The sequence below is a fragment of the Pieris napi genome, chromosome 8, assembly GCF_905475465.1.
Source record: "Pieris napi chromosome 8, ilPieNapi1.2, whole genome shotgun sequence".
Taxonomy (NCBI): Eukaryota; Metazoa; Arthropoda; class Insecta; order Lepidoptera; family Pieridae; genus Pieris; species Pieris napi.
The window spans coordinates 5427295-5499383 of record NC_062241.1 but is presented as its reverse complement, the minus strand read 5'-3'; the positions used below and the strand labels follow the sequence as shown (position 1 = coordinate 5499383).

Below are 72089 nucleotides of genomic sequence, written 5' to 3'. Positions count from 1 at the left end.
TAAAAGTATTTCTTTGTTTCAACCAATCCTTCATCCACCTTCTCTTAGGTTTTTTTTGTCTTTTTAATAAAATACACACAACTGCTACCAGTAAAGTATTGTTATCCATAGTATTATTTATTTCCTTTCCGTACGATTGCAAAGTTCGAAGTGACGCCATGCATCCAAATGGAAGTATCGTGAATGGTACCGTATCTCGATAAATTTCCATTTGGAGTGCATCCAAAAGGAAGTCTACTAAATGGACGTATCGTCAGTGGCCGACTTTAGGGATAAGAGAACGTTTGCTGCCTTAAAGGCCAGCAGCATACCTGTAAGGCGTTGTATATATCGGCTGCGCGCAGCGAGTTGAGACCGCGTCTCCTCGCGCGCTGCAGCCCTCATCAAGGACTATATGTCCACCCCCGTACCGCCCTGTATCAGCAGGGTGCACAATAACCACTCGAAGGGGGCATATGCCCCGAACGGGCCAAAGCGCACCCCTCGAGGGAGTGTGTAACAGTAACCACGACGGTGTAAGGCGTTGCAGGTGTTTATGACTGTAAGCACTTCTACGAGACGCGCCTGCTCGTTTAACCCATAAAAAAGAAGCATCAAAGAAGTTACAAATATTGTAAACCAAAGAGACATGTACTAGATTACGCTATGACTATACAAAACCTATTTAAGTACTGAGACGGTCGCTGTAAATACATCGTAATATATAATGAGATCCAATGGTATTATACCATTGTTCTGTAAAATGATATTAGGAACACTTAACACATTGACCACACACGAAATTGCTAGCTAACCCTGTAAATGCATTCGACGGGTCTTAATGACTTTGGGTGCGAGTTTAATTTAATATTGCAACAAGACGCTAGCCTAAGACGCAGTTAATATCTGAAGGGACTGTATAAACGAGCGGCTGTATAGAAAGCAAGAACAATGAACTTGATAATGAAATTTGTTGTTTATTTTTAAATCAACATATTTCTTGCCAATCTTTTGCGTTAAGAGCTTTAAAATGCAAGTTTAACACAATCGAAATTTTATATTGTCTAATTATTTAAAAGGTAATAGAGAAACTTGACGAGTTACAAGTAGTTTTGTGCAACTAGTTTGTAGAATTGTTATTTTATTCAAAATTAGGCTGTAATGGAAATAAACGCCAGTCTATCTAAACTAGTTACAAAGTAAATCCCATGAATGTTTGGTCGGCAGCTTGTATTGTGCCGTCAGCACCAGACGTGCTAATACTCTATAAGATTACTGATACATAATATGCGATATTAATAATTTAAACTGTATGACATTGCTTGATTAAAAATAAAAACTGGGCTCTATAGGTATCTATAAATATATATAAGAAAAATGGTCTTCGTTTGAGGCTCCTTCACGCCTAAACCACTGATATATCGACATGAAACTAGATGATTTTCCTAGATGGTTTATGGCTATTTATTTTTTAAATTCTAACGTTCCTTCATTTTTTTATTGCTGTTTTACTTTTATGAAAATTTATACATACGGACTTCACCGCGGAAACATCGGGGAGGCTCAAAGGCCTAGAACCTCAAAAATCTGTTAAAAAATCGATTATCGAAAATTTTCAATTTTCTTAGCGGGAAGTTAAAAAGAAGAATAATAAAAATATAAAAAATAATAATAATCACACATAAAATTTTATTTATTTCCTATTTTAATTCGCCCAGCTAAGCGGGCGGGAAACGGCTAGTATTTATATATATATATATATAAATATATTGACACGAACACCACTGTTTTAGAATACTCAAATATGAGTCGTCGAAAGTACATATAACACACCACATTAAATATAAATACAACATTATGCTGAGTCAACAATACCCTACCCTTCTAAAATGCGATTCATTTCCGTAAAATAAACATACACACGGAATTGCAAATCGACCTGTTAATCTAATAAGAGGAGCCGGCAACGACACGGTTCATTTGTGAAAAAAAAAATGTCGCAAATTTCTTTTTTCTATATTATTCTGTCGAGTCAAGCATTGGGGATGTGACATTGACAAATATAAAAGCATTTCCGCTGTCTATGGCCTGTTTCTGTATTTGAACAGATAATGTAGATTGGACGTTTGAAAAATTCAAACGGCGAACGAGGGTTATGGTTTGATATTTTGTTTCTGTGTCATATTTATATTCGGCATGGATTATAGATTATCATAAGTTAACGTAAATAAAGAATTATTAGTAAAATAAGTTACATGAAAAACACTTACAGTATGTAATTTATATTACGATAATATTTTTATTATTATTATTATTGCTTTTTTATTATTATTCTATTTTTATTTATTTAAAAACCAAATTAAATCTTAGTGACACAATGATTCCCGTCAAATACGAGTACAAACGGCATAGTTATGCAATCACAACTTGAATAATTGCAAAATCGTGATAACTAAACGCGCCTAACCGGGACTCTTAAAATAAAACAGTGGCGTGTGAACAGTCTTCTGTGCCTGACACACGCCGATGACTTTTTGAGTTTAAGGCATGTCTTAATGAAGTTTTTCTTCACCATACTAGCGAGTATTGACACACTTTTTATTAAATATTAAGCCTACGCCCACAGAGTCTGTAAATAAAGTTAATAATTATTTTACAAATCTTGGCCCGCTACTGGCTCAGGAAATTCAACAAAGCCCGTCACGCTCCTCCACACCAGCACTAGGCCCTATATCCAGCTTGCACTCCTTTGTTCTATTTTGTACTGACCCTTTAGAGGTTGATCACATAATCAAAAACCTAAAATCAGATAGTGCACCGGGGTGGGATAATATTCCCGCACGATTTTTAAAACTCGCTAGAGGTCTTTTAGTACCTTATCTATGTCATCTGGCCAACCTATGTTTCCAAAAAGGGATTTTCCCGACAAAACTTAAGCAAGCTATTATTGTACCAGTACTTAAATCCGGCGATAAAGACAAAGTCAATAACTACAGGCCAATTTCAATTCTTCCAGCCATCTCTAAGGTCTTAGAAAAACTACTGAATATTAGATTACTAAATTACCTTAATAAATTTAATATTCTATCAAACTCACAATATGGATTCAGGCAAGGAAAATCCACGGAGGATGCCATATCTCACTTAACGTCTTTAATAGTAACAAACCTAGATAAGGGAAAGAAATGCCTTGGTGCATTCCTAGATCTAAGAAAGGCCTTCGATACTGTATGTATCTCTTCACTTTTACACAAAATGGAGCGAATAGGTATTAGAGATACACCCTTAAAGCTTTTTCGTGATTACCTTTCAAGGCGAACACAGAGAGTGAAAGTAGGAGATTATATAAGTGATGAACTGGAAATAACCTATGGGGTTCCGCAAGGAAGCATATTAGGTCCAACATTATTTTTAATATATATTAATGCATTAAGCAACCTTAAACTTGATAACGGGCAAATATTTTCCTACGCAGATGATACAGCTGTACTCTTCACATGGCTTAACTGGGCAGAAGTAAAAAAATCAACGGAAACTGGACTGACAACTATTGCTAAATGGCTTGATTTTAACCTGTTGTCCCTCAATAAAGAAAAAACCAACTATGTATGTTTCAGAATTTCTAATCGAACTCAACCACCTAAAGATTTTAAAATTAAATTACATAGCTGCGATATGCAAAGTGCCAACTGCTCGTGTCTTCCAATTACAAAAGTTAGCTCCAATAAATATTTAGGCATTCATATAGACGAGCGACTATCATGGTATCCCCATATTGAGTCCATGACTGGGAGATTAAGGAAATTCACTTTTATTTTTAAAACTTTGCGTCACATTACATCGTATGAAGTTCTTACAAGAATTTACACAGCACTCGCTCAGTCCGTATTGACATATTGCATAAGCATATGGGGAGCGGCCAACAAAACAAAATTTCTTGAATTAGAGCGGGGACATAGGGCTCTTTTAAAGGTGATGTTATTCCGGCCATACAGATTCCCATCGGAAGAGCTGTATCATCTCAGCCAACTACTTTCCGTTAGGAAGCTGTATGTCCTGAGTCTAATTTTAAAAACACACAGAGCGCTCCCGTTTGATAATAGGCTGTACCTAAAAAGAAATAGGGATGTGGTCGTAGGTCAAATCGTAAGGACTGACTTCGCCAGACGCAATTTGCAAGCAGACTTTATATATAATAAATTAAACAGGCTGCTTAACATCTACCCGCTCACCGTCTACAATGCTAAGATACGACTAAAGGATTGGCTTCTGAGCATACCTTGCGCATTGTTAGAGATGCTTCTGAAACCTAGTATGTAGTTACACACCTTTTCATTCACTCACTGACTCACTCACTCGCTTACACATTTGCACCTACACACTCACTTATGCACTCAGGTGTGTTGATAATAGTTGTAAAGTAAGTTAAACAAAACATGTAATTAGATTTTATATAAATATATCTTAAGGAATTATATTTAAGTTTGTTAAGGAAGAGCTGGGAACCCTGACACAGGTATTTCTTACTTAAAAGGGTTCCCAAATCTTCACACATTGTAGTGCATATCTACTTGAAATGAATAAATACATTTTTATTTATTTTTTTTTAACATAGACAGAAAGTCCATTGTAGCACAGGCGGGGTTCGAAGCTACCACTTCAGCGATAAGAATAGTACGCTCAAGCCATTAGGCCAACACTGCTGAAATGAATTTTGGAGCTTGAAATTAAATTGTTTAAAAAACTTGGAGAACAAGAGCGTCCCTTTTAATTATAATCGGTTCAAGAAGGGTTAAATGACTCACCATTGAATGCAATTGTTAATGAAATTAGTGATAATTCAGTTATTTCTTTAATTGTACTGTTAGACGAGATAACCCTTTAATGCATTTGAGACCCTCGTCGTAATGTAATTTGCGGTCCAATTTTTATGGATAACAGTTATATTAAACATTATTGTATACATGGACTTCTTTAAAAAAAAAAAAGCACGCGAAACGTCGGATAAATTTAAAATTATGTCAAATAATTGTAAATTTATAATACATAACTTTAATCCGGTAATAAAAGTTTTTTCTTTCAATGTGTAAAGGTTATGTGTATTATGGACTTCTTTACTATCCAAAAAAGAGACATTGATTAATAATATTATTCTCATTCTTCATTTTAATGTACAGTAGCGACAATACAATAAGCCAGTGATGAAGTTTAAGTCTTTAGATTATTAAGATGTAGGTAGTGGCGGCACATGGTAATAACATTGTTTTTTTTCAAATTATAGAGCGAAGTATTTAATCATATTTATTATAAGTTTGAGTCGCAAATTTCCACCACCCCACCCTTTATCGCCACTTCTCTCTGCGACAACAGTCTCTTTTTTTACTTCTTCTTTTATTTTTTATGGGTGTCATCATATCCAACGTCGTTCTGTTTCGCGGTCATTTTGAACGAAAAGCTAAGAAGCGTTGAGAGCTTAGCAAGGCGACATGGTACTTCACTCCAAAGTAACTGTAATTACCTCTGGGCGGAAGCTTCCCAGTACCCATATTTAACGAAAGGCACGACTTTCTGTGCGACTTGATTCCTTGGTTTTGCGTAGAGATTTGGGGTCTCTCTGCATTTTCTACCGCATTTACCACATAGTTTAGATTTTTCAGCAGTTGCGTTTCATTCTTGGACGTCAAGGTAGAATACGAAATTCCACCTGTCTCACCTTGAATTTTTGTTGCGCACTACCACTATGTGGATCAAACTTCCCACCGAAGTATTTCCGATCAATAGCACATAGGGTCCTTCAAGAGAAGAGAATACTGATTAATCTTCCGGTAACGCACTTGTGAACTCTCGGTCAGTGTGAGTGCCCATGGGCACAGTTACCTAACATCAGGTGATAACAAATTTGGTGAGTCTATATTATTAGTTTTTATATTATTTTTTATAATAACATACGCCTTATTAAATCTTTTATATAGTTTGACGACTAAAATATTTTATAATGTATATATTTTATTACAAACTTAAATCAAAATGCATATTAGTTTTTACAAAAACCCTTTGTGTGTCAATTAACCAATTTCAAAACGGCTTAGTACCGCCACCCTTGTTTAACTATTGAATACACAATTAAATTAACAAAATAATCCCGGTTCGGTTCCCGGTGGTGGTAAGCGTGCGTTTTATGTGACGTTTCGCAATATCTGTCAGAACCTAATACGATGAAATGTGGAGTGATGTCGCGATATCGTTTGACGATTTTAAGCGTGACTTAAGGACTGTTGTTCAGCGAAAGACAAAACATAAAGTGTGATATAGGCTTAGAAAAATATTATTCTGTGTAAATGCTACAATACAAATTACGAAGAGATGCGAAAATATTTCACCCTCATTAATCACACTTAAGAATTAACATGTTTCATTGGTAGTTGTTTTATCATAATTAAATCCATTCAGAAATTCAAAAAAATGGGGTGGGAAGTTGGGGATGGTGTTGGTGGGAATCGCTGATGGAGTGAGGTCAGCATTGCCTAGAAAAAGCCAAATAAAACCACCTGCTGTGTTTTGTAGTGGAACACTAGTTTAAGCAGAACCCCGGCCAGTCCGAGTCATCCACGTCCTAGTCGTCCACCCTGGGACCTACTGCAGCCACGCTTTCGCGTGCCCACTACCTAGAGCTGCAGTTGAGCTGAGGATGCAGGGCAAAAGGCGAATATTCTGCGCCTTAAAACAGAATCTACTCACTAGGGAGGTAACCCGCATAAAACCGAGCTTGTCTGGAAGCTCTAAAGTGGCAGCCCCACTATCAGACTAGGGCACAGTGGGCTAATCTCCTGCTTGCCTGAAAAACCATCAATGATTCAAGAAACCGAAACAGTGAGAAACCGGACCGATCTTTTACCGACGACCTTTGGCATTAAATCACGGACACGAATTGCTTTTTGGAATGTAAAAACGCTTAGCAACGACACTCGACTAGCACAAGCAGAAGCAGAAATGCTTAGATACAATCTGCAAATACTGGGCTTAAGCGAAGTGCGTAGAAATGGTTTTGGCGAACTGAGAACGTCCAAAGGCCTAACTCTTCTATACTCCGGGAAGGAAAATGAGGATGACGACCTTGAATATGGTGTCGCTTTCCTCCTCTCTAACTCCGCAAAGAAAAGCCTTTTGGACTGGAAACCGATCTCAGACCGAATCATTTGGGCCCGTTTCAACTCAAGAGCCCGGAAGATCTCCATTGTGCAGTGTTACGCTCCCACCAACACGTCTGCGGAAGACACCAAGGATGACTTTTACAACACTCTAAATGCCACACTTAAAGGTATTAAGAAACAAGACATTGTGATCGTCATGGGGGATCTTAACGCAAAGGTTGGAAGCGAAAACAGCAACTGTGAGCGTAACATGGGAAAACACGGACTTGGTGCGCGAAACGAGAATGGTGAACGGTTTATAGAGTTTTGCCAACACCATGACCTGACCATCGGTGGGACACTTTTCATTCATAGAGATGTACATAAGTACACATGGAACTCCCCTGATGGCATAACGAAAAACCAAATTGACCACCTTGCTATCAGTTCGAACTGGCGCTCGTCGCTCCTTGATGTCCGAAACCGAAGAGGCGCTGATATTGACAGCGACCACCATCTGGTTGTTGCCGAAATGCGACTTAAGGTTGCGGTTGCGCGACCAGCCGGTGTTCCTGGTAGGGCTGGAAGAAGGTTTGACGTCACTAAACTGCGAGACCCTGAAACTATGAATAAGTTCAGGCTTGAACTTCGTAACCGCTTCACAGGACTGCATGCTGACGATGACTCAATAGACGAAGAGTGGAAACGCATCAAAGTGGCCTACACAGAGACCAGCTCATTCGTCTTAGGTCACACTAAGCACCCGCGCGAGGATTGGATGTCACAAACCACTTGGCAGTTGATAAACGACCGTAGGGAACTCCACCTAAAACTGCTGGGAACCAACGACGAGCTACTACAAGCCGACCTCAGGCAGCAGTATCGACAGATTCGTAAGAAAATCTATCGCAGCTCGCGTAATGACAGAAGGTTGTGGGTTGACGGTATTGCTGACCACGCTCAAACTGCCGCTAACACCGGCAACATGAGAGAACTTTATAAAGCTACTAATATCTTGGCAGGGAAGAGAAGTCAGCGTAAGAAGCCTCTAAAATCAAAAGATGGTCAGCTTATCGTAACTTCAGAAGGGCAACTACGACGCTGGCGTGAGCACTTTGAGGAAACCTTTCGGCCCACAGCTTTGTCTACGTCAGATGCCCCGCAATATACTTCTCCACCACCCAGGCTACTTGACATCGACGTCGAACCACCCACACGTGATGAGGTAGCGAGAGCGGTCATGGGTCTTAAGACTGGTAAAGCACCAGGTCTCGACTTAATAGCTGCAGAAATGTTAAAAGCGGACTTGGCTACCACAGTCGACACGCTAACACCTTTGATTGGCAAAATCTGGACCAGCGAGAAGCTTCCGGAGGACTGGAACAGGGGCCTTCTTATAACTGTGCCCAAAAAAGGTGATCTAAGCCAATGCAGCAATTGGAGAGGTATCACCTTGCTCTCTGCCCCTTCCAAGGTTTTCTGCAGAATTATCTTGGACAGGTTGTCTGGAGCCGTCGAGCCTCTCCTTCGCATAGAACAAGCTGGCTTCCGGCCTAATCGCTCGTGTACTGACCAAATTAATACTCTTCGTATCATTCTCGAACAGGCATCAGAATGGCAGAGGGAGATTTATCTTACCTTTGTTGATTTCGAAAAAGCTTTCGATACGCTGAGATGGAGCAGCATATGGTCGCGACTCTCTAACATTGGTGTCCCGCCAAAGATAATTAACCTAATAAAGGCCAGCTATCGGAACTATTCTTGTAGAGTGACTCACGACGGCCTCGTTTCAGACGATATTCAAGTGCATGCGGGCGTCCGTCAAGGCTGCTTACTCTCGCCACTACTTTTCCTGGTTGTTCTCGACGGGATTATGCATCGCACACACCAGAACAAGCGCCGCGGAATAGAGTGGGGATTATCCAACATCTTGGAAGATTTGGATTATGCCGATGACCTATGTCTGTTAAGTCACACGCACCGCGACATGCAATCTAAGTTGGACGACCTGGAACGCGAGGCGGGAATTGCGGGGCTCAAAATCAACACCCGGAAAACGAAAGAAATGCGTGTTGGAGTTGAGAACCGCACCCCATTGCGGATGGGTGTAGAGGACGTAGAAAGCGTTCAAAAGTTTGTTTACCTCGGAAGCGTCGTGTCTGAAACTGGAGGTACAGAAGAGGACATCACTTCACGCATTGCCAAGGCCCGAGCAACCTTTGCACAACTTCGGCCTGTATGGCAGTCACGGATGTTGACGCGTCGAATCAAGTTTAAAATATTCGGATCCAACGTCAAGTCTGTGCTGCTCTATGGGTGTGAAACGTGGAAGGTCACCAAAGACATCTCGCACCGACTCCAAGTCTTCGTCAACCGCTGTCTTCGCCGTATTCTGGGCATCTACTGGCCTGAAAAAATCTCTAACGAGCAACTTTGGGAGCGCTGCCGAGAAACCCCGATCAGCCAGCAGATCAAACGACGCAAGTGGAATTGGATAGGCCATACACTCCGAAGGGATCCCAATCATATTCCCAAGCAGGCGCTTGATTGGAACCCGCAAGGAAAGCGGAAACGTGGCCGTCCCAAGCAAACCTGGCGCCGTACAGTCGCAGACGAGGCAAAGAGAGCCGGAAAGACTTGGAGTGAGGTAAAATACGAGGCTCAAGACAGAACGCGATGGAGACTCACTGTGGACGCCCTCTGCCCCAACTAGGGGTTATAGGACATTAAGTCAAGTAAGTCATGACCTTGACAATTAAGTTTTAACAGCAACTTGCAACGGCAACTTAAAGCTGAGTTGGGCCTATTTTTGGTTAAACTGATTGTTTCTGAAATATTTTTTGATAAAGCAACATATGCTTAGTTTTTATGAAATTAATATTTTTTATTTCTTTGCCAATCATACATAATGTAACGGAAACATAAATATTTTATTTTTGTCCCAGAAAGTATTATTAGACGTTTATTAGCTTGGCTTTAGCTGTGCTCTAAGTATTAGAGATCTAAAAGAACCCATCTGTTTTGAAGGGTTAAAGTGTTATGTGGCTATTGCGAATAATGAGAAGCATTTAAAGAAATTTAGAGGCCCTGGGGTGTTTTCGTCAAGTCCATTTGGTTAAAAATAGCTCTTGTGGTAGAAGAATTATGGAAGAATTAACTTTTATGTTTCATCTTTTCTGTACCGAGTTGTTTTTTATTAAATACTAGCTGGCCTGGCGAACATCGTACCGCCTAACAGTCGATTCTTTATTTTTTTTAAATACTTATTCTGCTATTCGGGACACCGGTCTAACTAGTAAGATAAAAAAAAGAAAGTTGATAAGACAACAAATACATTATGTCAAAAAATAAAAATTTACCTTCCCGGAATTTACCTTCCACTAACATTTGAACTTTATGTTATAGTATTAAAGTTCAAATTGACTTTTAAGTATTGTTACGAATATTTTGTATGGGAATATAGAAAAGTGTTGTTTTTAGACTTTTTCACTCAATTTTTTAAATTTTTCTCTCCGTAAGAACCATCCTCGTACTTCAAGGAATATTATTTAAAAAAATCAGACAAATCGGTCAAGCCGTTTTCATGTTATGTCGTGACAACGGAAAACGGGTTTTATTTTTATATATATAGATTGACAAATTAACTATTGACAAAACCACTCTAAATAACTTTAGTGGTTTTGTTTATGTAATACAATTTTAGTATAGGAAACTTTTATTATAAATTTTCAATATAAACGTATTTTAATACGAACAATACAGTATCTTGCTTAAGCTTATACGGCTTCCAAATTTTGTTGTACTCATTATACATTAGTATAAAGTATTCCCAAAAATGTCTTAATTCTCTATACCTATTTATAAGATAAAATTGTATTGAGTTCAATCTTTAAATAGGAAATTACAAATACACAAAACGGTGAGCATCAATAGAAGTAGAAATACATTTATTACATTACAAAGCTTTCTGGTTTGAAAATGTTTGTATTTTAACAAGGGATATTTGTGTATCATTTTCGATAAAATATCATTGTAGTTTAAGAGTTACATATCGTCAAAGTCATTGATTGATTAGACATATTTAATTTTCTGACAGAAAAGTGCAAAATAAAATTTTGTATTTCTATCTCTAATAAATTTAGAAAATTCATTGATAGTCATGTGTTATTGATTTTTCAATGTTTTAAGTACTTTTAATTTATTTTAAATAAGCAAAAAAAAATAGCAAACACAAACTAATATTTAATCTAAATAAAAACTTTTAAATAGTTTACACAAATAGGATGATAGAGTCTTTAATTATGAAACTTTATTTTATTTTTTCACTCAGAAACATTATTTAATCACAGTTATACAACACAAAAAAGAAAATAAGATAAAAGAGAAATAACAACAATATATGATATATAGCAATATTATAATTAACAAATTAGATTTTAAACTATATTATACTATCTGGTTCTTAAATAGAAAGATTATTTTAAGATAGAGCTTAAAAATACACTTTTATTAGCATCTCTTGGCCTAAAAGCGTTGCTTTCATAAGATTATTTCCACAAAATATCAAGCAAATAAGGTAACTTATGTAAATAGTCGTACGAATAGAAGGGATACAATTGAAAGCGATCCTCTAACAAATTGGATGGTTTCTTTTGTGAATCTTCAATAAATGTTTATTTCTATCAATATACATAATATTTTAGATAGCATTTTTATACTTTTGCTTACTTTGCAAATATTTCCTATGTTGTGTGCAACGTAGGTATCGCGTTATTCGTTGGTCGATGAACCTTCATGTGATTTTACAAAATAATTGCCATCGATTCCATACGGACTTTATTAATATGGTATTTATTAATAGTGTTATTTTATGTGTTTGAAGTCTCGTAACCTTATATTTATATATACGTATGTCCACAGCTCTCAATTATGTAAGAACGAATGACAGTAACAGTATCAGTATGGAGGCATTACAAGAACTGCGCAGTAATTACATGGACACATAGGAATACCTTGGAGAGTCTTGTGCAAGTTAAAGCAGTATTTTGGTGTACAATTTTCATGACATTCACGGGACAAATATAATTTTCTATTCAAGGTATAAAAGATGTTAATTTCGTAGAAGTTATCCAGGAATATCATGATTATCAAGGAAATCTAACTCCTATATAGGGATACAAATTATCCTTTATAAAGTGATAGTATATATCTATTTGCATAGCTGATAAACTCCGGTTGTCCGCTGTCAATAGTTGGCATCATAATATATTGCGGCCTGTGATTTAGTATCACTTCATTAGTTACCCACAGACAATGCATACAGTTGAAACAAACATAAATCATTTAATTACTTAGCGGTAGGCTTGAATTACACATATTATTATCTGATACTCCATTACATTGTGAGCACTATTATACAACTATATAAATGAATTTCTGTTATTGAAATAAAAGTATAGTAAACCGACCGAATATGCAAAAACCAGGAACTTGGTGTGTTGTCTAATATTAAATTTCAAATATAAATTATACAGATTTAAATCTGTTTATTTAAATAAACATAACTGTTATAAAATAAATTATATCCCAGATTTTGAACTCATAACATTTTTTGCTGCTCAAAGTACTAATGCATTTACGCATTCACTCAGATCTTGCTTCTTAAGTCGGAAACACACTTACGTGTCGTGGCGTGTCGTGACGCGCCAGAAGCATATTTTAGTATGAGTAGACAGAACGTGTTGCGACACGACACAACATGCAAATATGTTTCTAATCATATTAAATGTATGAAACCAATCTGCTTCTGGCGCGTCACGACACGCAACGACACGTAAGTGTGTTTCCGACTTTAGTCAGCTGTGTGAGCTATACTTATTAAAACCACTATGGATAGTTCTAACACGAATATAACAGAGATGTATCGGATTGGAATTTATTTATTTAATAAATAGAAAAATAACAAAAATGAAACCCTCATCTCTTTCTCTCTAATAAATTAAATAGGCTGCTTAATATCACTGCTCACCGTCTACAGTCTAAAAATACGATTAAAGAACTGGCTTATGAACACACCTTACGCAGTGTTGGAGATGTTTCTGAGACCTGATATGTAGTTACACATTTCATTCATTCACTCACTCACTCTCTAACTCACTCACTCACTTGTACCCACACACTTACTCGTTCACTAACATGCACCCACGCACTGACTCATGCACTCAGGCGTGTTGAAAACAGTTGAAAAATCAAAAACAAATATAAATACAACAAAAGATGTAATTAAACTATATACATAATATATGTATTTTAAGTAATTTATGATTAAGTTTGTTCTGGAAGAGCTGGGAACCCTGTAACAGGTATTTTTTACTTAAAAGGGTTCCCAAATCTTACACATTATAATGAATTGTTGTCAAATTAATAAACACATTTTTTATATCTCATTGTCGAATAGTTTTTAAACTGTGCTGAAAAAAGTAAAAATATTGTAATTATATTGACTGACTAATATTTACATTGTGAATTTTAATATAAAAGCATAGCAAAAAATATCAGAAGAGCAATCAGAAAAATATTTTCATATTAGTCAACCTGCACTGAAAATAGCAATGCATTGTCCGAATAAATTAGTAAGAGCATTTGTTTGTGTTGTTGTCGATATATCACTGTCAGTTTTAAGCTCTTTATTCATTTCCATATAGAGCTTAAACTTTTAGACACTTTGGGCTACTTAAACTTGGTTGATTACCGTTAGTTATTTAAAAATGTATTTTTAAGCATTATTCTATCGTATAAGAAAGAAGTGTGCCTAGTTTTGTTACTCAGATTAAGTAAAACAAATAGCTATAAATTTTTAAGTCTAAGAGATGATGGTTTCGACACGATGTATGCTTTCATGATCCGAGTATGAATTAATTGTGCACTTAGAAAATTCCGTAGCCGGGGTTCGATCGTACGACCCGAGGCTTAAGAACCGCACGCATTTTCATTAGGATCTAGGCTAAGACTACGATTTTTAATGCTACTAATATCAAATAGATAATAAAAGATACTTCTGTCAATTCTATATATTCGTTAGTCTGTATCAATGCGGAACGTCTAGTGGTATTACCGGCAACTCAATAATAATTTATGACCACATGTAGACTGAGTTTTGACTAATTTCGTAATAATTAGAGACCGTCGCGTGCTTTAAGTGTTATTAGTATAACAATTTATTCAGTTTAAAAATAATTGGCAGATTAAGTGTTTTTATAATTCATTAAATAACGCCTATTGAGAAAACCAATTTATATAGCCTATTTATTAAATAAATTAATATAAAGGTTTAAAAACATGGACATGTTTATGACTTGTGTAGCGATTCTGTAACTCACTTTTCGAACTCGCATAAACAATTAACTACAAGCTCCCTCCTTATCAGAATGCCAAATCGTAAAATGACTGCTTCACGACTGATTTGAGAGCGACCGCCGCTGCAAAAACCGCTGTGCGAGTTTGAAAAGTGAGTTACAGAATCGCAAGGCAGTTCCTTCAACACTAAGGGAGGATCCTTGACCAATTTAACAACGGACTGACCGTCAGAAGGCTCTAGGAGCGAAGTCAGAGAAGTTTTTTGTCCTTAGCGACCGGAATAACTTTGTTAGCGCGTTTCAGGGAGTGACGACATTATAGTGATTGTAGTCGTGCATTGTAGGTATCGCTACAATCTACAAATAATATTTCTTCACAAACCTTTTATTAGCCTCAATTTGAAGAACTGTTTAACATGTTTAATTATTTGCAAGGTGACATAAGTTAGCGTGTACTTTTAAGATGTATTTTATGCGGTTATCTTCTAATATATAAAATTCTCGGGTCACAATGTTCGTTCCAATACTCCTCCTAAACGGTTCGAACCATTCTTATGAATTTTTTTATGCATATGGATTTTAGTAAATCTGAGAATCGGATACTATCTCTCTTTAAAACCCCTAAGTGATAAGGGGTGTCCATCCCCAATAAAATTTATTTTTTATTTTTTTGACAATATTTTTTTAATTTTGAAGGGACACTTCTTTATCGGCGTTGGAAAAAATTTACCGTCACATATTTCGGTTACCCGTCACATTTTACGGTTACACGTCACATTTTTCTTGTCCCTGTCTTCTATTGAACTATCAAATATTTCCTAGAAAACATGGCAAAACGATGTCTGCCGAGTCAGCGAGTAGAAAATAAAAGTCTATAAACGTTCCCAAAATTCATTGAAATAAATTTCGTCACACAAAATTAGTTAAATTGGATGAAGTTCAGTCTCCAAACAATAAAGCGTACTTAATTTAAGTTTTGAACTCTGGACTCTAGAGACTAAGATGATTGATGCTTCAAATTTCATCGTGTCGTGGAAAATTTGATAGGTATCAGGAAAATGATTTACATTTTAAATCTGACAACTCTATTTCGTAGCGAACATAATAGCTGTAATAATTGAATGCTTTCTATCATATTGTAATCATTCATTGATAGATGTTTAAAGATATTGTCGATAAATTTACTTTAAAATGGTATTAGTTGTTTATTGTCGACAAGGGCGGATTTTTTAATCAATAGGCGTTTGTTTGCCTCCTTTGTGCTATATTGATGAAATCAAGAGTTCTACGATAAAATAACTAAATGGCTGCATTAAAGGTAACTTTTCGTGTTCGTGTTATCTTCTTTGTAGTTTTCATAACTGAAGGTATGTCATTTGAAATGCCCTAACCGATACGCCGACTTTCTCAACACCTCCTCGGCGGTGGTAACCTCGGCTTGTAATAGAGTATTGGGCATGAGACCATTATAGTCTAATAATAACTACTCCGTACCATTACCAGTTTCTCTCTTGGAAATGGGGGCTAAGTGTGGCATGTGTAAATGATTGTGGACAGTGTGGTTTTGTTATGACAAATTGTTCTGCTTTATGAAGCAGAATTTTTTTAGTTAGGAAGGTACTTAGACAGTTATCGCATATAGCGTTATACTTTCAGTAATAAAAAACGTAGCCGGGCTAAACACGCTGATAACATTAAAAAGTTTGAAAGGGGAATTTTTATGTATTGTTTTAAAAAGGGCCTATACCAATTACACCCTTGAAATAAAAAAGGTGTAGCTGACAAAGATAATCCTTTAAGGGCGTCTTACGATTTTATACCATCTTATTATTGCCCTTAAAATGGTTCAAATTTAAGATAGCCATAAAACGCGGATTATATTCATAAGAGATAAAATATTTTAATAGCTTACGGAAATTTTATTTGTTTATACAATCCGAGTTATTGTTCTTTGAGAATTTTATTGTTTATTACGTTTAGGGTTTATAATCCAAAATGCAATATTATATACATATATTTGGAATAAAAAGCTCTCATCGGTGAGGTCGTTGGTTCGAATCCCGGCCGATGACTTACTGTTTATTCATTAACACTGGGTACGGTGACAACATCGAAAAAGTCGACGGCGTGTGTGTGACGCAGAAGGCTCATTACTTGTCTAATAGAAAAACAAATGATTGCGGAACAAATACAGAAATATGAAAAGAAAATAACACCTCTATCTCTCTATCTTATTTATGTAATCGGTCCAATCGGTTCGAATTTGAAAAAACCTTCATTCCCATCTAGATTATTAGAAAATTACCAACTTGCTAACGCCGAGTTTTATATTCTTTCACGTCACTAAATAACAAAACAGGCAAGTATTTTATTGACACATTTTACTGTAAAGTTAATAAAAGCTTGATATCTCGAACAAATGACACAATATTACACGTACATAAAAGAATTCCTTTCACCCCCAAACGCCGTGCTGATTCAAAAAATGCCAGCCGAGTAATCTCAATAAGATTGATGTATCCATTACAGTAATACAAAACATCGACCAGAATAAATTGGTCCCTGTCATCATTTCATATAAATAAGTATTTAAAGTTCACCTAAGTAAAACAAATTAGTGAAACACAACGTATTAAATATTCTCCTAATCTCGGCCCTGCCTTTAGTATATTGCAAAAGCTACCTATACAAAGATTTCTGCTTCCAGTTTTAGAATCATATGATCTTTTGTTTTTAATAGACACATCCTAACAACGCAATATCGCATTTCTTGTTGGGAGTTTATTAAAAAAGAAAATACATAAAAAAAATATCTAAACGATTTCGCTTAAATAATAAATATGTTGCCGTGAGCGTACCCTTAAGATGTTGTAAATCTGCGTAATCCAACATCTTTCATTCGATATATATTTTTGATAATAATAAAAGAAAATTTCAAACTTTCTATCAAACGAGCAAGACAGAATTTAAATAATACGTTGCTTGCGTTCTTTATTAAAAGAACAACAAAGAAAATTTTTATTATCCGAGGATCAAGTTAAACTGGTTCCGTAGCTATCGGAAAGCTGAATATGAATAATTCATATAATTTCATACATTTTCGCTTGGCATCGCGATGTCGCATTATTCACAATTTGCAATGACTTAATTCGCTTTCGTGTATGTCATGTAAATGATGTTTTTAATGTATTTTTAACTATTTTGTTCATAAATTCAAAATACGATGTATCACTGTGTGACCTGTCTATATCTGCGTATAGGAAAAAAACCATTTATTAATTTTTGAGCGGTACGTTTAAAATGGTACAGGTTGGATTAGAAGAAACAGGTTTATGCATGATATTTAAGAGTATTAATATTTCTAAAAGTTAGGAGTCTCTTTAACATCAATATTATCTCATATGTTTATATTATTAACTATAACATCCAAATCGACAAAAGTATAGTTTTTATGTTTAGTGTAGCAACAATATTTGAGACAATTTAAACCTATTTTTTACACTACGGCGAGTAGAAAAAACCCACTCAACTATAAAGCCAGAAAATCCAGTATTCACAGAACATGGGAGAGCTAGGAAAAAGCGAAATAAAGTTAAGCCCTAATTCAAATAACTCTCAGCGCCATCTTTTATTCCCGGATGGAAACGTAAGGGTTATGAAGGCGCTAGTTTCCGCTGTGAGCTGGCTCCAGCTATAAATTATGTATTCAAGTTATAAAATCCCGGCGAATGGCAAGATTCAACTGATCCTGCGTGTTTTAATGGTGCTACGGAAAGCACAGCTTCTTACGTGATATACATACGGAAAGAACTAAAAGTATGAGGAATTCTATAAATAGGTATTGAATTAAAAAATATAATATTTAGCAAATCACACGATTATGTACCTACGTACTACAAGGAATACATAAGCTTTAATTATAGTAATATTATTGAATCATTTTGAACTTAGATTTTTTACTATTATGTGCCTTTACTTCGTTTAGCAACGACATTTCTTTTTTAACCAATTAAAAAAGTGTTCTTAGAATTTTCGGAAGTTAGTTGTTTTAAAAAGTCGTGTGTTACGGTGTCAATGGCATATTCAGTATCAGTATGCTCATGAATTTTTCAGAGTTTACATCAGTTTGATTAGGTTCTGAGTAGCGTAAGTAGTTTCATTTCGTCAACTCAGCTCTGGATAATTTTTAGGTATAACATATGTACGTGTTATGTGGTTTTAAATGATTCATTATGATAAAAGGTAAGAGCAATAATACATTTTGCTGGTCCAACAAAACATACCAATTGTTCTGTTTCAAATAAAGAGACTGAAAGAGCTTAAAAATTAGTATTTCGTAGCACTTTAATGATGTCGCATTACATACCTATATTATCAATTATTTATCATTGGAAACTAAATATTATACAATAAAATGTGGTTTCATTACTAAGCGCTTAACTTTCTGCTTCTAATGATATTCTGTACATAGTTTGTGACTCAACTTGTCAGTGCTTGAATGAAATTTGTGAAAATTGCTTTGTATGGTCTTGTTATCTCTATTGAACTTATAACTTTAGCAAACCGATATTAATATTAAATTAATGTTATTTCAAAAAACGCCTGGTTATGTAAATATGTATACTATTATTTTAATAGGTACGGCGAAGTCGTCTACATAAGCCATAAGCAAACGGGGACATTTATAATTATTTTCCGATAAAAAACGAAGGGACTCATTAATTGTAATGTCAGAGTGTCGCAATTTACTCTGACATTGTAATAACCTTTTCCTGGACATTATAAAATACTACATTGTGCTTAAGACCTTGAGAATATGAAATGAAAATAAACTTTAATACCGAAAGTGCACCTGATTATAGATCAGTTTTCGAATCCATTTAATAATCGATTGTACAATAGTTACATCGTCAGTCAGTGAAGTTTAACATAGTATACATTATCATCATGAAAATGTCTGTAATAAAGGGTATATTATATTTTCGTCTCGCTGTGGGTAATTATTGGGAGTGTAGTTCATCAAAAATTGTTCAGTTTTTATGTAAATGTTATTGTTTTGTCTATATAAGCGTAACTACTTATGTTTACTTTTCAATAGGGTTTAAACCGGGTAGTCTAAAAGCTTTGTATGATGTTACTTTGTTTTCTTTCCTTATTATAAACGGAGGTCTTGCTATTTGGAATAAACAAGAGTATTTTATAAGATTTTATTCCGGTATCAGGACCCTAGACAATATTATTCATTTCACAAAACCTAAATCAGCGTGGCTAGTGGTTTACCTTACTTTGATAGTCATTAAAAGTGCTGGTAATTTCACTATGTTTTTGGACTTGGAATTTATTCCAACTCTTGCAATTCAAATGGCGGAAATTTCGAAAACTGTATCGAACTTGCCTTCAGTTATGATATATGAGATGTTGTGGTCACGAATGGCATTTTTACGGAAATGGCTGGATTCAAAGTTAATTCATGGAAATCTTGATGAAAAGCAGTTTTGTCTAAGGAAGTTCTTACATCTGTACAAAACTTTGCTTGATAATATTACAAAAGTATATAAGATACTGGCTTTACAGGTAATAATCCTACTTAATTAGACTAAGAAAGTGATCGTTGTTATTTGGCACGCTTTTACACAAAAAAAAATCTGAACATTTTTAATCTTTATGTTATATTTTTGCTGTATATGTTTGTGTTCTTAACAAGAGGAAACAGTTCTTGTTTTGGAATTGAATCCAGGGTAAGTATGCTACACCAGCAATATATACAAAGAAATTCCTAAAAGAAGATATTATAGTCTTATAAAAGATGCATGAGAGACTGCCTGAGCTTGTGTTTCGATATAATTTGATATATTGTGCCTAATTCGTTATAAAGTATTAATTATACTGCATATAATATTTTCAACTATTTAATTTCTTCATTTAATAGAAGCTGTTGGTAGTTTAGGCAAAGAGACATCGATATTCATGAACAAAAGCAGCTCCTCAATACGGCTAAGGATTTAACGTGGAGAAAGGAAGAAAGTCAGAGTCAGTAACTAATAATTATATGAATATTTGCGTCTAACGTCAAGAAGGCGGTGACAGGTACCGATTGTTGACAAAGCAGAAAACGAGAACCTAGATGACCAGAAAGACCCAAATGACTAGAAAAGACGACCAGGATATTAAGAATCAAGATAAATTATTAAAAATTGTTACGTCAGCATGTTCTGACGACTTGACTTCATGGTCAAACGGCAGTCGTAGACACGAGAGTCAAATAATTACTTTAAAATTTATTATCTTAAAGTTTCAAAGGTTTAAAGTACTTATAAGCGTTCGATGGCCCGATCTGAACCACTGCCATACTCTCGAAATGAAACTCGAAGTGGAGTTGTAAATGTTTCGTTTATTGGTCGAACCGTTTACAAGACGAAAATAGCCTATGACTCATGTCCGAAACGGCTGCGTAAATCTACTAATGTGTACAAATAATATCTTAAATTAAAGCCTAAAAACTACACGTTGATAAAGGGAGTCACCTTTTCATGGACCAACATCTGGCTGCTAGCTTCGTTTACCAGCTTTATAAACTGTATTGTTCGTAGTCCGTAATAGTACTACGAGTAATAGATTAGTTTAAATAATCAATCTAGCATGATTATATATATGTGGAACACATACATTTATCAATAATGAATGCATTACTTTGTAATATTTGTATAATAATGGATTTTCATTTTTTAAAACAGCATACTTGTTTCAGGCATTCATAGAGCTGGTTTACCATTTTACGAAATTATTATTTGATATACATGCCTCCATAGTGATGATGGTAATGGGAAACGTATGTTATTCAAATAGTAACTCACCTATAGAAATAATAACAACACTTCTATTTACAGCTGTAGTTTATTTTCTGAAAATTCCTAATCGAAGACAAAGTTTGAACTAATAATTTTATCACATATTTATAATTTCATAAAAAGCAGTCCAGGGTTGTATTTATGCAAAATCTAGGTTTGTGGCGTCCGAGTATCTATTGTAGTCTATACTAGATTGATTTATAATTAAAAAGTCGATTGTAAAAATGTAATCTAATGACTGGATCTTACATAAAACTGAGGTGTGTTTTAGGTGAAATTAAGAATATCGCTGTCGATTTTCGTGACCTCGCTGCTAGATTTTGTGCTCATGATAATTGGTCCACTATTTCTTGAGCTGACACTTCATGAGTACGACAAGCTGATGTCTTTGATTAGCACAGAGTTAATACAGTGCAAAGGTAATATGATAGATACATTTATAAATTATTGAATATGAAGAGACGATTAAAAATATTAAATTATACTCTAGATAGAACCTATCGTGAGCAGATTCTCACCACATTGGAGTACTTAGAAGTTCGACCCCCTCGCTTCACAGTATGGCGGATTATTTCTATGAATTTGAAACTAGTGGTAACAGTTGTACAACTACTTGCGACTTATATTATTGTACTGCTTTCATTCCAATTTTGAATTAACATAGAAATTATCAATACTAGACTATACCTTTAATTAATAGTTTTATTTTAAACTTTAGAGGTGTTTTAAATAGTTGTAATTAACATTGTAATTGTGTGTTTTTAGTATTACTAGAAAGACGTAATAATTCACCTTCTTTTTAATTCCGCTATGGATGGAGATTTTAAATGGCGCGTTCAAATATTGTTATACTGATATTCACTTGAAATTAAGCACATTATGATTCTAAATGAACCCGATATTTGTTTGTGAGTGCCGAAAAGTTGTTCTTAAGAAATATTATAATATATTCACTATACTGTGTTTCTTTTGTGTACAATGTAATGGTCTAAGATTCCGATATACATCAACCTTCACCGAGATGCTTATTTAATGAAACGTATTTTATATTTAATTTAATATGTCAATAAATATAATCCTTATGGGTTGCCTAGCAAATTTCAGTCCAGAGTATTGTAAATATAAAAAAAAATATATTTTTATAAACATTTCACCGGTATGAGTATTAAATAAATTCTATACCAATCGAAAGTATGAAGCCCATGGAATATGCAAACGTTAGGTTGTTTTTAATCAATTAATTATTTATGTGTATATTTTTTATGTGACACTAAAGTATATATACATCTTTAGTAAAAAGAAAGTTATAGTGATATATATATATATATAATACTACCCTGATTAAAAATATTGATTGAAAAAAATCAAAAAATTTACTCACAAATTTACATGCAAATTATTAAAAAAATTTTTTTTTTAAATATTAATGAAACATACTCTGGACTGAAATTTGCTAGGCAACCCATATGGATTATATTTATTGACATATTAAATTAAATATAAAATACGTTTCATTAAATAAGCATCTCGGTGAAGGTCGTTGTATATCGGGATCTTATACTATAATCATAATCGTCAAAATACTACTACAGATAATACAGATAATTTCTTCACTCTTATATACAATACGTGACATTAACATCTTTAGTGATACAAAACTATTATTAGCTACTGAGTCATCTAATCTAGAAGATGTAACGCAGAATGAGAGGGAATTGTATAACATTCACTTTATGAATAGTATTTACCTTCGTTACCATATTTAATTACTATATATGGGTTTATGAAGCTAATAATTGTAAGGAATCATTTCACAATTTTTCAAGTTTGTTTCGTAGTCCGCGGGGGATATGTGGGGCTTCAATTCTGAGTACAGGTTGGTAAAATCATCTGCTAAAAGGCCATCGCCTAAAACCGTATCCTTGCCGCTAATTGAAGTTACGCAGAGGTTGAAACCTATCTAAAAACTCCGGGCGGTGGATTTTGTCTGCAAGTTTGTGCGCATGCACATGCCTTTTGTCTAACCTTGTTTTGGCTAGCTCTTTGATAATATTATCTTTTAACTGCTAGCCAAGACAATAAGTCGTGTGGAATAAGACTTAAGACCTGTCACAACACAACTCTAGGTCCATCAGGTTGTTTTAAAGCTTTTTTAACATGTTTAAATGAATTTGTCGTGTTTCATTATTATAATGAAGCTACAATCATTCAAACTGTTTCTTTGTTTTATATTTTATTATTGAGGCATTGAGGACACTAACATAACACTATATTTAATAATGAAAGTGTACCTCATTATAGATCGAAATAGATAAGGCGTCAATCATAATAAACAAGTTCTGTTTTCCAATTCATTTGATCATTTCATATACAGTTGTTACATCTTTAACAAGTGAAAATATAAATCATCATGAAAATGTCCATAGTAAAGGGTATATTATATTTTCGTCTCGCTGTGGGTAATTATTGGGAGTGTTGTTCATCAAAAATTGTTCAGTTTTTATGTAAATGTTATTGTTTTGTCTATATAAGCGTAACTACTTATGTTTACTTTTCAATAGGGTTTAAACCGGATAGTCTAAAAGCTACGTATGATGTGAATTTGTTTTCTTTCCTTATTATAAACGGAGGTTTCGCTATTTGGAATAAACAAGAGTATTTTACAAGATTTCATTCCGGTATAGTGACTCTAGACAATATTATTCATTTCACAAAGCCAAAATCAGCTTGTCTAGTCGCTTACATTACTTTGACAGTCATTAAATTAGTTTTTAATTTAACGGGCAATATTTTTTTAAACCAAAGATTTGATTCATTCTTAGTAAATGAAATGGCGGAAATTTCGAAAACTGTATCGAACTTGCCTTCAGTTATGATATATGAGATGTTGTGGTCACGAATGGCATTTTTACGGAAATGGCTGGATTCAAAGTTAATTCATGGAAATCTTGATGAAAAGCAGTTTTGTCTAAGGAAGTTCTTACATTTGTATAAAACATTGCTTGATAATGTTACAAAAGTATATAATATACTAGCTATACAGGTAATAATCCTACTTTCTTACTAAATAAAAAATAAATATGATTTTTTTTATACGATATATATTTAATGCAAGCAGTTAGCATACTATCTCACAGGTAGATTACAGGTCATTAATAGTAGTTTGGCCTACCGTAATAGATATTTCCTTTTTTCGGAACGGAATTGAGGGTAAACAGGTAAAAATAAAAACATACAACTAAAACATCTTCCAATGGAGCATGGGATTCTATTTTTCGTCTGTTTTTTTATATTTAAGGCAAACAAGGCAAGACAAGTTTGTGATTGTAGTGATTTTAATGCACTTTACCGACTTTGGGAAATAAATTTAATTTAAAAAAATGATTACATGGCTATTATATATATCTACTAGCCGATCCGGCAAACGTCGTTTTGCCATGTATATCATTTATAATAAAAAAATAGGGGTTGATCGTAGAGGGTTGAAAATTAGGGGTTGTATGTATTTTTTAATTCTGTAACATAAAAAAAATAAAAAATAAAATTTTATCTATAAATAAAAAAATAAAAATTAGGGGTGGACTACCCTTAACATCTGGCGGGCTGATTTGTGAATCTAAACCATTCCCAGATCCCCTTGAACACACACAAAAAATTTCATCAAAATCGGTCCAGTCGTTTAGGAGGAGTTCAGTCACATACACACGCACACAAGAAATATATATATATATGTATATGTATATATGTATATGTATATATGTATATGTATATACATATTATAATCATACACATTATTTATTTATGATATGTCACTTGAATTAAACATGTTTCAGGCACTCCTGGAGCTGGTTTACTATTTTGTGACATTGTTAGCTGATGTACATTCGGCCATAGTGTTAGTGATTGCGAAAGTAAGTTATTTAAATAATTAAGACAAAATTTCATTACTGCCCTGCGATTCTGTAACTCACACAGCGGTTTTCACATCGGCGGTCGCTCTCAAATCAGTCGTGAAGCAGTCATTTTATGATTTGGCATTCTAATCTATATATATAAAAATGAAACCCGTTTTCCGTTGTCATGAAATAACATGAAAACGGCTTGACCGATTTGGCCAATTCTTTTTTTATAATATTCTTTGAAGTACGAGGATGGTTCTTACAGAGAGAAAAATTAAAAAAAATGAGTGAAAAAGTCTAAAAACAACACTGTACATAATATTCGTAATAATACTTAAAAGTCAATTTGAACTTTAATACCATAGCATAAAGTTCAAGTGTTAGTGGAGGGGTTCTGGGAAGGTAAATTTTTATTTTTTGTCATAATGTATTTGTTGTCTTATCAACTTTCTTTTTTTTATCTTAGCTAGACCGGTGTCCCCAATAGCAATATAAGTATTTTTTAAAAATAAAGAATCGACTGTTAGGCGGTACGATGTTCGCCAGGCCAGCTAGTAAACAATAAAATTCAAGCTCCCACCTTTTCAGAATGCCAAATCATAAAATGACTGCTTCACGACTGATTTGAGAGCGACCGCCGATGCGAAAACCGCTGTGTGAGTTGGAAAAGTGAGTTACAGAATCGCAAGGCTGTACTATTAGTAACAACCAGTAGAGCACAAAAAACCAATGATTTTTGCCCAAGATTTCTTTATCCGTTTCTGCGCACATTGAAAAAAAAAAGTCTATTGGTGCACAGCCGGTATTCGAACCTACCGGTGAGAGGTACTCGCTTAAGCCACTTGGCCAACACATTATAATAAATGTAAGCGTTGTATACTGTGGTATGTATTATAGTTTTCTACAAAAATTCATGAAAATCAGCCTATTTGTGAGGATTTGTTTCTTTAAAGTTGAAGTCTGTTTCAGGGCGCATGGGAAATATCTTTATCAATTCTCTTTATCTCATTGATTAACTTTGCACTCTTGTTAATGGGCCCATTGCTTCTTGAGCTGACGCTGAATGAGTACGAGAAGCTGATGTCTTTGATTTCCACAGAGCTGATCCAGTGCAAAGGTGACGTCTATATTTTATAGTAACCATAGTAGTGTATTACAGGTTCTTTCTAACTTTAGTTAATATTGTTCTACTTTCATTCTATAGGAATATTTTTGTATCTGTAATATTTGATTATACCGTATAAAAGTCGCGCCAATTTTTAGGTGAGTTTTATTATAGTTAAAATACTCTGAAGTTCGGAATCGTAAGGTTTATAATGATAAATTGATATAGTATTTCCCAGATTTTTACAACATATGAACAATATTTAAAAATGTCATAATGAGCCACGACGATGAACCAATACGAATATGATATATATGTTGCAGCCAACTAGCGTAGATAGCCGTTCAATCAACAGCCTGGCTCTTTACTAAACAGCGCCGTATAAATAGCGGCCTATATTGAGCCGTAGCATTTATTACAACATTTAATAAACTGGCTGGCTTATGCCATTCGTAAGATCATGTGACAGAAATAAAAATCGTTGAAATATCTAATATAAGATATTCTTTTTTCAATATATTTGAATTACATTTTAAGTTACAACTTATTTTTATTTTTACGCTCACTCCTAGTGTCACTACACGCTTCTATACTATTTTTCATTAAACTTTGGAAAACATGATCAAATTTGTTGTTTGCCGACGCTTTTTTGACAGTGTGGCAGAAAGTGGAACTAAATTGAAATGAACAGGATAGGCCAGTAATGTACTCGTTACGTCATCGATTCAAGTCATTCGGCTAGCTGTTTGATCAAATGGCTGAATATAATTCAGGCCGCTAGTTGAACGGCGCTGTTTAGTAAAGAAACTAGGCTGTTAATTGAATTGCTAATTAAGCTAGTTGGCTGCGACATATTAACATTTGTAAACATTGAGCCCCTAGAACCTTTCAATAATGACTTGTTAATAAATTATTGATGCAATGTTTGCTTTTATGTATTAACATTCAAGATGAGGCCTATCGTGAGCAGATTCTCACCACTTTGGAGTATTTAGAAGTCCGACCACCTCGCTACACGATATGGAGAATTATTTCTATGGATTTGAAACAAGTGGTAACTGTATTCGATCTCCTAGTAACTTACATTATTATACTGCTTTCGTTCCAACTTTAAAATGTAATTTCTTTTATTAAAATAATTATAAAAGTAGCTTATTAGTAGTTAATTACTTTAATTAATTAATTTAAAAAAAACTTAATTAGTTAAATCAGTTTTGCGTATTCGTATTCCGATTTTAACTCTATATAGTATTCGTAAGGGATTATTGTTACTATCACCTTTATGCTTGATACTAGTTGTAAGTTGCCATAATTATATATTCACATAACTAATCATGTTTAATGTGCGAGCAATATAGCATAGATATAGTAAGAATCTTCACACTTAGATTAGAACTTTCTTTTGACTGGAATTTCGTGCGTCAAGAAAAGTCTTTACAGGATATAGATATATATTATTGGATAAAAATCATATAAAATAAAGACAAAAATAAACTTCATTAGTCTTCATATAAAAGTTTATATGAAGACTAATGAAGGTATTAACGTAAGTACGTTAATACCATAGTAAAACATGCAAAAATGGGTGTACACGCCTCCACAACCAGAGATTTAACGATTTTCTCACGATAAAAGAGGATAGTTATCCTTTTCTATTGAATCATTTAATCCATTATTTATTAAAGGAAACAGAGCGCTGTACTCTCGTTAACTATCGTAAAAAAGGGTGCGTGTACTTATGTATTCGCGTAAGAAGTTATACTTTTTTGGCATTATTAAAAATAGTTTTTGATTGCATGCAAATAATTAATTACAATTAAATAATCAAAGACTGGAATAGGAGTCATTATAGTCAATAAAGTTCAATTTACATTTGAAAAATTAAATATTTATTATCATTCTCTTACATTAAGTGTAACATCATTTCTATTATTAATCGAATGTTGTTTTTAAATTATGTCCAATGCCGTAGCATCTTCCGTGGGCAACTTCATTCTGTTAATTTTGTGTCACGGTGCGCGCGTATCGTAAAATTTCACTCTCATCAATTTTTCATAACGAAGCCTAAAGAAGTATAACTTCAAAAGTTAAATTAAATTAAATATTTAATAAGAAATTGAAATTGAATTAGTAAACAGATATGTGAAAATGATAAAAATGTATTGGCTTAGTTTTTCAATCGACCTCTTTGTTAAATATGTTCAATTATTCCTTGTGTAGTTTACTATATATAAGTTAGTATATACATATAATTGAATAAATAAACATGATAGCGGTTAATTCTGTACCTACTAGCACTTAGTCAATTAGAGCCTGAGGCGAGGAAGTGTTTGCAAACAGATATTATGTTTTGCGGTAACCGGTTTCATGTTAACCAAGTAGATAATTAAGTAATCTTCTAATTATTAAGTAACTGTAATGATAATAATAACAATAAAGCCAGTTTTATTTCCAATCAGCACAAAAGCAATTTATAATATACAGCTTAGATTATTTTACATTTCTATACATTTTTTTTTCTTTTGCTTGTTATCCTATATCCGAGCTTCCTTCAGGGACCCCTTCACGGGTAAAGGCCTCCTCCAGCTTTTTCCAACTGACATAAATAGTAAGTAAGTAACTGTAATAAATAAGAAATTAATATATATATAATAATTAATTCGAAGTATTTTCAATTAAGAGAAATCATTTTAAATGTCATCCCAAACTATTGAAAAATTAAATATTAATTGGACCAAAAATATTTCTCGGATGTAAACGTGAATTTTTACATATCTAGTTTCGAAACAAAATCGAAGTTTTGGATGTGTATCATTCACTTAAGCGGTGTTGGCCTAAATGCGCACATAAAAAAAAGTCGAACAACATTCGCTCGAACGGTGAAGAAAAACATCGAGAGGAAACCGGCTTGTCTTAGACTCAAAAAGTCGAGGGCATGCGTCAGGCACAGAAGGCTGTTCAGCTACTTGCCTATTAGCTTATCAAATGATCATGAAACAGATACAGAAATCTGAGGCCCAGACCTAAAAAGGTTGTGGCGCCATGGTTTTTTTATCATTCATTTAAAATAAGACAACATAAAGTATATGTCCGAAAAGCGTGAAGTATTATTTTCACTGATTTTCGCATCATCCAAAAAAAAAAGACTAATCAATTGTAAGCATGATCCAAAAAAAACCGCCTGAATTTCTAGGTTTTTATGGAATATGGCGCATTAATGAACATGCTTGTAAATTCACTATATAATACACAATAATATAATGTACAACGATTTGTTTATTAATTCTGTAGTAGATAGACCCAACAAACAAAAAGCTATAATACAAGGCATACATTAACCATCTGAATTATACCCTGATATATATCATTAACGCCAAAGATACAAACATCAAAGGTAACCTTTATAATTAACCGAATCAAATAGCCCTTATCGCTTATGCAATAAAATTAATAATTGTATATCGAGGGGTCAAGATAAACTGGTGTACTACCACGTATGGCTTATTCAATACAAACATGCCTTTTGAATGCCGAATGTGGTTAGTAAACACGATTTGTGTGGAGAGATTAATTGAGTGATAAAATATTTCATATAAATGTTTATTGTAAACACGGTACTTTGATCCAATGGACTGCAAATATTTTCCTTTGACATGCGATAAAATTTTAAAAAGAGTTTAAAAACGGAAATTGAAACGGCATTTTTTATCCATAACAGTAAATACAGTACAAATATTGAGTAACTACGAGTTTCTTTATAGTCTGAAATAATTTTACTTCAATGATTTATTAATAAGAAAAATTATAGTATTAATACATTTGTATAAGTGTGTATTTCGGGGGAGATTTTTTTACATTTTTAGCTTTCAAGTACTTTGGTATCAATAATTTTTTTATTTAATTTAACCTTCTCAATCATTTCATTTTAGCCAAAGGTCACCGCCAGATTGAGCATTCTTATAAACGAGCTTTTTTATAATTTTATTGTTTTGTTTAGTATTTGAATTACCTCTTCGTGTATTTTATGTTTGCCTATAAGTGCTTGTCAAACTTAAATTTGTATTTTCGGGTTCTTTTATCAATGTGTCGATCGTTGGCAAGCTTTTATAAATAAAATAAAACCTTCGCGATAAGTCTTAAGTCGACGAAGGAAGTAAGATAGGCAAACATATTATGTAACATATAAGGATACAATTTTCAACGTATAACAAAATACATATTTCATGACAATTTTCAGTCATTTAGAAATATCTGTAGTACTGAAGTTATGTTAAAACACCTGAAGAAACAAAAATAAATATTGTCAGAAAACCGTGAGAACACCTTGTGAAACTCCACATCATATAAGCGTAACTAAATATTATTAAGATCAATTTTCCCTCGCCTTAATTAAGAATAGGTATTTACTGCAAGTTGTTCAAACAATTACAAAGCGCAGACAGGCGATGTTAAGGAAAATGCAAAGCTACGTGTCATAAGCAATATTAAATTCAGCAGGCAGCGAGTGCAAGTCCAAGAACATTAGCGTAAGTTACGTAAGTAACAAGACTTGTGCATTTTCATCGCATGGATGTGTAGTTTATATATTGGATAAGATACATTATTACAATCGCTATAGTACACCATTTCATTGAAGTCGTTGCTTTTAATGACAAATATAATTATCTTCTGTGCGTTATATACAGTCAAACAGTGAAAGGAAATATTTTAAGAAAACTGCAATATCTTAGATCCTTCTATTGTCAGGCATAGAGGCTGTTACAAGAAACATACGCAATCAGAAGCCAAGACCCATATAGGGTTGTAGATCCACTGAATTATTATTTTTGTGATGGAAAAACGGGACATTTTATGTTGCATACAAGTCATTCAGTTGAATGGCTTTAGGCACATTTGACACTAAATCTTTATAGGTATACCTCTGCCCTAATAGAAGGAAAAGTATGATTTATATGTAGTACGAGTATGTAATTTAACATTAATTCGGGGATGCAATTTTTACGGCCATACACACATTTGACATATAAAATCAATAAAAAATTAAACGAATGAAGTATTGAAATGATTTTTTTTACCCATAATATCTCATAGTATAGCTACATGTTATTACCAAAAATCTAGTGAGCTAAAGCTGCGTTGTTGGGTTCGAATTGTCGAGAACCTGGAGAATAGTAGGTATTTTATTGCTCGATTTTAAAGCAACATCTAATTAAATAATTTAATTTTGAACCTCCATTTTTAGCACCTGCATGATATGAAGTATAAAACGTGTCTCTAAAATCGAAATACGGATTCGATGAACTCGGAATGCATAGAGCAGCGAAATTTATGATTAATGTATCAGAATCGCGTGCGAGACGGGTTATTTTGCATATACTAAGAACTATTTTAACATTTCTTGGACATAATTTCCTATGACGGGTCAAATTTGTTGCCAAATAATTTTATATGGAATTCATTTCAGACATGACATTATAATAATCGTTAGTATACTTTCTTAGTTTGTCTAAATAATAAATAATAAATAAAAATATTTTAGGCGGATTATCATGCCTACAGCGCAAATGATTTTTTTTAATTTGACCGATTAAGAAAACTTTTTTTTAATCAGTCCATATAACTTCAATGAATTTTTATTAGCTATACATTTTATGGTCTCTTTAGTCTATTACACATTAAAATTGAGTTCCGTAAATAATATTAAAAAAAAAACAATTAAATGTATATAAACAATAATATAAAGCACTAAGCTATAAAAACAGGATTTCCGATTAAAGCTATTCATGTGTGTAACGAGATACCGTGTTAAACAGTTATAGCACATAAAACTGTTTCCTAACTGACGCCACGTTATTGCCACTAACCGTTTAATGTTAAATTTTAACGCCTACACGTGATCTGCGAGCGGTATGTGTAAAATATTTTAGTCAATACCACAAATCAAGTTTTCAATATTACATTTTGTTGCAGTCGTAGATATATTTTAAATACACTATCAATCGAACAAAATTAGTTAAAAATATCTAAGCGGTAATAATTTCGGTGATAAAGCGACTATTTTTAATTGATATTTTAGAAAATTATCAGTACAAAAGAGTGTTAAGATTATCTCCATAACACATTATATTAAAATCAACAAAAATGTTGCTATTTGTAACTAAATTAATTACTCTACAGAAAGAAGTACCAACCAGAAATATACATTTAATTTTATCTATTTATTTATTTATTTTATTTAATAGAAGAACATTTTTACTTGGTCGTGACTTTAAAAAGATCCCAGACACATTTACTGTCAAAACCAATGGGTAAAGCAAATAATTAAAAAAGTCTCGTTTACTCTACAAAACCTAAACAAATACCGCCCCAGGGCTGCGCAGACGACAAAAATAAAAACGGAAATCGCTCAATTAGAATTTAGCCTTTGGATATAGAAACAAACAAAGGATCAATTTTACGCTTTGATTGATACGTTTTAATATATTGGGTTACCTATTTTATTTTTTTAATATATCTTACAAATACGATTACATATGGCCTCTGTGGCTTAATAGTTTAATAATGGTTTCGCTAATAAACGCTAAACAGATGCAGAAAAATACCTTGATAAATCATTATTTTCTGAACAAAAACAGTGATTTTTTTATCAGTGAAATTATATAGAAAAACAGCCTTAAAGTTTCTCACTTATTGTATCATTGCAAAGTAATAATGTGTTTTATTCGGTATGTATGCTTATTTAAATGCGATATTCGTTCACAAACGTGGCAACAAACGTTTGTATTTTAATAATCTATCAAATATAATAAATCCATTACTTGTTTGATATATCTACAAGAGTTAAAGTTTACGCTAAACCTCGTTTACTCGAATCTGTAGGTCTAATAAATATAGGTTAAGCCATTAGATTCTTAATACATATTTATGAACACGTTTAATAATGGTAACATTTAATTTTAACTATTATCTTTCTACGTAGACAGTACTATTAAGGCCCTTTATACACGTTACTCAAAACAAGCAGACTTGAATCATTAGATTAATCTAGACTCAATGTATGCAAGCACTCCTTCTGCCTATTGAGTAATACAATTAGTTGTCTTACTCAAGTTTCAGCAACATAGATGCACACCCCTTACAAAATTATGCAACTTATGTAAATCTACTTGCAAAAGCTAGTGAGAGTAGCATTATTACCAAAGACGGATAAAAGAATATAATCAAAAATGTGTTCTGACTAAAGTATTTACTTATAAGAAGAAACTAGTCTAGAATAAATAAAAATTATAAGGGATGCAACGGGCGGCCTTATCGCTAATAAGCGATCTCTTCCAGGCAACCCTAGTTAAAGAGAAAAACTAAAAAAAAGAAATATGATGATTGCGAGAAGTGCAGAACCAAATGATATATAAAAAAAATATAGAACCTTAATCTAAAGTAATAAAACAAAAAAGATATTATAACAAACTAAAAACTTCAAAGCTAATCTTACAGATTCATGAACAGCGAATAGTGATGCAATGAAAAAGAAAAGGAAACACAAGAATTACAGAAGTCACGATTGATCAGGATAGGATAAGGTTCAGAAATGTTTATGCAGAAGAGTTTTAAAAGATGTCTATACACAATATTAACGATATTATCACAGTTATAGAATTTAACAATATAAAGTAGGTCTCTCTTGAACAAAGACAGTGTCACCACGGTAGCAGCAAAAAATTGTAGCCATCGTCTATTGTTTTGATTCGTTGTTATTCGTTTTCTAGCCCCATTACTGGTTTTTGATCATTTATAACGCGAATCACCCATCTCAATTCATGTACATATTTCTTTTCCTAATGTTTTATTCAGTGGGCGCCAGTAAATAAGTTTAGTTCGGACAAAATGCTCCCAAGTGACACAGATACAACAAAATTACCAATTTATTCGTATCAATATATACCTTGATTAATAAAACTTAAGTCTTATTGCCCAGAATTAAGTTCGTGTTTTGCTTAAAAGTATTCTCAGAGCAGTCAATGATAGTATGGTATCGGTATTCTTTGCAAGGGAACCCGGTGATTCGTCAAAGTCTCGTATATTTATCGTTTTAGTTGAATTTTATCGAACTAATAGGTTTGGAGATAAATTTACGATTGGCAACGTATACGTAGAAAGGGTTTTATTGTATTGCTTGAGTGTATTTATGGATGACATACTGAAGAGATATTTGAGAAATTCATATTTTTTTACTTTCGACTTACGGCAAGTTGCTTACTGTCTCTTGGTTGTTTTTCAACTAATAATATGACCTTTAAGTACATTAATTTTCATTTATTTAGATTATTTAGCCAGTGTTCAGATATTTAAGTAAATCCATGCAATAAAAAACTTAAGGCAAACAAATGTATGTGATATGTGTCTTACACAATGTCTTAAGTAACTGTCTAAGTGACTATCTGGTCTACGCAGTAGTGCTACGAACTACAATATAAACGTAGCACTTCTCATATTTCATATTAAAGTTATTTCAAAACTCGAAGAGTAAACAATATTTGAATGTGATGAAGACGAAACATACATCAAAAATAAATCGTAGCAGTCTAACTTTATACTTCCGGAAATGCAAAGTTTCATGTCATCAACAAATATCCAACATTAGTCCTAAAATAGTGCATCCATTGTGTGCTTTTATCGTGGCTAAAGTGATCGCCAGACTGTGAAATGTCCTAGTATTTATCAGCGTGTGTACAATATAAGGAATTTTAAATAAATCAGTTTTTAGAACATTTTAGTAGATTCGATTATTTGATGTGGAAACCATTTTATATTAAAGCGTTATTTTTTAACAGAAAATACCATTATGATTTGAGGTAATCAATAAGTTTATCTGTTAAAGTTATTGTTTAACTTCATTTTGGAATGCAAAATAAAGACGGTAATTTTTATCTACGCCAGTAATACAACTGAAATTATCGAATCCTCGTGTATGTATGAATGATTTTATTCCCTTATCTAATTCATATTTATAAAAAAAATTAACGGATTGTTACAAGTCGGAGTCATTTAGTCATTTTTCGACTAAAAGTCTTTCGTACTGTTACTAAATTTTCTTATTTCGCAGTTTTTAGAATACTAGTGATGTAGCTGAACATTAGAAAAAGATTTCTGCAGAAAATGTCAACACAAGAACAATAATGAGGCCAAGAAACAATAAAATCTAAGGCGTGAAGCAATAAGTAAGACAAAATTAATTACCATTAGAAACCGAAACATCTCTACTCTTACAAACTTCTTATTATTACAGTAATAGAGGCCATTTTTCTTTGGATTAACAACAATTTTAGGAAGACATCTCCCATACCAAGGGACGGAAGAATGCCCAAATATATGGTGTTTTAGGTAATTAAATGTCACATAGATCTGAAATTAATGATGTGTTACGATGTGTCGTGATGCGGGAGGTTTATATCTTCCGGATAATGTATCAAGTATATTGAAAATCTAAACATTCTATGGAATACACCTAAATAAATATATGTAGTAAGTAATATTTAAAAAAAATATATTTTAAAATGTTGGTAAGTTCGTTACAAATAAATATATACATTTAATCTAAGTTTAAAGCGCGTAAACATTATAAATGAACATAAAAGTGTTAATTATAGGGAACATTTTTAAATATAATAAGGACCTGAATATTAATTGTCTAAGTTTATTTATGAGGCATAAATGAAATTGGCGACCTCCCGTAGGGACGACGTCTTAAGGCGTGAATCTTAAGGCAATTAATAATTATTGCTGTGACTTCCGGTCGCTTCCGGAATGGCGTCGCTTCCTGGGGGCAATAGCGGACCATATCCTGTTATGTTATTAACAGCTGACCGAGTTTAGAGACTATTTACATGCATCAATTTCTTAAAATTTATGGTTAAATACCCAGTAGATTTAAAATATATCCAAATGAAAAATACTTCGTTTGTTTCGCTTATTAATTCAAAAAAGTTGTCTATACTACAACTAATTAATAAAAACGCTACATGCTTGATGGATTTTAATAATAACTAATATGTACAAAATTTTCTTAAAATCTAATTACATAGAAATAAAGCATTGTTTTTGCATTAACCTTAAAATAGTTCACAAAAATGTATTCGAAATACCTAAAAATCTAGCGAAGTACAAATAATATAACCCAAAGCCCCCGTTAATTTATTCTTTCATTGCGTCTTATTATTTGCAAATGGTCTATTTGTCGCGACTTAACCCTTGCAACGCAGATGGGTTCCAATAGACCGGGGATTACGCGCCCGCCTCAAATCGTCAAATGACATCATTCCGTCTGAATTTATTGATAAGGACATTGACAGATATTGCCTTTGGACTCGTAAAATGCAGGCAGATTAAGGGTAGGCAAATGGGACCGGTATTTGCAGGTCTCATTACGATCGGGTTTTGTGTGATATTGTTTGGGATTTGCGTAACAGTATGGGTTCAAGTAAGCAGATTTTGTTAAGTAATATTTGGCATTTAATACAGCAATCACCAAGTTTTGATAGAAAATACATTAAGACATTTGAATTTATAAGAAAGTACTGTGAAATAAAATATTAGTTGGTAAATATTAGAACTATTTTAATGTTCTTAAATAAAATTGTCTTAATGAAGTGAGTATGTACACTAAAAGGGAAATTTACGTCTATAAAAAAAAATCCTACAAACCTCATTAGAATATTTTCGCTAGATTAATGTCGTCTTAATAAGAACTTGCGGATACCGGAGACGACGTGAACATATTAATTACCATCTCATATTTTATACTCCGTCGCTGAAGTGATTAATGTATAAAGATTGTCTATTTTCAAACTAAAAGCTTTCGGTAATTATCTCTTCGTGAGGTACAATAAAAGTAAAATTCGTAATACATATTTTATTTAGTACGTATATACGTCGATTGTTAAATTATAGGTTTTTCCGATTCTATCAACGACGAGTCATTTATAACGATGATAAAAAACTACTTTAAATATTAAAAACGTAAAATAGTAATTTAAAAATTGTTATACTAGAACAAGTGATGCTTAGAAATTCCGTGTTTATGAACTTCAAACGTAACCCATATTTAAAGCCCTCGTCATTTCTCGTGTATAATTTGACCCATATTTATTCAGGTTAATTAAATACAATTTGCTGGAGAGCTCTTAAATATGTTTGTATGTAAATTAATTAGGTCAATTGCATCTTTTCTCCTATGAGATATGCAAAAGTATGACAGAATTTTTTTAATTGTCTTTAGTTTAGCGTAATATTTTTGATATATTTACGTTTCAAATTGTATGATAATTGTAATAAAACAGCTATGTAAAAATCATACAGCCTAGGAAGGCTGCGGAGCCAGGAGGCTAAGCTGGTAACGAATACGTCTATACAAAGCGATTTTATTGGTTCTGCCTTGCGATTCTGTAACTCACTTTTCATTCATTCACTTTGGCATTCTAATAAACAATAAACTACAAGGTCCCACCGTATCAGAATGCCAAATCATAAAATGACTGCTTCACGACTATTTGAGAGCGACCGCCGATGCGAAAACCGCTGTGTGAGTTCGAAAAGTGAGTTACAGAATCGCAAGGCTGGGATCGATTACCAAATCAAAAAAAATTTCTGGCTGTAGACCTTATCAGTTGGTCGAGGTCTTATCATACAGCCGTGTGAGGTCTTAATTTTTGTAATCTTTGAGGTATTACAATTAATACTTCAATTTATATAATATGTCGCAAGAAACGTATTCATAGCTTTTATGATTAAGTCATGCCGAACATGCAAATGGTTATAGCTATGATTTATTATAAGCGCTACTTTTAAAAGTTAAAGTTTTACATTAATTTTAGCGCTAATCTTGATTTAGATTGTGTTTCCCGAAAATTAACATGCAAGGTTTCTAGGAACTGCACTTTTTGATATTATCTAGATAGAAAAAACCCAATTAGTAATTCTCAACAATCGCTTGAACATATCACAACTGCTATTTTTCATTATACTGAGTATGTACTTAATTATACGTAACAACTGTGTAATTTTATTAAATACGAATATAGTCGAGTACAAATTATCTTCTATTTCAACTTTGTAATTAGGTTTTAGCTTAATTAGCTATTCAAATAAAAGTAAATAAATAAAAACAAAACTATATCTCAATAATCACTCAAGATAACAGTCATTGTGTATGTTTACAAGTCTAAAAAATTATTCTCATACAATGCAATGGTCATACATTCCTAAACCCATAAATTGCCTAAAATGGGTGATATTTTACCAAAAAATCAAAGCTAATGGAGCTTAAACAGCAATTTATTGATATAACACGCACACAATAAATAATATAAGACTAAAGGGTGAAACGCCTTTTTTCCATAATAGTAAGTGTACATCGGAAGGGGTACAATCGACCCCTGCTAATGGAAAAATGCTAAATTTACCGTCAGGAGCTGGTCAAGGGTTCTGTTGAGGACGTTGATATTTTTACCGCCGTTTCCTTTGAACTGATTTCCTTATAAATGTTTATTTACAAGCCATAAACTTAAGCGTTGTAGAACGAAAAAAACATTGCTGCTGGTATTTTACAAAATATAATTTTCTTTCCTATAAGTGATTGACAATAATTATAACTTGGATTATGTTGGATGATGTAATAATATACCTACTTCAAATTTCTTGTAGTACTCAAATAAACATTTGTTTATATTTAAGTTTAATTACAGTGTTGGCCTATAGTGGCTACAGCGTGCGACTCTCAATCCAGGGGTCGTAGGTTCGATCCCCGGCTGTGCACCAATGGACTTTCTTTCTATGTGCACATTTAACATTCGCTCGAACGGTGATGGAAAACATCGTGAGGAAACCGACATGTCTTAGACAAAAAAGTCGACGGCGTGTGTCAGGCACAGGAGGCTGATCACCTACTTGCCTATTACATTGATAAATGATCATGAAACACATTCAGAAATCTGAGGCCCAGACCTAAAGAGGTTGTAGCGCCACTGATTTTATTTTAATTACAATTTATTCATGTAACTAAACATAACAAACAAATATACACTTTTCTTAACTAATTAAAAATTAATAAAAAGAAAATGAAAACAAATTTAAAAAGTTTGGTCCCTGTGGCAGTGTGTATCTTTTTTTGGCAGCGTAAAATAATATTTGAATTATAATATTTTAAATAAAATAACTTGTGACTTGAACCAATTCAAGGCGCAAGTAAAAGTCTCCGTTGGTCTCTTTAGCCATTTTCCGTGCAATAAAACAGCAGTAATTCGACACGCATCTCAAGGGTTACGCGGTTGAGATGTGGACTTAATTTGCAATTTATGACCGTAACATTCGTGTAAAAACTGTTTGTTACGAGAAATATTTTCCAAGACTTTCGTCGCATATTAATTAGTGTAAAAACGTGTAATGTGTTTGAGAGTATTAAGTTAAAGTTATTACATCAGATTTTATGAAAGGTAAACATTTTTGCTATGTAACTTAATAATTTTATTTGCATGAATGCCACCAATATAGAATAACATAGAAAATAAAAATGAGGTAGATATATTTATACTACAATTTTATTGATCAGCCTTCTGTAAGTGCATACGTTGATTTTTTGATCTAAGATCATTCGTTCGTTTCTTCACGATGTTTGTCACATAATCGTGAAAAGGAAATCAAAGATACACCCATCCTAGGTTTGTATGTCCTCTAGTTTTACACTGCTCTTACCATTCAATATAAAATTAAATATAAGAAGAACATTAAATGACCACATGACCAAATTTTTTTATTTTTATAATGACAAAAGACAAGTACATAACAATCAAGAAAAAAAATACCAGTGACTCTTGGCACATTTTTTTATCTGTTTCGTAATATTTTTTTATGGTTTATTATTATAGTATATAATATTTATGAATACTTACTTATTAGCCTTTTGTGCCTTCTAGGTCAAAGGTATGTTGGTTTCCTCACGATGTTTTCCTTCACCGTGTTACGTGATTACGCACACAGTAAATTCCATTGGACCACAGACGGCTACCGAACCTTCAACCAGATGAGAGTCGCACGATCAAGCACCACGCCTTTAAAAACATCAAATTATCACTATTATAATTATTTTGAGATTACTACTGTCCACTTAATCAGCGAAACAATTTAGGACCCTCATTCTTGACCAACAATGGACCCTTTAGATCAACTACATTAAATATGCAGATTGGATTGATAAAGCTCTAACTGATAATGGACAGTGTATTGTTAATTTAATTGATTGGAGACGATTCTTAATTGCATAATGGAATGGTCATTGTTCGCGTATTTTAAATGACCCCCATTTTGAATATTTCATTAGGTCTGACCCTTTGAATACTTTAGGTATACCGGATTTATTTTGGACAAGTCTACATATTTAAACAGAATCATATAAATTACTAGCTCAAGAATATACATGTTAATAAGTCTAGCTAACTTTGTAATACATAAATACGCCTAGGGGAAAAACAGGCTTAACTGATGATGAGTGTTACCCGCCGCCCATTCAACTCTCAATGCCAGTGAGGTCGCGAGTGCGTAGTCGGCCTTTAGAAACTTAATTCGAATGGATTCAGTAATACTTCAGTGGGTTGCTGGTTCCACATAGTGGTGGTAAGCGGCAAAAACTTACTTACATGACGCTAGTTGTGGAACGACGGTAGTTGGTCAAAAATATTTTTTTGGTGGCTGGTAACTATAATTCGTATATACTTACGGATTTTTTGGGGTTAATTTTATTTATTTATTATAATTAACTGCTTTAACATATTGTTACGAGCTAGGGGATCGGATAGAAACGCCGTAGATTTCTTCAAGGGTTTATTTCTAATTAAATCTACGAGGAATTTTTAAACACTAAAAACTGGAAATTACGCACTAAAATTCACTGAATACACACACAAAATACTGTCACTAATTACACGCACTTCACACAGTACTTGTATTCACTTGTATTCACTATATTCGCACTTTTTCACTCCGGTGTTTATCGCTCGGTATCGCATTTAAAACTGAACTGACTGGTCGCGTTTCGGCTCGCTTATATATCCCTGGGATCGATGTTCGAGAACTCTCTAGGCGGCAGCGCAACTGAGTAGCGATCGCACAATTCTAGAACGTGCGTACTAGCAGCTATCTCTTTCTCACAATGCTCCGTCCTTGTCGTACGGCGTTCTAGAGTGCTCGGTCTAGCTTCGAGAAGGTTCCGATCTTCCCTCTCTCTCGCGTATCATTCCATCCTTGTCCCACACCTAGAAAATTCGTTCTAGAACATTCCTTCATCAAAGGGGTATAACCAGGCCTGAAAACGCCTGAAAACGGGTTTCCTGAAAAGTGTACCATTCGACTACACGTTTTCTGAAACGGCCTGAAAAAATGTTTCAGGCTCCTGAAAACTAGGGTAACATTATGTAAATTACGATTTTCTAATATGTGATCGACCCTCTCCTGAAACGGTCTGAAATCACATTTCAGCCTGCTGAAAAGTTCTCTAAGTAGTGAAAAAATCTAAAAACATTGCAGTTGACCCGTCTTCGTAACACTACCCCCTCCTTAGACATGCTCGTCCCGAGCATCATTACTTCCTTTATAGGGAGCCAATCGATTTATGTGAACGACTTTCGGTTTGCTTCTTAAACCACTCATTTTCTTTATCCGGTAAGTAACGTCATTAATCTTCGTGATTATCGTGTATGGACCATCCCAGTCAGCTTGAAGCTTTGGTGATTTGCCTTTGCGTTTTGTCGGGTTATGGAGCCATACTTGCGAGCCTTCTTTAAATTCTATGTGATTCGTCTTTCTGTCATACCTAATCTTCGTAGTCTCACTTATCTTGCTTTGTGATGCTCGTACGTGTTCATGGATTTCATGCAGTTTATTACGCAAATCCGCAGCATATTCTGTAACACTCTCCGGAGTGTCAGGTGGTCGTCCCGTTACAATGTCTGCTGGTAATCTAAGTTGTCTTCCAAACATGGCTAAAGCAGGTGTAACATTCGTGGTTTCATGAACCGCAGACCGGTATGACATTAAAAATAATGGAATATACTTGTCCCAGTCTTTTTGATGGCTATCCACCAGTTTTGCCAAGTGCCTTTCCAAGGTTTGATTAAAGCGTTCCACCATTCCATCTGACTGTGGGTGATATGGAGTAGTCCGCGTCTTATGAATTCCCATTAGTCGGCAAACTTCTTGAAACAATAAAGACTCAAAATTTCTTCCCTGATCACTGTGAATCTCCAAGGGTACTCCGAATCTAGAGAATACGTCATTTACAAGTATCTCAGCTACTGTAACTGCCTCTTGATTGGGAATAGCGAACACTTCGGGCCACTTCGTAAAGTAATCCATAACAACCATGATGTACTTATTTCCTTTTTCTGTTAACGGAAATGGTCCAGCTATGTCAACGGCTATCCTCTCCCATGGAGCTCCGACATTGTATTGCTTCATACCAGCTCTAGTTCTCGTCTGTGGGCCTTTGACTGCTGCACAAGCCTTACATTTCCGAATCCAGTCTTCCACATCTTCACGGCAATGTATCCAATAAAATCTCTTTAATTTTCAGAAGAGTCCTTTTTACTCCTAAGTGTCCGCCCGATGAGCCATCATGAAACATTTCCAAGATGTTGCGAACCTTAGATCTTGGCACAACTAACTGTAGATGAGATGCATCCCCTCGAGTGTTTTCCCATTTGCGACATAACACTCCATTATGAAGAACTAAGCTATCCCATTGAGCCCAGTAACTCTTGGTCGTGGTGCTAGTAGATGCAACATCATTCCACCGCGGCTTGACAGCTGAAGATTTCATCCAGTCCAGAATTGGTTTAATGTCAGAATCTTGTTGTTGCTCTTCCTGAATTAATTTCCCACACCAATCTGGACTAATGGTGTCTGTCCTTAGTATCCTCACATGGGCTACCTCTCTACCTTCGTGTCTTGTACAATGTTTGCAATCCTCCTCACATGGCCTTCGAGACAATGCATCTGCGTTCCCGTGGACTCTGCCCTTGCGATGTTCAGTAACAAAGTCATACTCTTGCAGTTGTTCAATCCATCGAGCCACTTGTCCTTCCGGATTCTTGAACTGAAGTAGCCATTTTAATGCAGCATGATCTGTCCTAAGACGGAACTTGCGACCTAGCAAGTATTTACTGAAGTGCTGCAGTGTCTTCACAACAGCCAGTAGTTCCCTCCGAGTGACACAGTAGTTCCGTTCTGGTTTCGACAATGACTTGCTGAAGTAGGCTATTACTTGCTCGTGCTCACCTTTTACTTGTGATAGTACACCTCCAATGCCAATTCCACTGGCATCTGTATCTACCACATATTCACCATCTTGATCGGGGTAGCCTAGTATTGGAGTCTCACACAGTCGGTTCTTGAGCTCATTAAACGCATCTTCACACTCTCCATCCCATGTGAATTTCCTCTTCTGTTCGGTGAGTCTGTGCAGTGGTTTTGCAATATCCGCGAAATTTTTCACAAATCTTCGGTAGTAAGAACATAAGCCTAAGAAAGCGCGGACTTCTGTTTTATCTTTAGGTACTGGCCAATCCTTCACCGCAACTATCTTCTCAGGGTCTGTTCGAACTCCGTCCTCTGATATAATGTGCCCCAAGTAGCTCACTGCTCTCTTGAAAAATAAACATTTCTTTGCACTTAATTTCAGGTTGGCTTTATGCAGTCTGGAGAGCACCTGTTGCAGATTTCGTATGTGATCATCAAAATCCTTCCCAATGATGACTACATCATCCAAGTACACTAAGCAGGCTTCTCCTATCAGTCCTGACAGTACTTTTTCCATTAGTCTTTCAAAGGTGGCAGGTGCATTGCAAAGCCCAAACGGCATAACTTTAAACTGCCATAGTCCTTTACCAGTTGAGAACGCTGTTTTCTCTTTATGACTTGGGTCTATTTCCACTTGCCAGTACCCACTTTTCAAGTCTAAAGTTGTAAACCATTTTGCCCCACTTAAGGTATCCAAGGTGTCATCTATTCTAGGTAACGGATAACTGTCCTTCTTCGTGATATCGTTAAGACGACGGTAGTCGACGCAGAACCTTAAACTGTTATCCTTTTTCTTGACTAAAACTACTGGAGAGCACCAAGGGCTGGAAGATGCTTCAATAACATTATGGTTTGACATTTCTGCAATCATCTTGTCTATATTCTTTTCATATGCAACAGGTACTCGTCGCGGTCTTAAACGTATAGGTGCTTCGGTTCCAGTCTCAATTCGATGTTTAACTACACCTGTCCTTCCTAGATCTCCATCGTGTGTAGCAAACATGTCAGAAAATGTTTTTAATAGTCCCTTTGCTTTCGACATTTCTTCCCTCGTCAAGGTTTCCTTACAGTCCTCCAGTATTGCTTGAACTATATCTCGTTGTTTACTAACTGTACCATCTTCAATGATAGCTCTATACGCGTCGTACCCGTTCTTCAATGTGTTATCTTTTAGGGAAACTACTTCATCTCTACACTTGAATGTGCCGTTCTTCAGGTCAATCTTACAGTTGTAATGCTTCATGAAGTCTAAACCGATAATACAGTCATCCACGATGTCAGCAATAACCACCTTATGTCTGTATGTTCTTCCACCAATCTTGAAGGTAGCGATACCTTCTCCTCGAACGGTTATGTGCTGACCAGTAGCTGTAAGGAGCTGTACATTTCCACCAGAAAGGCTCTTGTAAAATGACTTCAGAAGTTGGTATCTGATTACTGTCCGGGAAGCTCCAGTATCAAGGGTTAACTCACACCTAGCGCCGTTAACTTCTCCGTCGATGACAATGGTATTCCCATCCTGGGTTTGAGAGATCATAACTTTTGGGGCCTTCCTTACAGAACCGGCCAGCACCCGCCCCGTGGCCCTGGCTTTTATTCGTTTCCCTGCCGCTGTTCAGCGGCAGTCATATCCACATCTTCGAGCTCCCCACGTTTTGTCTTCATTTCGCCTTGGAGGTTTCTCTTAGGGCATGAAAACCTCATATGCCCTACTTCCCCGCAGAGGTAACAGGTGGGTCCACGTTGGGAGCTACGTTTTTCCGAGACAGCCCTAATGCGGTTAGGTCGAGAATCCTTGCAAAATGCTTCCACTTCCAACGCATGAGCAAGAGCATTCTTGAGGTCCTTATGGTGACCTAGGTTCACAGCCATTCGTATTTCACGGTCTCGAATACCGTCGACGAAGGCTTGAACCAACATCTTGTCTGCAACGTCCGGTGAGGATGCGTAGGCTTTCCTAACCAGCTTCTCTATTTCAAGTCCCCATTTTTGCAAACTTTCATTCGTCTGCTGTATTCTATCCTTTAATTGAGCCCTATAGACGTGCTCTAAATGTGCGTCTCCGTACCGTGATTCCAGGGCATCCAGCAGTTGCTTTAACGTCACTTTACCTGTCTTGGTTTCTAATATGGTGAGGGCTTCATCTCGCAGTCCCATAATAAGGGCGGTGACAGCCTGATCGTCATTCCACCCGTTTGACTCTGCCATAGTCTCAAACTGTATTTTGTACGCGCCCCAGGAAGATGTACCGTCAAAGGGAGGTACTTTAAGATTACCAGATGGTGCTACAGTCGTTACGACACCTTTGGTCTTCAGGCACTGCATCTCTCGTTCTAATCCGAGAATACGTTTGTCCTGTTTCGAAAATTTGCAGTCCATATCAGATTCCAAGTTCTCGATTTTTTTATCTACTTCTTGTTTTAGATCTCCTAATCTTTCTCCGATACGGCAAGCCTGTTCCTCCATCAAACGACGTGTCTGAGCCTGTTCTTCCACGATTTGGCGTGCCTGTTCCTCTTGACGGCGAGCCTGTTCCTCCATCAATCGCAGAACCTGTTCCTCCTGATGACGGGCCTGTTCCTCCTGACGTCGTGCCTGTTCTTCCATCATTTGTCGTGCCTGTTCCTCTTGACGTCGTGCCTGTTCTTCCATCATTTGTCGTGCCTGTTCCTCTTGACGACGTGCCTGTTCCTCTTGACGACGTGCCTGTTCATCCATCATACGACGTGTCTGAGCCTGTTCTTCCATCATTTGGCGCAGAGCAAGGAGGATGTTGCCATCGTTGCTTTCGCCCATCCCGCGGTTCGCATCGAAACTTTGTCGCCGGGCGGCGTCGCGTGCTGATTGTGCCCTTGTCTGCACTCCCTCAGCAGCTGGAGACTCGGCCACAAACTCCTCTTGATTCTCCCTTGGAGTAATTGGCATTTTTCTATCCCACTTCTGACACCAAAATGTTACGAGCTAGGGGATCGGATAGAAACGCCGTAGATTTCTTCAAGGGTTTATTTCTAATTAAATCTACGAGGAATTTTTAAACACTAAAAACTGGAAATTACGCACTAAAATTCACTGAATACACACACAAAATACTGTCACTAATTACACGCACTTCACACAGTACTTGTATTCACTTGTATTCACTATATTCGCACTTTTTCACTCCGGTGTTTATCGCTCGGTATCGCATTTAAAACTGAACTGACTGGTCGCGTTTCGGCTCGCTTATATATCCCTGGGATCGATGTTCGAGAACTCTCTAGGCGGCAGCGCAACTGAGTAGCGATCGCACAATTCTAGAACGTGCGTACTAGCAGCTATCTCTTTCTCACAATGCTCCGTCCTTGTCGTACGGCGTTCTAGAGTGCTCGGTCTAGCTTCGAGAAGGTTCCGATCTTCCCTCTCTCTCGCGTATCATTCCATCCTTGTCCCACACCTAGAAAATTCGTTCTAGAACATTCCTTCATCAAAGGGGTATAACCAGGCCTGAAAACGCCTGAAAACGGGTTTCCTGAAAAGTGTACCATTCGACTACACGTTTTCTGAAACGGCCTGAAAAAATGTTTCAGGCTTCTGAAAACTAGGGTAACATTATGTAAATTACGATTTTCTAATATGTGATCGACCCTCTCCTGAAACGGTCTGAAATCACATTTCAGCCTGCTGAAAAGTTCTCTAAGTAGTGAAAAAATCTAAAAACATTGCAGTTGACCCGTCTTCGTAACAATATGATGAGCAACTTGATGTAAATGTTGCACGTTCTTACAAACACGTTGTAAAAAAACATTTTTTTTCAACCAAGTTTTACCATAAAAGTGGCCATACAAATACTAGAACACTAACAAAACAAATTTTTAGAACTTATACTAACACAACTAATACACTAAGAATTGTAAACTAAACTATACGGATTAAATAATAAAGCTTTAATAATAACTGACGTCTACAGTGTATATTAATAAATTAATATAATATATTTTGATTTTGATAGACCGATTAATACATTCTCAATAGAATAATCTATTTTGAAGAATATTCATTACACTAGTAGCTTAGACCGATGAGTGGTTTTTAGAGTAATAAAAGGCCCTTAAGAATTTATGTATAAGATAATTTTACAGCTAGCTTTTTTACTTGGAGTTTTGTGGTCTCAACAGTTATAAAATAATTTGGAATCACAATAAATACTTATACTCCATATTCCTTCTAATTAGAATGACCTATGTCAATTGACTCCTGTTTGTCGGCTTAATTATAGTCGGATTACTATGCCAGATAATTAGTATCATATATTTGATCTTGTGTAATAACTAAGCTATCTATGACAGGATAATCAATTTGACATACTTGTCAACTAATTATGTTTGCGCCTATACTGATACAGTGTTCTATTACGTACCTGTGTTAGTATTTATATACACAAATCACTAAACGGGCTAGTAATATAAAAACAATATTTTATCATGTAATTCAAATTGGATAACTAACTAATATTATAAAGAGTACATATCTATGTAATATTTTATTTATTTTCAAAATATTTAAAAAATATGTCTTGCCTCGCTAGGTGGACAAGCCAAGCCGCCAATATTAAATATACTAAATTTTAGATTTAAATAAATATTTATATATATTACATAATACCTTATGTAATAGGAAGTAATAGCCTCAAGGAGAAAGTAATAGGGGTAACCCAATTATAGATAATGAAGTATAATTTAAAACGATTTTAAATCATCAATATCAGTTTTTTATACACGGTTTTTCCATTAAAGAAAGTACATTTTCCAAATATAATAAATGATGGACGCTCCAACAAATAAGAATATAGACTCAAAGAAATAACTTTTCGAGAATTTACATGACATCATTAGGTTCTATGATAAATGACGTCACAGGATCAATTTGATAACAGATTCGAAATATCTTTTTGTAAAAAGTTTTTGGGAATTATTTATTTCGGGAATTATAATATCATTTTACTATAAAGCTTGCCAGTTCTTCCACTTTAGACGGGTTCTTCATTCTTGCAGTAGCACGACCACGTCTCTTCACCTCTAAGGACCTTAGTTTGGTTGACCTAGTGAGTAGAGTACCACAATCTTCCAAGTTATCGGGATATCTGCGTGCTATATGTCTAAAGAAGATCAGGGACCTTTATTAACAATTACGCAGGACGGGTTCTCGGCCAGTCGGTCGAGTTTAAAACCATTCTTTTGAACCTACTATTTAAAAAAAAAATTAAACGACTGAATTAAAAATTTGTGAAATAATGGTTGAATAAAACCAAAAGTTTACGGACATCAACATGTTTTTAATTAGAAGGCAAAATGAATGAGTTATCTATAATTTTGGCTTACATACTCCAATCTTGATACGATTAATAAATTAGGAATACACCCTCCAAAAAATAATACAATATTTATCCATTATAAGGATTGTAGTACGGACAATAAATCACAGTTGGAAGTGACATCCGAGGTTTTGACAAATGGCCCGCAGAAACAAGAGACGCCGGATAAATGATGTGTGAAACTTATATCGAGGTGAAATGAAATTTTTCCTTAATCGTATATTTTGTGGGTTAAATATATTTTTAGACGGAAATATTTTGGATATTGGAATAGCTTATACTTGTAAATATTGTATAGTTAGTTACAGTTTTTGGTTCAGATACATTTTAAATCACGTAGAACCTCCAACGATTTTTGTAACAATTTAAATCATTCATGCATTAAATATATTATTTTCATTTCTTATTTATTAACGAATTAGAAATCAAATGTCAATAATAATGATTGGCTTCTCTTTTTGTTAATAATAAAAATATCAGTACGAAATTTTAGTTGAAGAAGTTTTTGTCTTCGTGTAGATTATAAACTATTTGTTTACCGAACGTATGACCCCAAGCTATATAAGCAGCCTTTGCCTATCAGATCATTATAAAAAAATCCATAAATTGATTTAAATATTGATAGTATGTAACAACATTTTTTTATTTATATCTTTATTTTAATTAGCTTAAATTAATTATCTTTATTCATTAAAAACAGAAAAACAAAAGTTTTTTAAGTTACTATTATTAGTGATAGATATTGATACTTTACAAGTAATCTAAAATGTACACCTTATTGTACAAAAGACCCTTTAGAGGCTTTAGATATATTTATATCGGATACATTTGGGCCCATTCATGACCGCAATAGGGGTAACAAGATCGTAATTGTATCGTTACGTCCCGTAGCACCACAGAGGCCAAACCATTTACCTTAAACTTTATTTTATGTATTTCCTAACATTCTGCAAGCACGCGTAATCCACGTTACATAAAATACAAGTAAAACCCTCTACACAATGGTGAATAACGATTTCTTGTTTAAAAAAAAACGATGGCGATTTATTCATATACATATTTTTGTTCAAAAATTTGTATCACCAAACCAAAACAGAGTTTTTACGTGTACGTGTTGGGGAAAACACATTTCACAGTGTAGACTAACCGTTTGTGATTCCTGAAATAAATAAAAAAAATCAACCAAAAAAGCTTCAATAATTCTGATCACATTAAGTTTAACAACATAATAATATTGATTTACAAGAAAGAACATTTCATTTGTTCTATCAATGATTCCTTGTAGTGTGGACGCATGCTTACACACAGCCAATTTGAAGACTCAACGGGGACTCCCTTCCAGAATTTTCATGTATTCATAACAATTCATGTTTATGTTGAATCTTCGGGTTGAATGAGACGTCCGACAGCGCTTAATAAACATGCAATTTTATATACCTTACATGTCATACATTTTTCTAAAATAATATTTCACTCACTCAATCCGCTGGCTCTCACTTACTTCCAGCGCTTCCTGTTCTGTGCTACTTACCACCAATTACTGGATTTTAGTTGCAGTAGATCCTCCTCAACTCTGTCCACTGGTACCTGAGTCAGCCACTGGTCTCCGACCACTAGGCTAGCTTAGATATACTTCCTTCACTGCCTTCACTGGGCTGGGCTAGCAATTCTCCTATTTCGGCATTATTTCGGACTCTTCATGACCCCATCTTTGTCGGCCCAGGACTTTACGTAATATCTTGCGTTCCGAAATATTAACTGATATTATTTAACTAGTGTTTATGGTGAATATTGCAGCTGTAATCTGGCGATTTAAACACGGGTTAAGCGCTGTGATCAATCATAATCACAGCGCTATCGCGGATAGGTCTCAGGTTAGGTTATATCGAAAGTCTAGCTTTGATTAACGATGTACTGCCGGTGACGGCTTCTAACTACCCTTATACAGGGAGTTAAATTTTTCGTCATACACAGTAAAACTATTTTTGCAAACATAAACGTGCATCAGAATTGCTGAAAAGCTCTCGAAGCGTCGAGTTATGTAAACAAATAATTGCGTTTTAGTTATTTAAATAATTAAAACTTATTTGAAATGTATGCTCTATACACAAGTCCCGTCCTAAATTTATCAAGGGTTTTATATGAATTAGTAAAAAACATGTGAGTATGTAAGATATAAGATTGAAGATTGTATTATACATTCTAGTAATTCTTAATCAGTAACATGCCGGTAATGAGTTTTGTATACTTCACAACTGTAATTAGTGTCCAAATAACCGCGGCGACCTTTTAGGTCTAGACCTCAGATTTCTGTATCTGTTTTCTGTCTGAGCAAGTGTTAATTGCGGACATAGAAAGCCAATTCCATTGGTGCATCAGCATGATTCAAGTGGAAGAGCTGAGGGGTGAGCTACTAGGCCAACACTGCTCTTTTGAAATTGCTCTTACTTGAATTGAGATAGTATAATAATAAAATATTGAAGAACGCCAAATAAATTCAATCCTGTACATGTCTAGTATATCTTAGGTGAGTCGGTGTGTCTCGGTCGCCACTTGAACTGTCAATTAAACGATATTGCAGCAATGATTGACGAGCTCACCTCTCTCAGTTATCTTGGTGTCTTGAGTTATGTGCATAGTTCGAATTGATAAGCTAGGAATAACTTACATGGCAAGGCACTTATCTAAAAAAAAGCATTGAAGGTTAATTATTTGACAATAGATTTCTGTATTTTGCTTGTTTATCTAGTGGTAGTTTTCTGAAATTCTTCAAATATATACACGACACACGCCGCCTATTTTAGCACCGGGTTTGGGTCCTTACGATGTTTACTTTCAACGTATTATGGGTGTTGAGAGAACCAAAAAAAATATAAATACCTCTTTTTCGCCTCATGTTCAAGTTATTAGTGAATTAACATAAAATAAGTTATGACGAATCTCCTCTCAATTAATTTTCATTGCCGTGAGTATGGAACTACATTTTTCTCATTAAAAAGTTTAGTCATGTGAAACAAATTAAAAAAAATACTTAATCCTTTTACCCAAAAGCGTTTAGAAGCAGGCGCGATTCACAAACATCAAATGCTAATAATCGTTATAACTCAAAGTCCGTGCCACAAAAGAAAACAATAACTTTGAAAGAGTTTACGAGTGCACGAAAATGGCTTCGGGGTATTTTTTACTTTTGAAGGGTTAAAATTTAACCCTTTGTTGCAGACGTTTATTAATGCCAGATTTCTTTGGAAAGTGTTAATGCCTTTGATAAAAATGTTGCAATTTCTGTAACTAATGAACTCTTGTTCAATTAGGGCGAGATCAAAGATTTTTCAATAGGTTTTTATCAAAGTAGCGGTACTTGTCGATGTTCAATAATAAACTCTTACCCAACTTAGATGAATGAAGGTGTAAGTATGATGCTTGACATACGTAGGGTTCAGTTAATCAGAAAGAGAACAAGCAAGAAACGCGATGTAAAAAATATAATTTTTCCCTATACTTACCTAATTATATATATATATATGAATCTTTAAACTACTGGTTTCAAAAATTAGTATTATGTGGGATTTATCTAGCAAAATACTAGCAGTCACTCTGCAAAAGTTGAAGTCAATTTAATTGTTTTTACGATTGTGTTAAAGTCATACGATTCTTTATTGTTTTGGGAATACAGCAATTAATTTCGTTACAAATTGACTATCAATCATATTAACAGAAAGTAATCCTGTCCTTAATCAGAATACCGAAATCGGTTGCGTGATTAAACGCCTTTATGGCCATAAAACGATCGCAATCCTCAAAATGCAGTTAGGGCTGTCATTGTTTTAATTTAAATTTATTTATTAAATTTTTAACTAATATTTGTAAAATAAAAATAAAAGTAGACGTTTTTATTATATTTCAAAATTATGAGTCACGGACTTATATTTTGAACTCAATTTGAAGGCAAGGCACTTTAAAGTTTATATTCATAAATATGTTGTCGCTGCTTGAGCGCTTACGAAACTGTCTAACTTCATAGAGAAAATGCTTTAAGGTGTTAGGTTTAATTTGAGATGTAATAAAAATTAAAAATTTGCTAATAATCGAAACCAAATAAACGAAAAACTACTTAATTAATTATAAGAGTCAGAGCCATACAGTATAGAGTACAAAGAGTAATTGAATACAAGTTTTTCCTTTTAAAAGTGATTCAGATAGTCAAAAATACACAAGTAAATTTTGATATTTTTTTCATGTAATAGGAGGCAAACGGGCAGGGTCACTTGATGTTAAGTGATACTGCACTCACATTGCCACAATGCTCGCAAGTGCGTTGCCGCCCTTTAACTGAACTCTCTTTTCTTGAATGTCCCTAAGTCAAATTGGTTCGGAAATACTTCAGTGAGCAGCTGGTTCCACATAGTGGTGATTCAGTTGTACTATTTATTTGGTGATAAAAATATACTTGTGTTATTGATTATAGTACCGTTAAGAGCAGAGCTGGTGCTTTTCTCGATAAGTATCGCAATACAGCGAGAAAATTAATCCAGCATTAAAGGTAGCAGTTCGCAGGTACGAAAGTTTTTAAATTTGTTTTAATTTTCTATTTATCCATTTTTAATTATTATTATTATTATTATGTAGGTTAAGAATATTGTAAATACTGTATATTTGTGTGTTGGAATAAAGAAACTCTCTTAAATATGTCAATTGACAACCCTAGAGCAGCGGTCTATTAGCAGTCGATCTGTTAATCATCTGTATGCTTTACGGCCGCATCGCGTTGTATATCAACCAACAATTGTTATTTATTACTATACGATACCGAACGATCTCCATACATAATTGATGTATTGTTTTTAATTAAGCTTGTAACTATTATTCTTAATCTATAAATCAAACTTTTAAATATATTTAAATGCAATATTTACTACCTTTCATCATAGTGTTTGTTTTGTTGGAAATATTACTAAAGTACCTCGATTTAGAATCTCCTTGATAATCTTAAAAAAGTATGTATTTGTGTTATGTAGACTTTATTTAATTAAAAATAAAATTATAAACCAAAAGAAGGTGCTTATGTGGGTAAAATTGTATTGATACGGTCAATTCAAATTTTTTTCAAAAATAATTCAATTAATTTTTCAAATTGGTTGAAAGGTCTGAAAATTAAAATGAGTAGCACGACATGCTATTCACAGAACATCTAGTAAAATAGTAATTTAATACGTGTAAGCCATAATAAAAGACGATACCAATAAAATAGGAAAAATTTAATCAATGCAATACATTTAAACCCAATACAATAGTCGTAGCATCGTAGCGTTGCACACTGAATTCAATTTCCAAGCGGAAACGTCGGTGACACACACCACTCCTTTGTTCTCAGATTGTTCTATTTTCAAAAACGTTCCGCACGTGGCTATCTTTATTTTATTATCTAGTATTTGAAAATAAATGTATAAATAAACAAATTCAGTACTCGTTTAACTAGTATCGTTATACATTTGTCGTTGTATTTTAATGTTTCGTGTACCGTGTGTCGTAAAACGGTAAAATGATACAAATTACATTTAAAAAGGTAATGACTTAAGTGATTAAAATTCTATGGTTTGGTCATAAAAGTTTTATATTTTGATTTTAGAATTTCAAAATAAACATACGATTTGTAGGGTTCACTGAGTTCAATAAAATTTATTTATTCCACTTTTAGTAAAAAGCCAGGCAACGCACTCGCGAGCCCTCTGGCATTAAAACGCCCTGTCCGTTTGCCTCCTGTTCTGTAAAAAATAATGTATGACGTCTCGGGATTTTTAATAATAAGGATTCCGTGCTTTAAATAAAAACAGAATACTGAACTAACTAGCGCCGTAAAAATTGTTGTCATCATATCTTAGCGTCCTTCTAGGAACGTGAGGGAAATTTACAATGCAATGAGAACTAGATGTTCCTCGGGAAATTGTTTAATTTAAACTTCTAAGTAAAACGTTTGTACTAAAGACATTTAGCTAAATGAAATAAGAAATATTGGAAGCCTGGGCTAAACATTCATACTACCCTTTACGAATTATGCCTTATATGAATATAACCTTTTTAAAGATCATAACCGCCATAGTTTCCATTGACTACACAGAGATTGTTTTAAAATAATTGCCTGTGAATATCGATCCTAGGGCTTATTATCCACTAATCTTAAGAGCGGAGAAAATGCGAATGCCTCAGAGTGGTATGCGACACACTTTTTAACGCCTGCCCTGCGATTCTGTAACTCACTTCACGAACTCACACAGCGGTTTTCGCATCGGCGGTCGCTCTCAAATCAGTCGTGAAGCAGTCATTTTATGATTTGGCATTCTGAAAAGGTGGGAACTTGTAGTTTATTGTTTATCAGAATGCCAAATCATAAAATGACTGCTTCACGACTGATTTGAGAGCGACCGCCGATGCGAAAACCGCTGTGTGAGTTCGTGAAGTGAGTTACAGAATCGCAGGGCTGATCTACCACTTAACTACCAACCCAAAATAATTATCGTTTTACCAAGAATAAACTCTCGGACGGCAATACGCAACGATTAGGCAACAATTCAACAGGTATTATAGTGTCGAATCTTTAAAAATTATAATAACATATATTTCGATTTGCAGCAATGTTCAGTTGTCCGTTAGAGGTGGAGATGCGTTCAGCTATTGCATCACCATCACTAATTTAAACGTGTATATGTGTGTGTAATAAAATGTGTATATCTCAAACATAGACGCAATATTCTGAGAACCACTCATCGAGTACTCATCCTCATTCTATGTAAAGTCATGGCTTTTTCATAGAAAATAAATATAAACATACTATTGAATTGATATTTTAATATGAAAATAACCTTTGCTAATAAGAGGCTTATCCGTCCTCTCATTCGTATCACATAAAAAGGCTTTTATAAGCGGTAGCAAATCCCTTGATAATATACTTAATTTTATTATTGCTTTAAGATATTTTAAACGTTATTTATTGTACGATAAGGTTAAATATTCTTTAAATTATTTAAATATTTTATTGTGTTCGTCAACATAGCTTAGCCCTTTGATTTCTATACAACGTTTCCCTTTTAAAAGCATTGCGTTGGATGTTTTATTTTCAATACTTGTAATTTTTGTTAGGTAAATAAATAAACCACCAATAAACTGAGTAAATTAAAAGAACATTATCTGATATCCAACAAACCCATATCTCCTCTTTCACTTGTTTGAATCACGTGTTAGTTTTTTGCGATAAAATAACCCTTTAACCAACCAATTTTGTTACTCTGCTATCCTTTAAAAAGTATTTATTATTTCTTAACTTGAGAATATCACCATTTGTTCGCTACAGAAAGAAAACTATCGATTTTGTGGTATCTAATCTAACATCGATACATCATAACAAATGTTCCGATACAACCCCATGTACCTAATGTTTTAAACATATTCCAATGTTGCCAGCAAAAAATATACAAAAATGAGTTTTCCCCGGTGTTGCCAGACAATGAAATACGGTGAGCGGTTTTTTGACGGATGACTGAGTGGGGTGATGTATGGCCTTTGAAACGATTCAAAATATATTTATATGAGCTCAAGAAATGTTTACATTGTATAGGTGATTGATATTTATAGAACATTGGCCAAGAGGTTTAGCGGGCAAGCATTAACCTTGATGTCGTGCGTTCAATGGATATGTGGCACTGTATTTCGAATTGACGTACTATGTGTGACTTGGTCATATTGTGAAAATTAACGTTGTGAGGAACCTGCCTAGTCTATTAGGCTTAGGTGACCGCTCACTTCCTGGCCTTATAAAGCAGTTGCAGCGCGCATTATATAACTTTTAATCTACTAACTTGAGACTTTTATTAAAAGTCAGACATTATCTATAATTTCGTAATTGAAAATTCAATAGTGAAATATGTTATTAAAAATAAACGCCGAATTAATAAAAACTGCTGGAAATGTTTACCGAATAGTCAAAGTCATAAATCATATTTAAGATAACATCATTGATATGTTGATGTAGGATACATTGACTATTAAAATCTATAACACTATGTATTTCAACTTACATCGTTGACTGTGCATCTAAGTAATACAATTTTATTCTCACCTTTTGGTACGTCAGACACATATAACCCACAATTGTGACTTACATCAGTTAAGTAGCCTGAATCACTTAACTGTATTCGATTTCCGGCGGGTCAATACTTGTTTGAATTTATATGGTGTACTGCTCAATAAAAACAATGATCAATAAATCGAGTGTAGAAATGTGCCTCACACCTGATCTGCCTCTACGTATTTAAATGAGTTGGATCCATGGGATTTTAGGGATTATAACAACGTAATATAATCTTAGTAAAGTTAGTTATACTGAAAAAAAATTACTTCATAGTACATTTCATTTCAATTCATTTAAGATAATTCAGATTACCATCTATTCTGTATTTGATTATATAGCTATTGTAATCTAATCAAGTACAGAATTAATTTCCTAATCACATTACAAATTTAAATGCAATATTGATTTATCAATTGAAGCGATATAATGCAAATCAGCTGAACGGAATCAGTTAGCAGATAATCGCGCGTGTTTGCATAATGTATAGCTTGATTACATAATTGCTGCATGAGATGCATGTAGTATTAGACCATAGATTGATATAATAAGCCATTTTAACAAAGAGTCTATTACGTAATTAAAACTCATTTTGCACATACAACGCACATGGCGTCTTGTTACTCTTAGGTTTATGTGTGTGTGTGTGACTGTTCACAAATTGACTTTCTATATGCGCTTGCGCAACCGGTAGGCTTTAGACCAAAAAGTCGATTGCGTGTGTCAGGCTCAAAAAGCTGCCTCCTATACTAATCTACTGCCTCTTAGAAAACAACAAATGATCTACTAACATATAGAGAAATCTATGGCTCAGACCTATAAGGTTGTAGCGCCTTAATAAATAAATAAATAAATCGTTTATTTGCCAAGATAGTGGTACAATTAGATCGAACAACAAGAAAATTCCGCACAATCAGCCATATATAAATGGGCATGAAAATGTCATATAAATTTTTTGCAATGTCATATAATAAGAACGTTAATATAATGTCATAATAAGAAGTTAAGTCATTTATAATTGTTAAACTTATGGTCTAAATACTCGCTCACGCTATAAAAACACCTTGACTTTAAAAACCTAAACCTTCATATATACTACAATATGGGTATATAATAAAAAGTGCAATGAATTCTATGCTTAGGAAAAACAATTGGGCTAGTTCTATTTTTCACAATTTGAAAAGATTAGATTTTGATGCATACAAATTAACATACATTATATCTAATGTATAATTTACATATTTCATAAACATAGCTTTCATAATAATTATTTTAGTGATACTATTCAGTATATATATAGTATTAACGTATTATAGTTACAAAAATATCAGCGTAAAAAGGCGTATTAACTGGAAAAATTATAAGTTAAAAGTAAACCCGTACAAAATATGCAAGTCAGAGTGCAAACACGAATACAGTAGGGTATATTGTATTGTCTATCGAGTGTTTTGCTCGCAACTGTAAACAGTATGTAAACGATGACTGCCATCGACTGTCTGTTGTTTGCGAGTGGTTAAAACACGGCAATAAATACTGTTAAATATTTCTTCCTGATAGTTAAAAATAAACTGTGTACTTATCAGAAACTAAAACTTACTTTGTTGACACAACCTAAAGATAACCAAACTTAATTTTATTATTAATACTTAATACATAGTACCACATTTTTAGGTGTATATATATATATTATATATATAGTAAACGTTTTGTCTATAATCGAACACACACAATAGCTTATAAATACTGCCAGTATCTATGGATACATTATTGAGTCATTATGAATTGAAATGAAAAGTACTATGAAGTAAACTTTTTCAGTATAACTATTTTTACTATAACTACTAAATAATATGATAAAAAATTATTATAGAGTTAATATATTACGTTGTCTTGTAATCCCTACAATCCCATCCATCCATCCCATTTAAAAACGTAGAGGCAGATCAGGTTACTACAATAAATTTATTGATCATTTATTTATACTTTGTTTTAATTGAGCCACCACCATATTAATTACAACAAGTACTGACCCGCCGGACATCGATACAGTTTCACGATTCAAGCTAATTGATGTAAGTCACAATTGTGGCTTATATGTGTCTGACGACCAAAGGGTGAGAACAAAATTTTATGACATGTCATTAAATACATTTAGGTATACATAGTTTTTATATAAAAAAAATATTTGTAATAAAATTGCTAGGCGATATAAGGGGCTGTATGTTTTCACAAAATCCATCTGTATTCCGGTAAGTTTTTTCCCTGAATTTCTTTATTTTTGCTGGATTGGGATAAAATCGTTTTCAGCTGCAATTGTTTCGTATCGCCTTGATTTTGAATTTCATTATGCAGCTGCAATGCACTTCTAATTTTCGCATGCAGTCATCGTTTCAAGTTAAATTGTAAACATGGAGTTAACGATTCTACGTTTTCTTCTCATTATTTGTGGATTTAATTAAATTGACAAATTATTTTCAATGTGTCGTAGTTACGGGCAAATCGACGACGGGTATTAGGCTCACAAAGTTGATCATCAACTTACTCATAAAGCAACATATGAACCTATTGCAGAAATCTGGGATCAAGATATAAGGCCAGCAACGCAGTAGCGAGCCTTCTGGGAATGTGAGTATCTATGTGTGGCGGTATCACATAACATCAGCCACCTGCCCGTTTGCCTTCTAATGGTAACTTATAAACAGTATATATAAAGTAAATCAGTAAAATATTCATGAATGTAAATCTTTATATATATAATTCTTCTGTGAGTGTGTATGTCACTGAATTTCTCTCAAACGACTGGACCGATTTTGATGAAATTTTTTGTGTGTGTTCAAGGGGATCTGGGAATGGTTTAGATTCACAAATCAGCCCGCCAGATGGCGCTGCAGTCGGTACTTTCATACTTTGCTTTACTAATTGCTTGAAATATCATGCAGGACAACGTCTGTCGGGTCCACTAGTAATAAATAAATCTTCACTCAGTAATCAACTTTTAGTAATATAATAAGTTATAAACAATACATTTGTCTCGTCCTCGCAATCACAAATATAGGAGTCCCTAAAACCCTTTACGCCAGAACCAATCCACTCGTAGAAATGAACAATACACGTATTTTGCAGCCCGACGCGACCTGACATATTTATATCAACGCCTGTAATGAGTCAAATCCGCTTTATTACAAGTGTATTAGAGTTCACATTGCTTTAACAAATAGTATGCCAACAGCAAAGTTAATTTTGATTTTGGACAATTAACAGTGAATTCTACTTCTATTTGCAAATGGATTGGATTGCCTTGGATCTGAATGACGTGAGATTGTTCTTGTATGGTCGTGATTAAATTACTAGTCTTTGTGAGTTTACTGGTCAAATGGAATAGAAAACTTCATAAATCTAGGTAATCTACGTGTGCTACGCGCTAGAAATATTTTGACTACTTAAAAAAGTGTCAAATTATATCAGGCTTACAACATTTTTGTGAACATCCTTGTGGTTCTTCTACGGTACGCTATAGAAAAACAAGGCGAGAAAATCTTAGATCCAAAAAAGTTGACGGCAGGATTTTTTTTAAATAATTAAACTTAAATATACATAATAACAGTCGCGAAATATTACTTAAAGTTATAATTTTCTGATTGTATTATTTTCTCATATTGTTGAGTTTAAAGAATAGAACTGCTTATTTTATAAACTATAGATTATTAGGTAATTCCGTATAAATGCTTGCAAGATGAGTCAATCTATAGCAGTATTACATAGCGTCTAGACTGATAGCTCGCGATGCTATTAATCACCAGGTCGCACTTAGCATAATTACTGCTTCAGCAAGATGTTATAATACACGATAATAAATCGTGCAATCTAAGTAAAACGCTTACTTCCCTGCTATATAGGGTACAGCTACAGCTGCTGGAATATCAATACGATCTAGTGACCGTACGCCTTTTATATCTGAGGTGGAAATGTATCCCGCCTCCGAAAGAAGCAGAGAAATGTGGTACTGGACCCACACTAGATTTTCTACGGGTAGTTCCTACAAGGCCGCGATCGGCTTCAGAGTCGGTCCCTCATTCTACCAGTATCTTAGTGGCATAATTATTACTAGTTTATTACGCCCTGGTAGAATACGTATGTGATGTTTATGGTAGTGCTGGATGCTCTCAATAATATATCGGGTATGGATCTCTGAGTAGAGCAGAAGTTACTTGGCGTGAATAAAGTCTCACCAAAATTAGCATTAGAGTTGAGGGTTATGCAAAATCAGTTTCTCCTCGGTATAAAATATGCATGGTGAATACCATAAAAGTGGATGAAGTGATGTTAGGACCGTAGCACGTGAAGATTCGTTTATCGCTGTTTAAAATTACAAATATTAAAATTATTTAGGCTAATTACTTTTAAGTTCTAAAGCTTTATAAATGAGGCTATAGTTATTCTATTTTGGCAAAAAGACGCACGTTTATTAGCAAGAAAATCGTTTCAGAAGCAAGAATGTGTATAATAACCAATTTCGCTTCGAGTTCTTTTATCTTTCACAATATGAAGACAATATCCAGTTTGAGCTGGTTATATCCGGATTTCTATGTTTCATTATAAGCTTTCTTATCTCTTGCACTCTATTTTCATTGTCCATTTTAGATAGAAAATAAAGATTATTGCTTGTTGATTTTTGTTAAATAAATAGTTCTTTTTACCGGTCAGTTATTTGAAATATTTTAGTTTATACATATTATGGCGAATTAATTACTTAATAGGTATATTCAATAAACGCCCACGTCCAAAGTTATATTCGGTTAGGATATATATTAGGTTACACCTCAAATTACACATGTTTCGCAGACAAAATGTATGCGAAACCAATACCGTTTCAATTTGTTTTAAATTTCGAATATAATAAATTCCACCCACGTTTTAAGGTTTCCGTATCCGTCAAAATAAGACAAATAAACCCCAGTGCACATGTAACGTGATACGAAAAAAATAATGGTCAGAGGAAGACCTTTAAAACGTGCCTGAGGGAGAGTCAATTTAATTTTCGAAGGACAATCTATTGAAATCTAAAACATATTGGTGGTAGATATGCTTTGATGTAATTCAAACCCTTGTGTGTTTTTGAAGGAATTGGCTTCGTTATTTGACATGTGTTATTGCTTGTGAGTGGACAGGGAATAATAAATTGGTGTTTACTGTTTGTGATTTATTATTTATATTAAGTATGTGTACAAAGTTTTCATATTTAGACCAAGTATATTGGGTTAAATTTTAGCTTGAAATACCTTCATTATTAATATGAATTTATTATCTAATAAAAGTCTTTATTTAATTCAACAAATTATACCCCAAAAGTGGCTGTGGCTATGTACGTATATATAGCAAGATGTATTATATTGATTTATACTTTAAAGATAACTATATGAAAGGGACCAAGGGTAAGAAACAGTAGAGGCACCCTAGAAGAAGAACTGAAAGAAGTTAGTAATAACTCGTAAGAGTAATAAGAAAAACTATATATGTAAATTGTATATTGTAAAAAATTGATTATGAATTAAATAAACGGGCTTTATTATTATAAATTTTTTAATCTATCACTTGCGTGTTGTTCCCACGAGAATGTAAGTGCGTGCTCCTATTTCACCATGCCTCCTGCTGATAGGGGACAAGTCTTTGTTTTTAATTTATGTTATTATTATTAATTACTTAAGATGTCATGTGGAACATGGTGTAATGGTTGCAGCTCCTTACAAACGTTGTGTAAAAAAAAAACATGGGGATTAAAAAGAGTGGCGGAGAGTTTATTGCCAGTTCTTCTCTTCCGTTCTACGTCCTTGATTTGTGAACTGGCAGTAAATGTAAAATTAGAAGAATTAATATGTATTTCTTTAATGACGAATCACAAGTGTACATTGTGTTACCTACGTGAATAAATGATTTTTGAATTTTTTGAATTTTGATATATAGAATACTTAATGTACTCAAAATAATTAAAAATGATAATTGCGTAACAATTTATAGTCCAGGATCCATCGCCCATTTTTGCACTTGATTACTATCAAGCTAATTTTCCGTGAGTAGCTTTATTTTGATGAGACGCCCAATAATTTCCTGTACGAAACTCTCGATTGTGGTAGCTAACAGAAGTAGCAAGGATAAAATATGTTGATTTGATGATTCTCAAATATTTATTACTAACTGAATTTTTTTTTGTTAAATCTCAAGACAATTATCTAAATTATTCGAAAAAATATTTGTCCTACAAAATCTATGGTTTGATCAAAGAGTCCCCTCCTTCCGACATGTATCGATAACGAGGTCATCATAAATGATTACTAACCAGGTGATTTTTTCTTTTTACTTAGTTAATACTTATGTTTTTTAACAGACATATTGTCCTACAAATTGCGGGGTACGTTATCCCGGTCCTACGCTCAGAAATTGTTAATACCACAACACCATTTTTCTCATTACTAACTGTAGGACAAAAATATCATATAATAGGTTAGTGTGTTCTCTGCCCAAATGAAACAACGTCCTACAAGAAAACAGGTATGTATCACTAGTCCGACAAGAATTGTAATTTTTTCGTTTTCCTATTTGTAAAATAAGATACAGTGAAAAAAACTTTTTTAAAATTTAAATAACTTTATTTTTTAGTAATCTAGGTATAAAAATTTGTACGTGGGATACCTAATTCGCAGTAAGCAATGCTCTGCGCATGCGTACCGCCGTACCGGTGTGACTCAGCTGTAGTAGCAAAATACAGAAACCCACGACATATTTTATCATTGCTACATCTGTTAGCTACCATAATTGAGAATTTTCGCATATGAAATTGTTGGGCGACTCATCGAAACGAAGCTATTCACGAAGATTCAGCTTGATAGTAATTATTTTTACATCAAGGATCTGTACTACTACTTTTGAGCGTAGGACCAGGATAACGTACCGCGCAATTTGTAGGACAATATGTCTGTTAAAAAACATAAATATTAACTAAGTAAAAAGAAAAAAATCACCTGGTTAGTAATCATTTATGATGACCTCGTTATCGATACATGTCGGAAGGAGGGGACTCTTTGATCAAACCATAGATTTTGTAGGACAAATATTTTTTCGAATAAGTTAGATAATTGTCTTGAGATTTAACAAAAAAAAATTCAGTTAGTAATAAATATTTGAGAATCATCAAATCAACATATTTTATCCTTGCTACTTCTGTTAGCTACCACAATCGAGAGTTTTGTACAGGAAATTATTGGGCGTCTCATCAAAATAAAGCTACTCACGGAAAATTAGCTTGATAGTAATCAAGTGCAAAAATGGGCGATGGATCCCGGACTATTATGTTTTTCGATAAAGATCAAACGCGCTCATTACAGCATTCATTTGACAAAGAGATGGAAATTATTAAATTTTAATAGGCATTATGTTAAAATGCCTCCGTCATAGAGGCGTCGACGCGTGACCGTGTCAAAGGGAATGCTCGCTTTGACCTGTCGACGCGTCATTTTTTGAATTTTACTGTGTAAAACTGGCTTAATGCGTTAATTGTTGCGAATTCTCTTGTAAATGTATTTTTTTCAAAGTATATAATCTTTATCCAAATGATGTTTTAATTACATTTTTTTTATTTCTACTGCTTTTAAAATTACTTGTTTCTTTCAGGGTTTAAGTACATAAATTTAAAATGTTTGACTTTATAGGATTTAAACTCATAAATATGTTTATATAATTTTTAAATAATCTACCTTTTTATTTATCACAATTTCACATTACTACGGAAAATTATTATGTAAAATAATTATAAGTTGATAATAATACATAGCTTCAATCCGTTAAAAAAGTGATTTCTTTGAATGTGTAAAAGTTATGTAAATAAAAGACAATACTATGTACTTTAATTTTGTTACAAAATTTACTCAAAATGTCTAACTCATAGTACAAAAGAAAATAAACATGTTTTTTTCCAGAGAAATCAAACGATTACACTATATATTAAACCATTACAATACTACTGGGACGCAGCTAAATGTTATTTAAAAATAATGTTAGTTTCAACTTCCCCATTGCGTCATGAGATCGCTCTGGGTTCACCCATATATTTCGTTTCGCCGAGCATCAAATCAAAAATAGCATCTAAAACATGAACATCATCCGTACAAGAGTACATTTTCTTAATTTTACAGACTTACAAACTTCTCCCATTAACATTAAATCGTTTATATCAATCATAAACTGTAACACGAAACTCATTAGCACTTACATTAGTAATGTGCTGTAAACTTTACGCACTAATCCGAAGTGCGCGTTAAACGTAACGTAACGCGTTGCGTATACGTACGCTTATCTTGCGGTGCGTGACGTCATTAAAATAAAGACCTCGTAAGAATACGTTGATAAGAATTATGATATGAAGCTTATGAGATTTGCTGGGGATGGAATGAAAATATAACATTAAAAGCTCGCTAGGGTATATTGGTTTTTATATAAAAGTGCAATATACCTATTGAGCTACTGTTGCAAAGCCTGTGTTTAAAATAACAACCTCATAACCTAAAGAAAAATTATGAAAAAAAAGCTGACGAAACATTTAAAATTATTTCACAAAACTTGGCAAGTAAGTAATTAATCTGGGACAGAAATGATTTTTAAAATGATAATGATAATAAAAATATAAAATAAAAACATACCATAAGATTTATATCTTTAATGCCAGGTAAACAATAAATTTCTGTGAGATGAAAGTTCCTATTGATTGATTAAATAAAAATAGCAGGTTGCCAACTTAGATTCAGTTTGAGCAAAAGTAGTACTCAGTCTTTCTTTCTTTCTTATACTTTCTTACGGTATTATATTAGTTTTGAAAAAAAAATTGAATCACATATAAAGATTGAAAGGTATTTCAGGAAACGAAATTAACACAATTAACATCTTTATCTGTTGTATAGTCGAAAAGGAAAACCTAAACATTATTTTAGAAAATGTTAAATTCAAATATAGAACCTGCATTCATCTCAGCCGAGTCATTTAATAAGGCATTCAGATGTAAAAGTTATACACAAAGCATTATACTTGCCATCACTCTGTGTCAGCGAATAAATTCCGTCTGATTACTCGTAAAGTTGATGAAAACTGAACCCCTTCCGAGATGAAACATTAATGTGTCTTAACAGTTAATGAGCGAAGTTATAGCACTTGTTTCTTATATTTGTTTTATAATCGAAATGTTTATTTTGCTATTATAATGAATATTCTTGATTAAATTATAAGTAGATGTTATAGGGACTACTAAAATTTAGTATCCATTTATTATTCAGAATACTTAAAATTGGTAATTTACTAAGTGAGACTGAATAAATAATTATTTCTGAAAACTAAACATAAAAAAGATGACTGCCTCTTTGTTTACGCCTAAAAAGAGATTTTGGTCTCAAAACATTGTTTTTATAACTTTGCGTACATGACATGTAATAATGTTCCCATTGAATAGATTTTGGTCTCAAAACATTGTTTTAATAACTTTGTAATAATGTTCCCAAATGTATGTTTTAACAAAAGAATATTCACGGTAAAATTGAATTTCAAAATAAAGTTTTGCAATATATAAGGTTCAGGATTCCAAAGCATCAACTTAAAATTGCAAACAATATATAAAGAAAGTTCATTTTTCCTTGTATCAGTTACATTTCCACACATGATTCATTTACTACACGTAATCACGACCCCGCACACGTCACAATGATGCATCGTATTATTCGTAGCGCATCGTAGAGCATCAACGGAGCTGAGCATAGGTTTAATATAGTTTATGATTTTGTAGAAAATTAAATATTTTTATTTTTAATGTTAAACTTTTACATTATAATTAAATCATTGATCAAAAAAGAAATAGTAGGTCAACAACGAAAAAGTAAAACGGATAACCATTACTTAAAACAAAAATTTTACTTAAATACAACACTATACATTTACTACTAAGGAGGTAATAATAATTTTATATAAAATACTGAGAAATATTAAACTATTGAGAAATATATTAGTATTTGTGTAATGGGTGTGACTTAATAATTTTGATCTTTGGCCATTGAATCCATTGAACAGCCCTTTATTAATCCTAAAGAATAGTTGAACTCTTTACGCTTTTTGTCCATGCGTAGTCAGTAGTAATTATACAAAGATAATATATCAAGTAACGCAAACATGGCAACCCTACAGAAGAAGTCGTAATGCTGTGTATTATTCGTAGCACTTTCGTAGCGGGCGTAGCACATCGTATACTAGTAACATCTATCGTCTTTGAATCGTGTGATTTACTATCTCACTTCTGTTAGGTACAAACAAAGAATACCGTATTTATTCCAATCTATTTCAATAGTTTTTGTAACAATGGTCTGAACAATATTTATTATCGTTGAGCAAATGGAGTCTTGACTTTCCGTAATTACCAGCAAGACCGGCGCCTTAGTTTAAACATAACTAGTTGGGACTCGCGGCTTGGCTTGTGTTAATTAAGTAGCATGATCTCATGATATATAAGAAATAGATAATGTTACTTATTATTCAAAAAACTTTTCAATTCGAATTTTTAATAAGCGCGTTCAGTTAAACTGGCAAACTAATTAAAATTAGTATAGATGAGAACAAAACCGTTCACTTCAATTATTTTTCAATATTTCAACAAAGATTATTAAATTATTTTATAATTTTTCATACCAAATGAAGTTCTTGTTACACAATGTTTTTATCCTAATACAATTTTCATATGATTTCCAAGCAAAACATTGTTAGTGGGATTTCGTGCGCGGACACCATTAAAACGCGAGAGTAGTATGTATGACAATTCAATTTGTGCCCCAATAATATCGGATTACGAATAATGGACAAAAGAAACCGTCGCGAAGCAACTAAGTTGTGTACAGAGTAGGGTAGCAGTTTTTATTTACCTTCTTTATTTTTAAAATGTATATTTGTCGTTATATTAATGTATATTTTTATTTAGAATTATTGAGTAAATAACCACATATAGAGGTACTAATAACAAAGGTTTTTAGAAATATCAAAAGATAGTCGAATTAAAAATAATTCCATAATATATGAAAGAGAAAGAAGATTATTTGACACTATTCATGGTGTTCTTTTATATATTATAGAACAAACAGAATAATTTTAGGCAATCTGAAAATAAATGTACCTATGGTGTTTTTTGTTTTAATTATAGATAGACTTACACAAACCTTATAAGAGTATATAAAATGTCGGTATAAGAGGTATATATAAAGATCCGCGAAGGGCAATTGTCGCGATAAACTGCATCTTAAAAATATAATATGGAAATTTGTTATTAACAAAACAGTTCATATTTAAAACCATGCATCACAATTCATCTGCAAAAATCTGTGAAATTAATATTATAAATGTGACTGAGATAACTTTGAGATCTGGCAGTAAATGTAAAATTACATGCATTAATATGTATTTCTTTACTAACGAGTCATAAGTGTAAATTATGTTACCTATATGATTAAATGATTTTTTGCTTTACTTATTCTTATCTGTACACGACAAAAGGCTGGCATATAAGACGTGCGTATCAAAGCGTAAAGCGAGGGCAGTAAATTGTACACCGCACGAATAAAAGAATCCCTAACATGACTGCTACACACGCCAAGTGCTTTTTTATTGTGATTCGTTGCCGACTAATAGCTATCAGTAAATATTGGGATGGCCATTGGAAATATTGATCACATGTTACCTTTTAAACGGTGTACCTATTTTTTTAATTATCACTAATACTAGCTTTTTACGTAATTTTTAATAGCTTTAAATAATTCAAGTAAGGAAATAGCTGTTTTAGACGTCATCACTACGGAAGTAAGACACGTAGTAGTGACATTCTATAACTTTTGAAAACCTAAATCACATTTCATATATTTGAGTTTTTCAACCGCGTTTGTTAGAAAGATTTCAGATTATCGAGCAATAGCTCAGATAAAAAGGGTTGGGCCAAGTTCAGGATCAGTTTCAGGGTGCAAACTTAGGTTCTATTTGAAAAAAAAAAACTATCTATAACTTATATTCAGTATAGTCTTCCAATACCACAAATGGTGTAAAAAATTGCATCCTATATAAAGATTGAAAGGTATGTTCAGCAAGCAAAATCAACACAATAAACATCTTTATCTGCATAGCTGTATTGTCGGCAGAACTATCGTTTATGTTAGGCAATAAACGTGTGACAGTAAAGCATCTCGAAGGCAAAGCAATAAACTGTCCGATTCACTATTTAACCGTGGTTTAACGGTAACCGTGCTTTAACTAAGGTTTAATGATCGCGCTTCAGGCTACGTTCAATCTGCTTAATTGGGAATGGCTTTAGCAGCCGTTATGGCTATACGGATGCGAATTTACAACTCACTTTAATGATGCTGAGTGGATATTGGAATTCCTTGAACTTCGTTACTCTAATACTGACATTTTTCATAAATATAAACGATCATATGCGATGTGAAACTACGGTAGTAGACCAACAAGTAGTTATCTTTACATATATAATTCTTCTGTGAGTGTGTATGTCACTGAACTTCTCTCAAACGACTGGACCGATTTTGATGAAATTTTTTGTGTGTGTTCAAGGGGATCTGGGAATGGTTTAGATTCACAAATCAGCCCGGCAGGTGGCGCTGCAGTCGGTACTTTCATACTTTAATATCCTAATAGCTTGAAATATCATGCAGGACAACGTCTGTGGGGTCCACTAGTTTCAATATAATATTTATATTTCCTCCCGTGAATATTAATAAACCGACTTACAATAATTTTATTCTCATAACATTAAAGTAATATCTTTAACTGGTTCCACTAAATACCGTTTACCTACCGATATGTATATGAAGAGGTAAGATAATGTACTAAGGTGCCATTTATAAGTTACGAGTTATATATTATACTAGCTGACCTGGCTAACTTCGTTCCGCCCTACAACCTTATAATATCGTTGTTACTTTAATTTAACTTATTTTAGGATTTCATTAATGTTAAGTATTACATTAATACAACTTTTTTGCAAATACAGAAATGTTTTATTGCTAGCCATTGCGAAAGAAGAATGGCAGTTTTACACATTAGGCATCTTCTCTCTAGCGTCAATATGGCGATACTGCATGTTAAGCACTTTCTGATATCCAACATCTTTTGATCAGGATCAAAGCATGGTTATGCATCTCCTCATTCACCTCAAGATCGGAATTTCTTGAACTGACACGAATTCGACGTAAAATGATGCGTAGTTTTGTCAACAGATGGCACCATATGGTTTTTGCATTCGTAAAATTAATTAATTAATTTATTGTTATTCGATAACTTATCCGATATTTTATTGCTTATTCTGCTATTCGCGACGGAAACAAATCCAACAAATCAAAAACCATGGCAATCGGTCCAGCCGTTCTCGAGTTATAAGTGTTGTAACAAACACGACTTTCTTTTATATATATAGATTATGTATTCGTAAGTGTAGTGAATATTCGATCAACTAATAAAAAATAAATATTTCAAATGTCAATAAACTGTAGTATGGCGAATCGAGAATATTGTTTCTTAAGTAGATACCCTGTTACAATCTCTAGTATGCTTTCAAATATATTGCTTTGTTCTTGAGAGTAAAATCAAACAAGCTAGGTGAGCCATAGAGATTTTATCGAACCAATTTTATATTGGAAACCCTTAAGATTTGTTTTCGAGAGAACAATATTTTTTTTATGTTAGTTAAACTTGCTCTTATAAATTTACTAGCTGACCCGGCAAACGTCGTTTTGCCATGTTTATTATTTCTAGGAAAAAAATTTTTAGTTCCATAAGAAACATTATCTACTATAAAAAATAATAAGGCTTTGATCGTAGAGGGTAGATGAAAATTAAGGGTTGTATGTATTTTGTATGTGGTATCATAAAAAAAATGTCTAAAAAATAAAAATTTACCTTTCAAATCTACTAGATAGTAGCCGATTCTCAGACTTACTGAATATGCATTAAAAACATGAGAATTTTATATACTAGATTATATTATATTATATATCCTTACCAAACCCGGATGTACGTCAATGGAAATTTCTTCCTATATTTACTAATACTTGCTCGTACTAAATAGTTAAGTTCAATCTGTTGTTGCATCTGTACGTAGCAAAACAACAAATATAATTTATATTATTATGCTTATTAAATTTTTTGTGAGTATTCATTAAACATTAACCAGAACTAATTGCTTTCTTCTAACATCCTTCTTATTTTACGGTTAAAATCTTCCTCCTCATCAGTTTCACTTTAAAATAAATGTGAAAAAACATTAACTTATTAAGGCTTATCATTTTCTGTTATTTTTGCAGCTATTTACAAATCTATACTAATCAATCAAAATCAAAATACGTTTATTCAATTTAGATGCTTCTTAGAGCATGCTTATGAATGTCAACAACGTTTACAAAATTCACGAAAGAGCAGGACTACGCCATCCGTTCGCAAAACTACCAGGAGGCCTTGTTCTGAGAAGAACGGGCAAGAAACTCAGCAAGTTTTGCCCTCCCTTTACATTACAATTATTCAAAGGAAAATGTCATAAACCACAACGTCATTTAAGTTACATAAGTAAAAAAAAATTAAAATCTGTTCTGTGATTTACCACATTCACCATTACACACATATTCATAACACTTCAAAGATAACAAATCAAATTATAAGAATATAATTAGAACTATTGCCAAGCGTTTTTATCTTCCAGGTAGTCATTGACTGTGTAGTAACCTTTACACATTAAGGTTTTTTTGATATGTGTTTTGAATCTGTTTAAATACAGTTCCAATATTTTGCTAGGAATCATGTTATAGCAGCGTATACTTAGGCCCATAAATGAAGTATTTAATGCATGGTTAATAAATATAATATTTAATGCATGGTTTAAAGCACAAC

The 72089-nt window shown here is 33.7% G+C and overlaps 2 protein-coding genes across 2 annotated transcripts; both read left to right on the top strand.

Annotated features, from left to right (window-relative positions):
- Positions 1 to 19347: 19347 nt before the first annotated feature.
- On the top strand, positions 19348 to 22223 carry LOC125051989. The gene is made up of 4 exons (XM_047652633.1): positions 19348 to 20038; positions 21213 to 21281; positions 21584 to 21731; positions 21803 to 22223. Exons 1-4 carry the CDS (start codon positions 19412 to 19414, stop codon positions 21964 to 21966), a joined length of 1008 nt encoding a protein of 335 aa, XP_047508589.1. The 5' UTR covers positions 19348 to 19411; the 3' UTR covers positions 21967 to 22223.
- Positions 22224 to 23722: 1499 nt separating this feature from the next.
- Positions 23723 to 27430, top strand: LOC125051467. The gene is made up of 4 exons (XM_047651753.1): positions 23723 to 24355; positions 25146 to 25223; positions 26181 to 26328; positions 27267 to 27430. Exons 1-4 carry the CDS (start codon positions 23723 to 23725, stop codon positions 27428 to 27430), a joined length of 1023 nt encoding a protein of 340 aa, XP_047507709.1.
- Positions 27431 to 72089: the final 44659 nt, after the last annotated feature.

Bases quoted from the DNA above. Each gene is read 5' to 3' on its own strand.
- LOC125051989 (XM_047652633.1), top strand. From the start codon at position 19,412: ATGAAAATGTCTGTAATAAAGGGTATATTATATTTTCGTCTCGCTGTG. The intron at 20,039-21,212 runs GTAATAATCCTA...TACTTGTTTCAG, and splicing joins ATAAGATACTGGCTTTACAG to GCATTCATAGAGCTGGTTTA. The intron at 21,282-21,583 runs GTAATGGGAAAC...GGTGTGTTTTAG, and splicing joins ATGCCTCCATAGTGATGATG to GTGAAATTAAGAATATCGCT.
- LOC125051467 (XM_047651753.1), top strand. From the start codon at position 23,723: ATGAAAATGTCCATAGTAAAGGGTATATTATATTTTCGTCTCGCTGTG. The intron at 24,356-25,145 runs GTAATAATCCTA...AACATGTTTCAG, and splicing joins ATAATATACTAGCTATACAG to GCACTCCTGGAGCTGGTTTA. The intron at 26,329-27,266 runs GTGACGTCTATA...TTAACATTCAAG, and splicing joins AGAGCTGATCCAGTGCAAAG to ATGAGGCCTATCGTGAGCAG.